The sequence below is a fragment of the Erinaceus europaeus genome, chromosome 7, assembly GCF_950295315.1.
Source record: "Erinaceus europaeus chromosome 7, mEriEur2.1, whole genome shotgun sequence".
In the NCBI taxonomy this organism is placed as follows: domain Eukaryota; kingdom Metazoa; phylum Chordata; class Mammalia; order Eulipotyphla; family Erinaceidae; genus Erinaceus; species Erinaceus europaeus.
This window is the reverse complement of record NC_080168.1, coordinates 130,459,647-130,531,735: the sequence shown is the minus strand read 5'-3', so window position 1 is coordinate 130,531,735 and position 72,089 is coordinate 130,459,647. Positions and strand designations below refer to the sequence as shown.

General features: G+C 42.5%; 1 long non-coding RNA gene across 1 annotated transcript; it reads right to left on the bottom strand.

Annotated features, from left to right (window-relative positions):
* Positions 1-19,645: 19,645 nt before the first annotated feature.
* Positions 19,646-44,291, bottom strand: LOC132539332 (uncharacterized). Its single transcript, XR_009550582.1, has 3 exons — positions 44,104-44,291; positions 20,712-20,919; positions 19,646-19,781 (listed from the first exon to the last, which is right to left on the bottom strand). It is a non-coding gene; the product is annotated as an uncharacterized LOC132539332 (long non-coding RNA).
* Between the last annotated feature and the right edge of the window lie 27,798 nt (positions 44,292-72,089).

The following is a 72,089-nucleotide window of genomic DNA, read 5'->3' as shown; positions in this document are numbered from 1 at the left end:
GCACTTCTAAAATCACTTCCTTTACTCTAGAATCAAAGTTGAACAAGTGAACAAAAGAGTATTTTGCATTCTCTAGAAGATCAAAGCAAAAGAACTGAGGATGGAAATGGCTAAGTGTGGAAATAGCATAACATTGATTAAAAAAAAAAGACAATATTCTGAGATCTGCTAGGTAGCATGGATTGATTCATCATCCATTTAGCAATATGTATAAAGATCCATAAAAAATGTCCATTAACTTTGTATCACTAATTCTACAACAGAAATGTGATCCTAGGGAATCCTAGGAATGGGAACAAGTTGACAGGCAAAAGATGGACGTCATGGTGCTTTTTCATAAAGGAAAATGAAAAGGCAGGGCTGTGTTTGTCAGGAAGGTATTGCTTTAAGCAGATAGCTCAAATGGCAGGTGATACAGCTACTTTTTTTATATAACCTAGAATGCAGAATGTTGGCAGATAGATGCTGGGGAGTGCCAGCTTAAGCATTACTTCATTCTATAAACTATTTGAATGTGTAGTATCAAAAGACATGATTCAAGGCTCTGGAGATAAAGCACTGAACAAAAGAGACCAATCCATCTCCACCCAGTGTCTGGGAGCTTGAAACAATGTTCTGAAAGGTGAATTTTGTAGTATAGCTTATGGTGAAGACTTATCTCCGGAAAATGTATTTGGCAATGGTGAGGAGTCCAGAGGACAACACCTCTTATTTTATAAGGAACAATCATGATAGTTCTTGTGAACAAGGAGGTTTTAAAGTAGAGAGCTGAGGCAGTGAGAGGGTAAACTGTAGAGACAGCGACAAAGTTTCTAAGTAGAGGGGACAGTAAGGTCACAGAGTTGGAAGTGAAAACACATCTGGTAGATTCAAGAGATATCCCCAGTGAGCAAGGCAGGACAGGACGGGGGCAGACAGATTGAGAGCGGGGCCAAGTGGATGCCATGTGGGGCCTTGTGAGTCACTCAAAGGACTTTGAACTTAATTAAGGAAGGAATCAAGTCATTGACATGTATTGAATTCTCATTGTATAACCTACCGTGGTGACAAGTGACTACTATGGGTTTCATAGAAGTTTCCTGCTAGAACCTACTCCTAGAATATTTTTAATCTATTACCTAGAATGTTTTTTTTTCTCCTTAATGCCCAATCAAACTTGAGAGAGGGGGAAAAAAAAGCAGGTAGTGAAATGAATGAATGAGCCATGAGAACTGATATTAAAGCACCCGGTTTACTTTGTGCATTCTGATAAAGAAAAAAGACAAAGGGGGGATAAGGAGGCTTAGCATCAGTGACCTTCACCTTTGGACTGGTTACATATCTCAAGAGGTTCTCTTATTAGAAAGTCTGATTTCCCCCAGTCCTGGAACCTCTAGGGTGGGGAGCACTTTCCTGCATGCTTCTCTCAATTCACACCAAATGATATTGCATCTGCTGATCCCAATCTAATCAACACAACAAGTACCACCCCAGCATGCTTCACTTCAGACTGCGTCCAGGGATGTCAGTCATGGAATGTCAACCCTTCAGCCTCATTACTCAGGTGAGACCTTTCCTTTCATAGGATTCTCTAATTCCATTCCAGGAGGTTCACTTCCTAACAAAGTCCCAAAACCTAGATAGAGACCAGGTCCCATGAGATAGAGCATATGTTCACATGTACCCATAAATTAGGGCAAAATATATACCTGAAAGCAAAAATACACAATAGTCTGCAGTGAGTCAGTATAAAGTTCCTAACGAAATAGTATCTAATTAGACTTAGATACCCTCCTCACCTACTTCCTATTACAGTTCTCTCACTCACTCCAAAGCTACCCTTATCAAAGCAAAGACTGCAAAAGCTGAATAAGGACAAGAGACTAGCATACTTTAACGATGACTCTTTAGTCACTAACAGGCCACCCCATCATCTGGGGCCCTATTCGGGGAGTCCTGAGATTCCCAAACAGACATGATGGGCCTAGACCTCAAATAAATCCCTCTCTCCATTGTTACCGGTCATCTCTATCAGGAACAACAAAACAGACCCCTTTGTGTGCCCCCATAGGACCTTGCCCTCAACTTGGATCAACAAAGGTAGAGAATGTTCCATCCTCCAAAGGGAGGCTGGACAACATACTCTATGCCGCACCTGAGGAAGATGGATCCTGATATTGGGGCAGCTTGGAACGTTTCTACTCATGACCACAGAATGTGAGATCAGATCTACAGGGATGCAGAGGTCACACAGGCTCCTAAGCTGATTATGGGCCCCAGACAAAATCAAATTGATGGGGTTTACAGTCAACAATATTTATACCCCTTTCCCATATTTGGGAGCTACTTTCTTCCCTGATCCAGCTTTCTGTCCATTTTCCAGCCATGACATCATCTCCCCAGACAATAACTTGGATCCACCTGCATATCAGATTCCAGGCTCAGAGAAAAAAACAAACAACAACAACTAGTATAGCTACAGGCCCTTTGAAATATAACTAAAATATGCCTACTAGCTATCTTCAAAATAGAGACCCCCCCCCAATACTTCATCTGCGCTATTCCAGCCTTTAGGTCCATGACTGGTCAACAATTTGTTTGACTTTGTATGTTAACTCTCTTTTCAGCCACCAGGTTCCAGATGCCAGCATGATGCCAACCAGACTTCCCTGGACAGACAACCCCACCAATATGTCCTGGAGCTCCGCTTCCCCAGAACCCTACCCCACTAAGGAAAGAGAGAGACAGGCTGGGAGTATGGATCCACCTGCCAATGACCATGTTCAGCAGGGAAGCAATTACAGAAGCCAGACCTTCCACCTTCTGCATCCCACAATGACCCTGGGTCCATGCTCCCAGAGGGATAAAGAATAGGAAAGCTGTCAGGGGAGGGGATGGGATATGGAGTTCTGGTGGTGGGAACTGTGTGGAGTTGTACCCCTCTTATCCTATGGTTTTGTCAATGTTTCCTTTTTAAAATAAATTTAAAAATTAAATAAAATAGAAAGTTCACAGAGGTAAAAAAAAAAAAAAAGAATGAAAGAAAGTCTGAGAAAGGTGGATCACTCAAATGGGTAGAGAGATAGCTCAGCAGTAGAGCACAGGCCCGGAAAGTCCTTTGATCTCAGATTCTATCTCCACTTAGACCAGAGCTGAGGTGCTCTCTGATTTTCTTAGAAAAAGAGAGAAAAATCAAGAATACCAAAAAAGCACAGACTATCCAGTAGAACCATGAGCCATCTTTCTCAAATGTCATCTCACTCTACTCTTCGACTATTGGGGATTCAGATGCCTATTCTGAAAGAACAGAGACCGAGGCAGTACTTTCTGGAGAAGAGCTTACCCCAAGAAGAGTCATAGACATGGAATTCCAGGAGCCCTTGCTGTGTGGTGCTCAGGGAGGCTCCATGGGCTCTGCTCTCCCGCCTCACTCCCACCCGTGGGATGCTTTGGATCGACCTTCTCGTGGTGCATCCCGTGAGTACCCATTCATTGGGGAAACTGACGATCCTTCCTAGCCAACTGAATCCACATGGATCCCAGTCACTTTCAAAGCCAGCAACAAGCAGCTCCTAACAGCTTTCAACCTGACGCTGTTGACTGGCTACGGAAGAAGGGCAAACGCTAGAAGAAGAACTCCCACCCTGATTCAGGGCTGCCTGGGGAACCTCCCATCAGATATGTTGCCAGGCAAATCAACGTGGGCCGGCAGAAACCCATTTCCACTTGGGAAAGAGGGCTCAGGATACATGGCCACTTAGTGAGATCCAAATTGTGTGTGCACAGACTGAGCGTTGCTCCCGGAACACAGGGAGCCCGTCCAAAGCCTGGGAGAGTGACGGCTCTTTATCTCACCTGCTTGGGGCTCACAGCACCGTGCAGCCATGTGGAGAGCTGAATGTGCAGGGCTTTTCTTAAGCTGCCCAAACCCAGAACCATAACTATTTTCCTCTACTGATTAAGACAGGGCTGTTTATAAGCCCCTGGTGAAGTGAAACTCCTGACTAGAACCTGGAAGGAAGCAAAGTGAGGTTGTTCTGCTCCATATAATTTCTTTATTTCCCTCCTTTTTATGTCTTAACAGAATTTTCGTCACCACACATTACCAAAGTCCTGTGCCAACCCACCATAACCATGGTAGCTCTCACCAAGCCCAAGAGGCAGTTTGGCTACCATTTTTTTTCTTGCCAATGCGTTAGTTTCATTCACCTACAGTCTGTATGAAATCACTTATTTTGCTTAGCATAACCACTTCTATTTCCATCCTTTTTGTCCCAGATTATACAGTCTCTTCTTTTCCCCTTTTGTTGCCCTTGTTGTTGTAGGCTTGTTGTAGTTATTGTAGTTGTTGATGTTGTCATTGTTGGATGGGACAGAGAGAAATGGAAAGAGGAGGGGAAGACAGAGAGGGGGAGAGAAAGACAGACACTCGCAGACCTGCTTCACCACCTGGGAAGTGACGCCCCTGCAGGTGGGGAGCCGGGGGCTCGAACCGGGATCCTTGCCGGTCCTTGTGCTTTGTGCCACCTGCGCTTAACCCGCTGCACTACCGCCCGACCCCCCCTATACAATCTCTTTTTTCGTTGTTTTTACTATAGAGTTGTATTCCCACGTTTTTTTTTTTATTATTTTGGGAGGTTGATAGTATACAGCGATCTGTAACACACAGGCACAGCCTCTCGTCTCCCCTTGACGGGTGTCTAGGAGACACAGCAGGACCCCAGTGCCCCTTCACCCTGCCCTCTCTCTCCTTCCCCAGAGTCCTTTGCTTGGGTGCAAATTCTCACTGTTTTCTTTTTCTTATGTGGTTCTGGGAAACGAATTCAGAACCTAGCACATGCAAGCTACTGTAAGCAGCTTTGCCAGCTCACTTTCCTCCTCTTTTGAGAGATGGGGAGGGAGAGAGAGACACAGAGAAGGGAGACAACCAGTTTCCCTTCTCCTCAGACAGAGCTTCCCTGGAGCCATGCCTGGTGTTCCCACGTGGAGGAGGGAAGAAGGGAGGGAGACCCAGGGCCTCTCACATTCTGTGGGGTAGGGTGTCCCCTGGCTCCTCCCTGTTTTCTGATGTTCCTGACTCCTTTTTGTACCAGGACCACTGGCCAAGCAGAAATGTGCTCAGCCATGTGCTGAGGGAGGTCAGGCTGGGTTGAATGCCTGTGTTGTTGCTGTCAGCATATGCACTTTGCATCAGAAGACACTGAGATCCTTTGCCCCTCAAGCTGTCTGGAGATGATCTTGTCTGGTCATGGGCTCAGCATCAGTGCCGTGAGGAAATGCAGAGCCCTCTGAAAACAGGTCCTTTGCACATCATCTCTCAGTGATGACAAGGACTGGAGCTTGCACAGGGCCACCGGAGAGGAGAACTGGGCCCACACAGGGCCTTTGCGGAAGGGGGCGGGAGTGCATGCGGCTTCTACTAGTCATTCCGGCAACATGGGTAACCGCTAACTGCAGTCCGCTGAAATGCAGCGGCAATTAATTAACCTGAGTAAGTGTGTCCATTAAAATCTACTTGGTGGGAGTCGGGCGGCAGCGCAGCGGGTTAAGCGCACGTGGCGCAAAGCGCAAGGACCGGCATAGGATCCCGGTTCGAGCCCCCGGCTCCCCACCTGCAGGGGAGTCGCTTCCCAGGCGGTGAAGCAGGTCTGCAGGTGTCTGTCTTTCTCTCCCCCTCTCTGTCTTCCCCTCTTCTCTCCCTTTCTCTCTGTCCTATCCAACAACGACGACAGCAATCACAACCATAATAACAATGAAAAAGAACTAGGACCACAAAAGGGAAAATAAATAATTTAAAAAGCATTTAAAAAATCTACTTGCTGCTTCTAATGATACTTGTGAAGATATTTAGAAGTAAATATGTTCTCCAGGGTAGGATATTTTGAAAAAAAAATTCAACAACCACTCACTTGAGCTTCTCATTAATTCCTCAGTAAATTAAAGTGTAAATCCCTAACTCTTTCTTGCTTATGGACATTTGTCTGACACAGGGAACTTTCCTTGCTCTAGATCCCTCAAGTCCTCTTGCCTATGGCCCTCACATTACATGGCATCTCAAGTCGCCTAGTAATGCTGCCTTACCAAAGGCTTGAATGCTGCTCGTCTGGTAGGGTGCCTTCCACCTCTCAGCCTCTCATGTGTGTGTGCCCATTTCTAGCTGTGCACAGTGTATAGTTCTAATGGGAATATGACTCTGTTTTCTTCCCCTCCCTCCACGATCTCCCTGTTTCCCATTCATTTATTCATAGACTTCATTTACTAGGATTTCAAGGACAGGTTTAAAGAATAAATTCAATGATTGTTAAGGAAGTCCGGCAACAAATATGGGGTCACTTTTCACAGTATTTCCCATCTTATGGCGATGTGTTCACACTCTTCTGTGATTTTATAAAGTTTCAGCATTTGTGTATTTGAAAAGCCCTTTTCTTTGTCTACAGATGCTTACAGACTTTAGTGGGAAAGCCAAATTATATTTTCAATATGTTAAAGTTAAACTAGCCTCAACATTACAACTAAATGGATAACTTTCCCCAAGTACATTGAGATAGAAATTCAAAGAAAATCTAAGTCCTCTCGGCACCCCCCAGTGGGTGATTTCTAAGACCAAGAAGTCGTCTGTCTTACCGAGACAGCTCAGACATTTTCAGAGCAGAGGTTCAGATCCCAGTGTGTGCAGGAAATGGAGAGGCGAAAGACCACAGAGAGACTTTTTATTAGCGTTTTCATGAAAAGTACAGAAAATCTATAAACATGTGTCAGTCAACAGTCCATGTTAAAACAGTTCTGGCAAAACCAGTAAACAGAAAACAGTGAAAGTGAATACAGGCCAGTCGTCAGTGGTGAAAGAGTTCAAGTGAGACAAGTGTGAATGACTGACCCAGTGTGGGCCTTAAGTCACAAATGGAAAGGAAGCATGACCAGGGCTTCTGGAGGAAGACTTCTCTTTTCTCAAAGGTGCTGTTTTTAGAGTAACACTTGAAGACAGAGGAGGACAAGAGGGGGAGGAGGGGGAGTGGAAAAAGTGGGAAAAGGAAAGAAACTATTATTTATTTTTCTAACAGTAGAGAATTTGTTAAGCTTTACATTTCTTCTTTTAATTCTTAAAAAAAAAAATCCCTACCAGTGGTCATTCTTGATGCCATGTTGCCTGCTGAGCGACCTCTGCACCTGTCCTCCTCCCCACTTTGAACATAAAGAGGCCCACAGAGTTGATATGACTTGCCCAGGCCATGGAGATACACTGACGCCAACTCCACTCCAAAGGTGCCCTTTCTTCTGGCAACAGGTGCCTCTCCCCACACCGCTCTCGGCCAGGAACAACCTCGCGTGGGTTGACAGACCAGAGGGGGTCTGCTCACTATATGGGCCGTTGGGGGAGAGCCTGGGAGTAGAGCAATCTGGACCGCCTTTCCAAGAGGACACTTGTGATTTCACTATGTCTTCTTTGTTTCCGAAAGACCACAGGGAGTACAAAGGTAGAGGAGGACTGGATTCGGCTATAAGGCTGGGGAGCTATGAATAACCCCTCTGGAGTATGTTCATTCACAGAAAACAGAGAAAAATGTATGAGCAAGAAGCATGCAAACCCAGTGTGCATATAAATCAATGATTAGAGATGAACCAGTTCTTGGAACCTAGGTGCCTTTGCTGTCAAAAATCTGAAGAAACACCAAGTACATAGCAAACCTACACACTAGATCATCTCTCCGGTGCGTCCACAGCGCCAAGGCTAACACTAAGGGTCTCTCTACTGCCGGTCCCTTCTTAGGTGATGATTTTTCACAATGTATTTCATGGCTTCCATCCCTACATGAGACTTTATTACTATCACATAGGAATAAAAAGCCATAAAGCACTAGAGTGAATTTATCTCGGTCGGATGCGAAACTTAAGTTTCTTCACATGACTTCACAACCCTTTCAAAGCTAACCAGTCATTTCATGCCACATTAAGAAACATTTTAAACTGCACGTAAGTGACAGGAAGTACACTGAAATGGTGACATCACAAATCAGCAAGTTTTTATCCTTCAGTGACACTCTCAGCTACGAGGACCAGGAGACACTGAACAACACTCAGCCACTGGAATCGCCACCAACAAGAGACACTAGGGAACAGTTCCTGGAGAAAAGCTCATCAATTTGACAATGGACTTGGAAACACACGAGGAGGAAAGACAAGAGACAGACAGGCCACTGATACAGGCTGAAATCAGGGTTTGAAGCCTCTGCTGGAGCCTTCCCCCTAGGAAGCTTGCTTACACGCTTAGTGCCGGCTTTCAGACTTAGCCTGTGAGCAGGGTGAGGAGAAGCTGACACAAGTACTAAGTCAGCACTAAGCCCATCCTGACTTCTACATAACAGAAAAGAAGGGAGTGGGGTGAGGAGAGGGGGGGAGCATGCTGAGGGGCCACAGTGCAGAAGCTCCCCTTCGACCTTCCCAGGAATGACACCTTGCCCTCTCCTGGCCAAAGAAGCAAGTATCCCACTCAGCCGGCAGAGACAGTCCTGTGCACAAAAGCCCTCCAAGACCTAAATAACATCCAGAGCCCAAAACATTCTTTCTGCTGCATGGAAGTAAGGCCGTTTCCAGAGCTGGTCACACACTTAAAAGTGGCCGTGCTCAAATCCAATTCTCGGAGGTTTCTGTAAACTCTTGGTAAAACCCAGGGACTTTGTAGCTCTTCAGAAAATAAAACTGGAGTGCCAATGTGCCAACTCCTGAAACAGCAGCCCCGACTGTTAAGCGCTGTCTTATACCTTTAAAAACAAACACGGCTGTAGTATTCAAATAGAAAAGAAGAGAAAAGAAGCAAGAAGTGGATTAGGGGAGAGGTCTAGGACGGCTGTTTCTATCTAGAATTTTGCCTTAGTGAGTCTTGGCTTGTGACTCACAGGGAGGAGACAGTGTTAAATGAAAGAAAGTGAGTATGTAAATTCAGTTATCATGCATGAAACATGCAAATGATTTAAGCATTGCATCTGAATTAATCTCAGGTTGCACTTTTGAAGGAGAAAGACATGCTAATTGGGTCCAGATTAATGCACTCCCAAACCTCTCCAATTTGTTTTTAGGTGAGGGCTAAATGATATGTATTAAAATAAACACAGCTGCTCACTGCCTCCACCCTCCCCCCACCCCAGCTGCCTCACCTCCTCCACACCTCTCCAGTGACACGGAACACACAGAAGGAATCATTTTCCTTTAGGAACCGGATTCACAAAATCACCAAACCTGAGCCTTGCCTGTCCCTGAAAGCCGCCCAGCTCCAGAAAGCAAGGCTGTTTATGGAGCCCTGAGGACACCTAGCTGTGTCCTCCATTAGGCCTGAGTTCTTTGACTAGTCGGGACTACAGGACCCTGAAGCCAAGGTTGCTGCTGGTTGGCATGGTGACCCTGTGACTTAGTTATGTGGGAACAGAAAGAAAACGCTGGGGGTTTTGTTTGTTGCTGTTCAGTCTCTGGGCTCCCCTGGGTCACAGCAACTGGCCTAGAGCACAAGGTGCTTAGACTTTGCGGAGCATTCCAGACTCGCCTTCCCTCCTCCCTGGCAAAGATCTCCTTCAAGGGGCCAGGCGGTGGTTAAACACTCATGTTACAGGGCACAAGGACCTGGGTTCAAGCCCCTGATCCCCACCTGTAGGGGGGAAAGCTTCTCGAGTGGTAAAGCAGGGCTGCAGGTGTCTCTCTCCCTCTCTATCTTCCCCTCCCCACCCAATTTCTCTCTGTCTCCATCCAATAATACATAAATAAGACATTTTAAAATCTTCTTCAAAGAGCACTGGGGGCATAGAGCAAACACAGGTTTTAGGGAGAGGCTTATCTTGGCAATAATGAAACTTTAAGCTCTCCTACACCTGATGTTGAGAAGTAAATAAATAAATAACACAAAGAGAGGAGGGGCTACTGGGGGCAGAGATCAGGTAAGAAGGATCCCCTTTGAGTAGCCAGTATGGAGTTAGACCAAGAAAGAGAAACCTTCAAACTCAGTTCAGCCCAGAAGTGCTGTTTCCTTTCAGTCAACATCTTCCCCAAAGGAAAGGGTTTGTTTCCTCCCCACTGTGGACTCAGAACCTCCCCGGCGTCCCCTTGTCCGTACCCTCATAAGAACAGAAAGTTCAGATGGGTCCTTCATCCAGATGCTGCACTTTCTCTTTCTGTAGGTCCAGAAGCCAAGGAGGGCTTCAGACCTCACCTGAGCAGCCACTAGGCGGATTCCCCCATCCCAGGAGCAGGACAGAGAAGACGGGGGCGAGGGCACACAGGCACACAGAGACAGATCAGCAGACACGTGCTCACAGCGGTACACACGAGGACGACAGCCATGACTTTCCATCTAGGGTGACCTCTTCTGCATGTTTGCAGATGGAAAGTCAGTCACAGTGAACAGCAAGGTGGACATGGTAAGGACTCTGTCAGCTTGGTGACAACGCACTCTTTAGTTACAAAACACACAGACGATTGTCATCAGTCCTGAAAGAGAGAATGATTACACGCTAGCCAAACCCTAAGTACCAGCTAAAGATATTCACCTCATGAAGCCATTCCTCAACTAGCCCCTTGGCACTTGCTAGAATTACTCGCAGCGTGAGTTCTACTTTCTCATTTTCTGCTGACTCCATGTGGGTAATTTTTTTTCCCGTGATTAAAAGTGAGCTTGGCAGATCCTTCAAAGCCTGCTCCTAGGTGCGGTGAGGCCCTGAGAGCAGCCTTTGTCTAAGGTGGGTTGCTGAGAGTTCTCCAGGGAGCAGCCACACCCCTGAAATGACATGTTAAAGGAGACTTTAGAGATATATTTCTGTAAGCACATTTTTATAGTGAAGCAGGCAGCTGACGGAGGAAATGAACTGTTTACCTTGGGAAAGAATAGGCAGGCTTTTTCTCTTGCAAATAACCACTGGGGCCTTTCTGAATGTCATCCCCCAGCCATTCTCCTTCCTTGGACTTATCCGGCATCTGAGGCTTGGAGATAAACTTGGTAGCACTGGCCTCCTTCCCTGGCCTTCTTATTAGCCTCCTGGTGGGTGAGATAGAATACAGTGAATGTAATAACCCTACTTCACACGACAGGCTCACTCTCTCTTTTAAATTGAAAATCCCCTTATTACAAAACAAGGGGTGTTCTTTTTCTTCTACCTTTAAGTAGGACTGCCACATTCATTGCTTTTTACAAAAACGCAGCTGCTTTTTAAGCTACAGATGAATAGAATCTGCTAGGCGGTAATTCGACTCAGTCTGAATGCATTATTTTCTAAGACACTTCGGCGAGGGGGCTTTGTATTATAAACTGGAATGAACAAGGAAAGTCCTTTTCTTTTCTAATTATGAATGTGTTTTGTTCCCTGGCATTAACCTACAATGGCAGATTGATCTTCTTTCTTTCTGCAGCCAGTTCAATAAATCAACATTTTTCCCTAGAAAATTAAAGAACTGATGATTAAGTCTTCATGGACTCCAATAACAAAAATAAAAATAGCACAAGGGAGACACAAATGTAAATGCTGTGACCATAAATAGACTGAAGTCTTCCTCTGCTGTCCAGGGTAACAAACACTAATTTTGACACCAAGCTTTAAGATGAAGAAGTTGCTGGTTAATTTCATTTTCATCAACTTAATTTTAATAAAGTCAAGACTTTCAGGAATTTTCATGAGCTCAATTTTCTTATACTAGTTCTTATACCTAGAAAGAAGAAGCTGGAGTCAAACGTTTCTCTACAGAGTTTCCAACCATCCTGTTTGTTGTTTACTTGCTTATCACGGATGTGTCCTAGCTGGTAATTTTATTAGCCATCTCTTCTCAGAGCAGAACAATAAAAAATCAAATCAAGAGGGGAAACACTGTGACCCAGCATATGCAATTTAAATTCTGCCGACATACCTCTAGCTCCAAAGATAACACCGGAGAAAAACAAAAACGGCCAGCTTCTAGTAACATCGTAGTCTAGAAACACCATTGGAGCAGGTACCGGTTTAGTGTTGATCCCAGTGTTGATAGTTCTGACTCTAATATTACAACAGATCATGGAGGATGTTCTCTGTGTCCTGTGTCTATATGGATACATTGCCATTCCGAGGAGAGGAAATCCCATAGGGTATCAGTGGGGTTCCAATTAAGGAAAAATAAATATCGCTGGGACTCTGACAATAAGCAGAGAATGACCAGTAAATCAGAGAAGCACAGGCAGGGGCCGTGACTAAGTCTGCAGACCCAGAGGTGAGGCCGCTCTCTCCCTGCAGCAGTCACAGGAGACAAGGGGCTGAGGGTGCAGGGAGTGAGGCAGACAGTTACAGAGCAGTCATTTCTGGCTCGCTTATATGATCTCCAGTTTATTTCCAATAGGAGCCATGGTGACTAGCACATGGGTCTTGAACAAAACACCAAAATTTCCCTGAAAAAGCTCTGTCCTGGAATCTCATGCCACTCAAGAGATCCCGAGTGTGTGTGTGTGTGTGTGTGTGTGTGTGTGTGGTGTGTGAGTAGGGGAGTGTGAGGGGTTGAAAGAGACAGAGACAGAGACAGGGAGAGATTGAGTTTGCAATCCTATCTCCCTCTGAAGCTCTGCCGCTTTCTAGTTTAGTTTCGTCCGAGCATTTTCAAGAAGGATGCCTATCACAAGTAAGAGGCAGACACAATTTGCAGAATGCCCACTCTGGGAAGATGCACATTTGCAGTGAGCAGGAGTGACAGAGCTGAGTGTCTGTCTCACTGCTCAGGCTGGAATCAATCTTCTGCTTCCTGGTCTGCGTGGGAACAAATGAAGCCCCGTCAGGGCTACTGGCCTTGACATCGGAGGCTAAGTGATGGAGTGGCAATACAAGAAACCCAGTTTACCCAGAATAAATAACCAAGTCCCTGCCCCCAAGAAACAAATTGAGGCGGATTAAGCAACACTTTTGAGTGAAATTGAATCCCTATGCTCTGCTGGGTTCAGACCACAGCCATAGCCTGCTTTGGTGATTTGGAGAATTTCTAGCCATTGTGTGTGAGACAAATAGCACGAATGAAGATGTTAGTGGTATGTCTGAAGGACATTAATTCCCTGGATATTTGACTGAGAAGCATTAGCTACATAGAAATGGACCTTAAAGGGTTGCCCACAGACATAAATTGGGCGATCAGCCTGTCTGGATTCATTCTCCTTCCTGAGAAATCATCAATGCAGAGGAAAGACAGACCAGAAAGGGTTGACTCTAAGCTTGTAAGGACAACATATAGTCACCGCTTTCTTTCACCTGGAATATTATTTTAAGGTGATAAAAAAAATAAGCGTATGTGAATACAATACAAGCCACTAGCCACAACTCTTGGCCCTTATTCAACTTTTGAAATCAGAAACTCTACTGAAAGCAACTCTGCTATTATGGAGAGAAGAATGACTCAGCGCTGAACTGAAGGAGGACACAATGGGGCAGCGCATTGGCAATCTGGCTGCATTTCAAAAGGCAGAGAATAAAAGAGAGGGGGGAGGAGTAAAGAAAGAAGAAAAGGAGAAGAGATGACAAAGGAGGAAGAGATGGAGGAAATGTCAAAAAACTCATCGACGACAACAAATGAATCATTTTCTTCCTTTTCATGTAAAAGTGGCCCTTACACAATGTCCCTACACTTAGAAGAAGACCGGTTTTAAGCTCTCTGAGCGCCCCTGTCTGCCTCTGGACACGGAATATTTGTGTGTATCCTGTCACGGCGCTGTGAAGACCAAGCATGTTTCAGGGGCTCTCTAGGACGCACTCCACAAACAATAATCAGGAGCAATTATTAGTGTCCACAGAACTGCTAATTAGGTTGCTCATCCTCCTCCTGCCTCTCTACTGGAAATTCCTGATTATTTCCCGACCCTCTATGAAGGCTGAGCACAAGCAAAACAGCCCACAACAGATGGACCCCCCTCTCTGCTTCCTTTCAAGTCACTTCACACGGGTAGTGGCAGGGCTAACACTGGGCTGACTTTCCCTCTAGGTCCTCATGGAGTAAGTTAGGAAGGGGAAGGAAGAGGTGCTTGTGATAGTAGAAGCCAGTGGACTGAGCCACTCTCTACAGAAAGCTAATTTTCCAATTTACTGCAGAGAAACTAGGATCAACTTGATTTGGGAGTTGTGTTCCACTAACACATTCAGATTCATTTGCCCAACTCTAGATGGTTACACACAGACATGAAAAGACACACACACACACACACACACCTGCATTAACAATTCATGGACGGGGTAGATAGCATAGTGGTTCTATAAAGAGACACATATGCCTGAGGCTCCAAAGTCCCAGGTTCAACCCCCCTGTACCACCATCAGCCAGAGCTGAGCTGGGCTCTGGAGAAAACAAACAAAATCAATTCATCAGGTCTCCTGGAGCCCCCTACATGGAAACAGGCCTGTTCCATTGGCCTGCCCTGACAGTCCTTGCTCTCCCCAAGCTGGTGAGAGAAGCTCCAGGCTGCACGCAAACTGGGAGTGATGATTTTGCACAATTGCCAAAACATCTCCTCGGGACAGAACACCAACTAGTCGTACCTGTGCTGTCACAGGACAGCCCAAGAATTGTGACTACGACCAACATGGATTTCAAGTGACAAAACAGCGACTTCGGGAAACACTCATTAATAAATGGGACTTAGATGTTTCCTTGTAACTTGGGCCAATACATTTTTTTTTAATGGGAAAAGGTAAGTCACACAATGATGAGGAGTTTTGGCAAAAGCATACTCTGTTTCCTTGAAGAAAAAAAATGTGAATTTTAAAGTCGAGTCTTCATCCCCTTCTCTATAAACTCATTGTAGGCACAGTGTCTTGAAATGAACTTGACTTCCTATCATTTTATCGGGATCTCATGATTATAAAGTTAAATATGATGATCAGACTTAACAATTATTGAACAAGCAAATACAGACTTGTAGGGGCAACTTCAAAAAGAATCCCTCTTCCTGATGGCTGTTTGCCGACGAACAGAGGAAGTCCATAAAGAGGCTGCACGCCCCAGTGACCACGAAGGACTGCCAGCCAAGATTCTAATCAGCACCGAGAAGGCAGCACAAAGGCTATGCCAGGAGCCAGGGACACCCTGGACTCAGTCTGTCCTACAGGTGAGGAGACAATGTGAACTCCCTACAATCACATTCAACGCAGAGATGTTCTCAACATGAAAAAGTCAGACAAGCTTTTCCTAACTCCTTGTCAAGGCTTCCTGACATCCAAGACTGTGGTGAGGTCAAGAATAGTGTCCCCAGCTTCTGTTTTCTGTTCCCCTTCAGGGAGCAAGGTCAAGAATGGGTCACCCAGCTGCCTTTTACACAACACACCTGGATGCCTCCCATCCTGACCAGACGAGTGTGACTTACAGAAGAAAAGTCTAAATCAATTTCACAGGAAAGACTTATACCTGCGTGTGCGTGTGTGCGTGCGTGTGTGTGTGTGTTTGTGCGTGCACGCGTGTGTGTGTGTGCGTATGTGTGTGAGTGTGCATGCGTGCATGTGTGCGTGTGAGTGTGTGTGTGTGCGCGCGCGTGTGTGTGTGTGGGGTAACAAAAAAGAGTCATCTTTAAGAGTCTACTGAGTATCTGAGGTGTCATTCAGTTGAAAAAGTTTTACATAATAAATGCCACTGAGGCACAAATCACACAGGTATAAACCAAGGTGTAAGATAGACATGAAATCTAAACGCTAATTAAATCTAAGCAAGGCTTCTCAAAAGACAACATGCCCCTACCCTTGCTGTGCTCAACTGAGGTTCTAAAATGGCAGTAAGTGAAGTGTTGTCACAGTTGTGGAATCCATAGTGTGATCCTTTAGCAAACCTTGAGAAGGTAAAAAAAAAAAAAAAAAAGATTAGATGCATGGATTTCTGTGCTGAATAGATGCCAGGGCCAAGATACAAAGTAGATAAGTTAGAGATTCAGAGGAACTAAATTTGAAGCCAGCCAGTAAAACAGATTGAACCTTATTACCTCTAGTCACTGAGAAATTCCCAAGACAGTTGGATGCAATTTGAAAAGGTCAGGACCATGTTTCCTGTATGGCACTTCTGCTTCATGGTTGAAGGGTGTGCTTTTGTGAGGTGGCAGCTCTAATCATCTTTATTGACTTTGCTTTCCAGAGACAGACAGACAGTCTGGGAAGCAAGACCAATAGATGAGAGAAAGGCAGTTTTATAAATGGAAACCTTTCCTATTTTGTTCTCACTTGTAGCTGTGAGCCATGCCCAAGTTTGATCATTTAGGGGAGAATGTTCATCAACTTCCCTGAAGAATGACAGGATGGAAATGAAAGCTAGGACATTCAATAATGCAAGTAAGGATTAATTCTGTAATGGATGAAGGATACTTCTAGTGGGCATTCTAGCAAGGTCGGGTAGTATTTTCATTGCTGTTTGTTGAACCTCTGCAACAGGGTGAAGCATTGTGAACGAGTGGTCAATGATTCCGCACTTTGTTCCAAGTGTGAATTTCTAAAATGAAACACCATAAAATACTCCAGGGCATGGATGATAATTTATGATCAGCTTCTCCTTAGAGGAACAGCCTCATGAAAGAGGAGAAAAAAAAAAAAAAAAACAACCATAGGAAAGAGAGAGATTTACATGAAGCCAACAAACATACTCCAGATACTGACGCCATTGTGATCACCATCATTCCAGGTTTGCAGAAGAAAGGCTTCTCATACTTTTAGGAAGGCATACGCAGTGAGAACCTTTATTAGCAAGTGCATTTTGTGGTCTCTCTCTCTCTCTCTCTCTCCCTCTCTCTCTCTCTCTCCCTCTCTCTCTCTCTCTCTCTCTCCCCACCCCTGCCCACATGCAATTAGAAGGGAAAGCTGACTTTTCAATACAGAATGACATGATCCACGCTAACCCTGCAGAGGTTTAATTAACATCTGACTCCTCTGTCTGCCAGCAGCCGTGTTTGGGAGGCAAACACAAGCCATTTCTTCTTCCCCTGCTTAGCAGCAAGGCTGAAGCTCTGGCAGCCTGGCGGTGGGGCACTTCCTAGGCAGCCTTGGCTCCAGGCTGACAGGCTGCAGGGCACTAGGTTTCTCCACAGGCAAAGATGGTTTGTCCTCTAGAAAGCCTTTAATCTGACCCACTCTGCACCTGCAAAGACTGGGGGATTTTTAACCTCTACCCTGGGATCAACAAGACCAGCACTACCCATAGCAGAAAAAGACACTCCCAAGATGGCTTTTTGTGATAACAGGTATTCTTCAAACGGAGAGGCCCATTTGCTAGCTAAATATCTGAATTCTTGGCGATTAAAGCAAAGACATCAAGCATGTGGGTGACTCCCCCAGCACCAACTTCCTGAATATCTGACATTAGCTAAATACAAGCAATAGAAGTTGGTAGATTAAAAAAAAATGCACCTCAAGTGGCATCTTAGATTTCAACTAAACAAGACAAAAATATTGTTGCAGCTGGGGAGGGGGCTCAGTGCTGGAGCACAGGGCTGTGAAAATAAGGCCTTGAATGCAATCCCTGGCTTCATTTGTCCTTCCTCTCCCTCCCCTCTCTCTAAATCCCTCTCCTTCCCCCTCTCTCTTAGCTCACTCCTCTCTTTCTCTCCATAACCAGTATGCTTTCTACCCCTACATCTCTCTCTCTCTCTCTCTCTCTCTCTCTCTCTCTCTCTCTCTCATAAAAAGAAAACATTTATAAATATTCCAAGGGTTTCTTTCCAGGAAGTTAGTGATGCTGCAGAAGTCTCCAGTGAGTCACCCTTAACACTGGACCTTCCACACAGTCTCCCTTCATAGGCACCATTTTATAAGCTGAATGAGTATCTAAGATATTCATTTTTTAATTTCTACTTAAAGCTCTTCAAAAGGAAAAAAAATGGAGCCTTTCCACTACCAAACAGTATCATGACTGACTACAACAGTAGCCCTAAAAGTGTGACTGCTGGGAGTCAGGCGGTAGCGCAGTGGGTTAAGCGCAGGTGGCGCAAAGCTCAAGGACCAATGTTAAGGATCCCGGTTCAAAACTCTGGCTCCCCACCTGCAGGGGAGTCACTTCACAGGTGTTGAAGCAGGTCTGCAGGTGTCTGTCTTTCTCTCCCTCTGTCTTCCCCTCCTCTCTCCATTTCTCTCTGTCCTATCCAACAACAAGAACAGCATCAATAATAACTACAACAATAAAACAATAAGGGTAACAAAAGGGAATAATAAATAATTTTTTTTTAATTGTGACTTCTAGGAGAGACAGTAATGATGACAGAAATGTTTACAAGGTGTAGATGCCAAGCAGGTGTAGATGTCCCTTTATTTAGCCCCACTCAAGTGAAAGAGATGGGACTTTCTTCCGCATTGCCCAGAGACAGAATGTGTCTCAGAAGGCAAAACAACAACAGCATCAACACCTTCCTCTGGGTCAGAAGACTAGCTCTAGGCCTTCACACAGGACTCTTGCCCAGGCTCCCTGACTCTGCCCATTCTTCAGAGCTGTGTGTCCACTGGTCCCTGCTGTGTGGGCATCCCAACAACCAGGAGAACCCCTCCCCTAAGTCACTGCAGTCAAACAGACTTCAAGCCCACCAGACACAGCTCAGAGTCGAGCAGCTGCAGAGGCTGATGTCTACTGATAGGTCCCTTCTGGGCCTTGTGGAATGGAGTTTGTGAAGAGACGGATGTGCTCACAACAGCCTTCTTGGTCGGACTGCATAGTTCACCTACACGGGATGAATTTCAGATCCTAATTGCAGGCAGGCTGCTTTCCTGTTGGCGTTATCTCTGAATTATGTTCAGAGAACAGCAAGAAGAGAAACTTTCTTCTTTGCCAGCAATGCATTGGGATTGAATGTGTTTGTTCAATGAATCTTTCCCCCCAGTAACTTTCAAAGGGAAGATGTGTAACTGTTTTGTTATTGTTAGAGGCAAATATGGAGAATGAAAGGGAAGAGCTGCTGCATCACCGAGGCCCAGCACGTGAACCACTGCAGGCTTTGCATTTCTGCAGAGCACCAAGCACAGCCAGCCTGCAGCAAAATGCTACTTTGCCATTAATTAGCAGCCTTTTTTATTTTAAACCAATCTACCAAATGTCTCCTCAGCAGTAATTCCTGCTCTTTGCAGAAAGGTCATTCACAGTCTGCTGAGATGTAGGGGGGTGGGGCAGCACATGCTGCCCACTCCCTGACTTGAGCTGGTTGTGTGCTTTCTTTCTTTCTCTCCCTTCCTTCCTTCCTTCCTTCCTTCCTTCCTTCCTTCCTTCCTTCCTTCCTTCCTTCTTTTTTTTAAACTTTTTTATAAATATTTATTTATTCCCTTTTGTTGCCCTTGTTGTAGTTATTATTGTTGTTGTTATTGATGTCATTGTTGTCGTTGTTGGATAGGACAGAGAGGAATGGAGAGAGGAGGGGAAGACAGAGAGGGGGAGAGAAAGACAGACACCTGCAGGCCTGCTTCACCGCCTGTGAAGCGACTCCCCTGCAGGTGGGGAGCCAGGGGCTCAAACCAGATCCTTATGCCGGTCCTTGCGCTTTGCGCCATGTGTACTTAACCCGCTGAGCTACCACCCGATTCTTCCTTCCTTCCTTCCTTCCTTCCTTCCTTCCTTCCTTCCTTCCTTCCTTCCTTCCTTTCCTTCTTTCTCTCTTTCTTTTGTAGGTGACATTGGAGACCCATCTGTGGGGGTTGGGAGTCTAGTTTTACTTGCCAGGCCACTTGTAGGAGCCCTTTCTTTCCGCCTGAAAGGGCGCTGTCTGGCCATCAAGCTGTCTCAGAGCTCAAGACGCATCAGAATGAGCCAGGAGAAGAGACAGTGGCAGCTTGGCTGTGCTCCTCAGACAGTCTGATTAGTCCAGTTGCTGCTGAAGTCTTGAGGTGAAGGCATTTGAAAAAGAGAAATGAAATGAGGTTTTGCTGTTGAAAGGTGGACAGAAGAACAGATAAAGAAAAGGCAGGAGTGCCAGAGGAGCTCAAGTGAAGTTTGGACTCACAGAACTTCTAGTCTTTGCTCATCTTAAGCCCAGAGCAGGGCAGAAAAGTGTAAAGTTCTTGGGAACAAAAGACTTCAACTCCTTAAAAACAAGCAAACAAACAAACAAATAAGAAAACCCTATAAAACACTCCAAAGTGATCTAAGTTTTAATATCTCCTATTTTGGAATCAGCTTTTAAAGCTTGGTCATCCCCCAAAGAAAAACACCATGTGTTTATTTCTGTTGTCTCCAGGGCTTCACTGATCCAGACCATCTTTGACAGAGACAGAGACAGAGAAGCAGAGGCACCTTGGAACCAAAATTCCCTCCTGTGTACCAAGAGACAGGCAAAGCTGCACCCTCTTGGGTGTGCTGTCTTGTCAGCTCTGAAAAGATATTTTTACAACAGGTTAATTGGCTAATCTCTATGAATTTTTTTGTTCATTGCCACCTACTCTCTAAATTGATTCATGAATAATATCTGTAATAATAATAAAAATAAGCTGGAAGGAAAAATCGGGTTAGTTATTATTATGAAATTCTTTTCCCTGGTTCAGTAAACACAAACTCATGCTCCAGGCATTATCATTAGAATTAACTTTTCAGAAACAGTGCCCAGGAAGGATGGCATACAATTAAAATGTGGTATTTGTAAAATAGGAGCAGTTAACGCTCCTCTCTGAGATTGTGGAGGGTGGGGACAGCCTGCGTGTGTCCTCTCTCTATCAAACACAGACCTTTAACAATTCCACAAAACCTATTACTCGATTTTTATTTTAATTATTCTTCCAACATTTCAATGTCACTATGTGAAATGCTTTGTGTACCTGGCGGGCCTTCTCACAGCGGCGTTGAGAGCAGAGCAGCCTAAATGTTATCCCTGTCCATTTTCTTTGAATTAAAGGAATCTTCAGAGCATATTCTTGCCGACTCTAGGAGATTGCACGGCTTAGATTTTTCTGAATAATTTTCAAAATCAAATTTGAAAGTTTTCATGAGAGATGATCCTCCCTGGTGGGTGATATGAAGCATAACCTAAGGGAGAAACATGAAAATAATTAGCATAAAACATATTAGCATATAGATGCCTTTGAAATAATAAACAGCAGACAGCCAAAATGCTTATCCCCAAAAGAAAGTTAGGAAAAAATATGAAATTAGTGAGTGCTTCTTGCATGACAAGCCCTGCCAAAGAGAGCCAAGCAAGAAGCTCTCACTCCGTGAAGGGAAGGATGACCAGGGAGAAGGAGAAGTAGCCAACTCCTATGCTCATCATCACCACACAATTACTGTCTCTCTTTTCTTCCCTTCAACCCAAACCACCCCTTTCTCCTTTATACAGACAAACATTAGCAAGAACACGTCTCCTGGGGGTCAGGCAGTGGCGCAGCGGGTTAAGCGCATGTGGCACAAGGCGCAGGGACCGGCGTAAGGATCCCGGTTCAAGCCCCCGGCTCCCCACCTGCAGGGGAGTCGCTTCACAGGCGGTGAAGCAGGTCTGCAGGTGTCTGTCTTTCTCTTCCCCTCTCTGTCTTCCCCTCCTCTCTCCATTTCTCTCTGTCCTATCCAACAACGAACAGCATCAACAATGGCAATAATAATAACCACAATGAGGCTACAACAACAAGGGCAACAAAAAGGGGGAAAAATGGCCTCCAGGAGCGGTGGATTCATGGTGCAGGCCCCGAGCCCAGCAATCACCCTGGAGGAGGAAAAAAAAAAAGACCAGGCTCCTCCTCTCCCCAATAGACAGATTCAGAAAGTCCGTGTTCCTTTGCCTCTCCCTTCCCCATGTTTTACTTTTTTTTTTTTTCCCTTTAGTTCACTCTAGAACTTCAACATCCTGGGCTGGCTTTTTCAAAAGAGAGAGAGAGAGGCAGGCTATATGGCATGGAAGTTTCCTTCAATGCCAGGGGCTGGGCTCAAGCCCCACAGGTAACGCATGTGGTCAGCTGACACACCGTCTGTTGGGCTTTCCCTGCCAGCCCATGTATGTCCTAACTTGCTGTCTTCCCTGGAGGACACAGAGAATGGGAGCCTTGGTCTTCCAGTTACCCAGAAGACTAAGCAGCCTCAGCTGAGAGGCAGGGCAGAGTCTAGTGTGTGTTACAAGGGACCATTGCATTCTCTCGTTCTTCAACATGACAGAGCTTCTCAAGCTCGTGACAACAGGAGGAATTTTGGCCTTTGGAATCAGCCCTCCTTTAAAAACCAGACCTGGACAACCTTGGACTAGTTCACTAGGATTCAGTTCAGTGTCCTGCCTCAGAAGAGATAGTGTTGCCTCCTGATTTTCAGGTTGTGTGACAAGTACTGGTTTATGGCGTGACAATGCCAGGTTGTGAGACTGTAGGTGCTCAGTACGTGAGCTGCACTGCCTTTTGCCCCAGGGTCTTAGTGCGAAACTCTCTAAGGTGGGACTTCCGCACTTGGTGAGCCTTCCCCACACCCAACTCACAAGTAGCCGGCTGACAGTCCGCATGGCCCAGGGACACTTATGAGTGATGCCGTGATGCAAGCTCTGTTCTGAATCCACAGTGGCGTGACACTGCTCATGGAGGTGACAGAGGAAATGTACTGGAAGTGACAAGGTCAAGAAAACAAAATTTCCACAGAAATATTTCACTTCATGGAAGCCCAAAGTTCAGTTGAACCCTGCAACAATGGGCTAACCCTACTTTATATGGTTCCAAGGTAGTAAGGCCTCGCCCATCACACCTTAACATACCTGACTGTTGCCAAGCCAGTGGTGAGTTCTAGCAACAAGCCCTTTGCAAACCATCAAAATAGCCCAGGTCCTCTCACCTGGAGCACTATTTCAGTCTTTTCAAAAATGTTGCTATGCTTCGCGACTGTCAACGCACAACTTGGAACAGAGAGAGTCCTTTGTCAATAACATTTGATTATTTTTTTCAACTCTAAACTTTGGACTGATGTTCATTACTTAATAACTACAGTGTACTCTGGTCTCATGACATATAAAAGGGGAAAGGAAACATTCATCACAAAATACTGAATTCTACAGAGGTGTGAAAATTGGATTTGCTGTGTGGTGTGCCAACTTTCTGTGGAGCACAGGTCCTGAGCCTACCTTTTATTGCCTAGAGCCTGCCTATATGTCAACAGCTGTGCTTCCAGAAAAGAAAACAAAAAACAGAACAGGTCTATGAATGTCCATCTCTACCTAGCCCTTCTGCTGGTACATGACAGTGGCATTTGGACAAAGGGGGCAGCTAAGAAAGAACAAGTCTCCTCTGTATGTTTCCTGGACAAATGCCTCCTAGCAGCCAACTGCGCTGATGGTAAGTAAGTACACTTCAGTAGGTGACCAGAGGTGGTGATCTTCTGCTGACCTTTTCCAGTTGGTTCTTACTTCAAAGACGGCTTTGAAAATATCTAGTGTTAATATTATTATTAATATTACTTTATGCAGAGACAAAGAATTAACTCGAGAACCCTGAGGCTGTGCAGTACCCCAGAGTGACCTCCCAGTCCAACTTTCTACTCTTTTACTTTTTAGAAAGGGTGGGAGAGATGGAGTGACACAGGTAGAGGAAAGACTCTCCTGTCTCCACCCACCATCCAGAGTTTCCCCAGCTCTTTCCAGAGTCCTGCGATGCTGAGTGTCAGGCCACAGCCTCACGCGCAGCAGAGAATGAACCACCGATCAGACATCACTGGGGGGACATCCCTGGGAAGTTCCCTTGAATCGTCTTCTTTTTCCCCCCCATCTGTCCAGGCCTAATTAAAGCCTAGTTCATTATCCTTTAGGTCCATATTTAAAAAGAAGAATTTGGAAAGATATTAACTTAGCTTTGGGGGTTTGAAAAGTTATTGATTTGCTGCATGCCTTCTGACAAAGGATCAACCAGAAGTATGTGTGCAAACTTCTCAGAGCTCCGCAAAACAGTCAGGTAAAACATGTTCTCTTGGGGGTCAGGCGGTAGTGCAGCGGGTTAAGCGCAGGTGGCGCAAAGCACAAGGACCGGCGTAAGGATCCCGGTTCGAGCCTCCAGCTCCCCACCTGCAGGGGAGTCACTTCACATGTGGTGAAGCAGGTCTGCAGGTGTCAGTCTTTGTCTTTCTCTCTCCCCTTTATCTTCCCCTCCTCTCTCTGTTTTTCTCTGTCCTATCCAACAGTGAACGCCATCAACAACAACAATAATAACCACAACAAGGCTACAACAAGGGCAACAAAAGGGGGGGGGGAAAGGCCTCCAGGAGCAGTGGATTCATGGTGCAGGCACCGAGCCCCAGCAATAACCCTGGAGGCAAAAAAAGAAAAAAAAAACATGTTCTCTTCTGCAATCCAAAATAGATTTGTGGCTACACCAAATTCTTTCCCCTTGAGAATACTTTGCCTTTGGGAGTCAGGTGGTAGTGCAGCAGGTTAAGCGCAGGTGGCACAAAGCACAAGGACGGTTCGAGCCCCCGGCTCCCCACCTGCAGGGGAGTCACTTCACAGGCGGTGAAGCAGGTCTGTAGGTGTCTGTCTTTCTCTCCCCCTCTCTGTCTTCGCCTCCTCTCTCCACTTCTCTTTGTCCTATCTAACAGTGATAGGTGACATCAATGACAACAACAATAATAGCTACAATAATAATAATAATAAAAACAAGGGCAACAGAAGGGAAAATAAATAAATAAAATAAATATTTAAAAAAGAAAGAATATTTTGCCTTTTCTACAGGCCCTTGTTTTAATGTTTGCCCTATCTTCTTTTTCTGACTTTCAAACCACTCAAGGTGAATATATGAGAACAGATACACCTGTTTTCCCACAAACTCTATTTTTTCCCCCAAATCATTTTCCCATTTTCCTCTTTCAAACCTTAGAGTCTATTAGAGCATGATGAAATAAGAACAAACCTCTCAAGTCAACCTCCAAGAGACTATTTCAAAATCCACTTAGTAGACTTTGCTCCATTTATTTTCTGTATGGTCAGACAGGTTTTCCTATCACCAGCTGACACAAAGTGGTAAAAGGCATGCTTACTTTGATACTGACATCTTCTTGATTAAAAATATACATTTGAAAGGTCCTTCCCTGACCCCCCCCAAATAAAAGAGAAATAAAGAAAGAAAAACAATAGAATTTTACAAATACCCTCTATATTTAGGGAAATAAGCTAAAGTCAGCACTGTTCATGTACCTGAGATATAAGCCCTTCCCAAATGAAGATGGCATCTCCCCGTGGATGACTCAGAAGACGGAAAACAACGAGTGAGGACAAGTGACTAAAGCATGCGTCCTTCCTTTCTTCTTTAATCAGCCTCTTCTGTGCCCACCTTCCTGTCTGCCTGCAGCACTCAGCATTGAACCCACAGGTGAGTCTTCCCTGTTACTTGGGATGCTTGCTCACGTCACAAACAGACACGTTCCCACCTGCCATCCAGTCCAGTGATCAACTAATTGTGAAAACCAACTCTTCTCCAGCTCCAAAGCTTAGACATACTTGTGTAGAATCGTAGGCAGCATGGCAAGGTTTCTGATGAACAGAATATGTTCATCCCTGCATTTTCTTTCCTTATCAAAATTCCAAAAACTGGGCAACCGATGTAGCAGGTAAGTGGAGAAATAGCACAGACAGACAATGGGATACTACTCTGTACCAAAGAAACAGGAGCTCTGGGGTCTTTAAAACACATGGATAGGGGAGTTGGACAGTAGCACAGCGGGTTAAGCGCACGTGGCGCAAAGCCTAAGGACCGGCATAAGGATCCCAGTTTGAGCCCTCAGCTCCCCCACCTGCAGGGCAGTCGATTCACACGTGGTGAAGCAGGTCTGCAGGTGTCTGTCTTTCTCTCCCCCTCTCTGTCTTCCCCTCCTTTCTCCATTTCTCTCTGTCCTATCCAACAACAACGACATCAGTAACAACAACAATAACTACAACAATAAAAACAACAGGGGCAACAAAAGGGAAAATAAAATAAATTATAAAAAAAATTAAAAAGGAAAAAACAAACACATTGATAGGCACTTCAGTGCCCAGTACAGACTGGCAGAAGCCAATCTGAAGAGACTGCACATGGTGTGATTCCAACTACTTCACATTCTAGAAAAGGCCAAGTCACAAGCAGAGAAAAAGTGGTGCCTACCAGTGGTGAGGTGGCAGGGCCAGGGATGGGTGAACAGGTGGAACACACTGGACTTTAAGGCAGGAAAAACTGTGGGTGACTTGATGGGGGTGGGCTCCAACTGACAGACAGCACAAGCCCAGAGTGCACCCCCAAGTAAACTCCGCCCGGACGTTGGGTGGCCGCCCTGTGTCAGGCAGGACGGGTTCATTTCTGTCAAGACCTGTGGCCTTCTGGTGAGTGATGCTCATGGGAGAGGGGGGTGTAGTTCTGCACGTGTGAGGCGGAGGACATTGGATACTTCCCCACACCATCCTCTCAGTTTTGTTGTGAACCTAGAACCATGTTTCAAAATGAATCTTCAAAAATTCCATGGGCTACCTTTTGGGGAGATGTCATATCACAACCCCAATGGGAAAGGAAATATGCCCAGCCCTAGCTACCTTTCTGCTCTTCTGCCTGCTAGTGAACGCCAGGCAATTGGGAACCAAAGTCCAAGAACCCCTTCCAAAGTCACCATCTAGAGTGGTAAGGGAAAGACACACAGAGAAATGCCTGCATCCCTAAGTCAGGCTCAATAACTAACTAGCTGGACAGAAAATATCTTTTCCAGGGGCAGTGCTGTAGGGCACCAGGTTTAGCACACACTGTGCAAAGTACAAGGACCAGAACAAGGATCCCAGTTCGAGACCATGGCTCCCCACCTTCGGGTGGGGGGGACACTTTACAAGCCATAAATCAGGTCTGCAGGTGTCTTTGTATCCCCCTCTCTATCTTCACCTCCTCTCTGAATTTCTCTCTGTCCTACCCAACAATAACAACAGCAGCGATAAAAACAACAGTAACAACAACAATGGGGAAAAAATGGCCTCCAGGACCAGCGGATTCATTCATAGTGCAGGCACTGAGCCCCAGCAATATAACCCCGGAGACAAAAGAAAAATATTATCTTTTCCAAAATGTGTTTTCTAAAAGTGGGAAATGCCTATAAAAGTTATTAAAGATTTTTACAGTGCTAAAAAGTGCACAAAACTCCCATTTTTCCTTGTGGTGCATTCTCTGAGAGGCAGATGTGGGCTTTCAGACCTGCTCCACAATAACAAAGTGATTTATTTTCTCTGTATGGTCAACATCAGCCGTGGAGTGTGCAGAAAGAAGAAATCATAAAGGAGGTGCCTTCTGAACTGGGGGGGGGGGTTCTGTAAATATTCTGAGTGAATTTTTTGCATGGTTCTCATGGTGATGATGACAGTGATGAGTAGCTGAGGGTTAGTTGGTTTCATGGAAAAGCAAGCAGGAGGAAGAGTGCTGGGAGCACAGGCTAAGACCTGAGAGTTACTTGACATAACTAGGATTCTTGTTCAGCTGACCCTAAGTGGGTAAAAGCATGGGCTCCAAAGAGCCGTGAAGACGGGTGTCTCAGTGTGCTGACAGATGTGCACAGATGCCAGGGCCTAGGCCAGATGCCAGTGGTCAGAGCTTGTGGTCAGGGACATTGGCATTGCTAGGAATTCTGCACAAACTCTCTCTTATTCAGTTACTCCAGGTACAAGTTTATAATCCTACCCCACTAGGTCACAGGGAGACTAGATAATATACAAGGGCACAGTCTGTGTATCAGCGGGGGCACTCAAGCCACAAGTAAAAACTATCCAGTTTCTGAATGGCGTTTCATAAAACAGTATTTCAGGAGAATAAAGGATGCAGGGAAATATACTTGGGGTCTAGGCTGACCAAGGAAGCTTCAGGAAAGTGAATTGCTAAAGCAATATCTATGTTCGAGCGATCAATAGGAAAGGTTTCGGACAAATGTACAGGGATGAATCCAACTCCAGATCTAGTAAAGCTAAGATACATCTGACCAGGGCACCTGGTGCATCCCTGAAAACCAGCTCTTCTGGCCACACGGCCCACAGCCTCACTGCCTAAGTATCCGGAGGTGCCATTCACTTCACTGGTAGGACTTTGCTTCTCAGCACTCGAGGGGGCACCACCTACAACACCACAGGCAGGTCCAAGTGGAGGGATACACACTTGTCCTTAATATCAGCCCAGGAAACGGATGGACAGACAACACTGGCTGCTGAAATCTAGCAATGGTAATTGCTAGAGCTTGGGTAATATGTGCGAATTTCAAATCTAAATTTGATTCTTCTGTCATTCATGTCAGTCATGATAAGACCTGAGTAGGTGTGAGTAAACCAAAAAAGAATTCCTATGACCAATGACTCCATTTAACTTGACGTTTGCTTTGGGCTTATTAAACCCATGTTTAATTAGAAACCCAAATTATTTACTTATACCATTTATCGACCAGACTCCTTTTCTCTTTTACACAGATGAGCAAAAAGGTAGGCAAATTAATGCAGAAAGTAATGCAAAATAAGAAAAGTGGTTGTCTTTACAGATTCTTAATTCTGAAGAGTCAAATGGCAGTAACTTTCCTGACACCACTAGGTTGAATGGAAGAGCTTATTGGAGCATAGAATAGAGCTACGAGATCATGCTTTCTGCTGACTGAAAGGGCCGACATATTCCTGAGATGGTTCATTTTCAAAACCTTGAAGCCTGTCTTAACAGCCCATGGAGTGCAGAACAGCAGGCTGGCAGGTTTGAATCTTGACTCTGTCTCTGTCTCATTGTTGTGCTTGGGCTTTCCAGACGCTGGCAACCAAGTCAGAGAATCACAGAGGTCTTGCAACACCAATGTGTGGGACAGGTTTCTGTAAGGCTCTATCATGACCATGGTGACCTATAGTCACAGGTTCTTCACATGAGTGGGAAAAACTCAAAGAACTATCCCAGCCCTCCTTGGTCCATGGTGGCCTCAGCACAGGAGGAAGTGAGAGAGTTTTTCTTTCACTCAGTGGAAGGCACCCAGTCTCCTCATCACACAGGTAGAGTGCTTCCCGTGCACCAAAGCTAAGTCCAGACACGTCTTGCTCTCAGAGTCTGCATACGAGGGGGATGACACACACAAGCAGATGTATAGCAATATTTCTAGTGGCGACCATGAAGTAGAGAAACTAAAAGAAGAAAGAGAGACGCAGGGTGACTTTGACTCTGGGCCACACAGCGGCAGACCACACCTTTTCTTTTCAAGCGTTTACTTATTTTTATGAGAAAACAAGATAGAGCAGAATACTGGGTAAGCTCTAGCATATGACTTGCCTGAGATCGAACCCGGGCTCTCAGGCATGCAAGTTCTGTGCTCGGACACACTGAGCTATTTCCTGGCCGCTACTGCCCGCTTCTCCTCTGAAAGGAATTCTTATTCTGCCATTCTAGGCAAAAGCTTCAGTGCAACCCCACCCATGTGGATGTCCCAAGCATAACCCAGACTCTGAATGCGTCAGGACATGTGTACACTGGCTTGTGAGATGGAAGTGCCTGTGATGTCCCGGACGGCTGGCTGTCACAGCCATCTGGTCATATTTCCATAGCACTTGAACGCACAAGGAAGATTTAAATCCCAAAAGCTAGAAAGCAGAACTGAAACATGCAGACACATGTGGACTGTGCTTCTAGAAAAGCATCTGGGAGTCAGGTGGTAGCTCAGTGGGTTAAGCGCACGTGGTGCAAAGCTCAAGGACCAGTGTAAGGATTCCGGTTCGAGCCCCCGGCTCCCCACCTGCAGGGGAGTCGCTTCACAGGTGGTGAAGCAGGTCTGCAGGTGTCTGTCTTTCTCTCCCCCTCTCTATCTTCCCCTCCTGCCTCCATTTTTCTCTGTCTTATCCAACAATAATGACATCAATAACAACAACAATAATAACTACAACAATAAAGCAACAAGGGCAACAAAAGGGAATAAATAAATATATTTTTAAAATATTTATTCCCTTCTGTTGCCCTTGTTGTTGTATCGTAGTTATTATTTTTGTTGTTATTGATGTCATTATTATTGGATAGGACAGAGAGAAATGGAGAGAGGAGGGAAAGACAGAGAGGGGGAGAGAAAGATAGACACCTGCAGACCTGCTCCACCACTTGTGAAGCGATTCCCCTGCAGGTGGGGAGCTGGGGGCTCGAACCGGGATCCTTATGCCAGTCTTTGTGCTTTGCACCACGAGCACTTAACCCTCTGCGTTACCACCCTACTCCCAAATAAATATTTTTTTAAAAGAATATGTTTAAAGAGAAAGAAAGAAAAGCATGAGAGCACCTGTGTAGCTTCATGAGCTCATTTCATCCAGCCCGGAGAGTAGCTAAGACCAGGCAGAAAGGCAGCGAACAGAAAGACATCCCACTGGCAGCTTCATCGAACGGGTCTAAGACAAGCTTGACAAACTAATGACAGACGTCTCATTGGGGAATCTGGGACACAAGAACCCTGAGCAAGTTCAAGTCCACGAAAGCATGACCATAAAAGGGCGATGACCCCATGTCAACGAGGGCCATGCAGTTCAGGAATCAGCGTCTGGGACTGGAGATGGTCCTATTCAAAGGCACTGAAAAGGAAATTGTGGGCATGTTTGGGCGCTGGGGCTGATGTCCTATTTCAATTGTGCAGATGTTGGAAGCTCCTCAATTAACAGTGGTCTCGAGGGACATGCTCACCAGACGGCATGCACTGCACAGATGCTCAATTAGAACCCCGACAAAACACTCTTCAGAACGTGTTTTCTGTGTCTCTACTTGTTCTAGGTCTGTGCATTTCCACTCCCACTACTCTGACGCCCCGAGATAGAGCGGTACTTGGGTGAGCTCTCTACATTACAGATACTGGTAATATACTGTCAGTCCTGTCAGAATCAACCAGGCTTTACTGGCAAGTCAAATAAATTTTCCCCACCCCTACTTAGGAGAGAACTAATGCCATCTGATTTGAAAGACCAACTGGTCTTTTCACTGCCTGGTACGGGAAGGGATAAATGCTTGATGAACGAATACACGAATTATAAAACATCCTCAAACTAAAGGAGTGATCTGCCTCTTCACGACATTGCTGTTGCAATAATAGGCAGGTAGGATAGTTATTTAAATGGTATTTGATGAGAGGGTAGTTATTTAAAACCCTTCGAGGCATTGTGTCTTATGCCTTACCTCTACAGTGCCTTTTGCAAATTCTTAAAAATATAAGGTATCTATATGGTGTTTGTTTTGTTTTTCAAAAAAAGATTTAGTTAGTTAGTTCAAATACAGATAGAGAGACCTTAAGAAAGGGAAGGAGGAAAGGGGAAAGAGATAGATAGATGATAGATAGATAGATAGATAGATAGATAAGATAGATAGATTAGATAGATAGATAGATAGATAGATGATAGATAGATAGGAAGATAGATAGATAAGATAGATAGATAGATAAGATAGATTAGATAGATAGATAGATGATAGATAGGTAGATAGATAGATAAGATAGATAGATAAGATAGATAGATAAGATAGATAGATTAGATAGATAGATAGATGATAGATAGGTAGATAGATAAGATAGATAGATAGATAGATAAGATAGATAGATAGGTAGATAGATAGATAAGATAGATAGATAGATAGATAGATTGGTAGATAGATAGATAGATAGATAGATAGATAGATAGATAGATAGAGGGAAGAGAAAGAGACCTGCAGCACTCTTTCACAACTCATGAAGTTTGCGCCCCTTGCTGGTGGGAACTGGGCCTTGAACCCAGCAGGTCCTTGTACTCTATAATGTGTGTATTCAACCAAGGGGATCCTCTCAAGACATTTGTCAAACCAATGAAATATTTTAACCCAACATGGCAAGTTTTATAGATAGATAAAATGAATAGTTTATGTCTTTCCTTTCCTATATGACTAGTTTCTTAAATGAGGGAAGAATAAATCTTTCTGGAATCTGATCCAAACACTAATCTAATAAGACATTTCTAGACACGGACTGTTGGGCCTTTGTCAGTCTGAAGCAGACCCAAGTTCCTGGCTCCAGCTTTCCAAGTATTATCCATCTCTTTTTCACAAAAGCCCAAGTAACAGCAGGAGAAGGGGTCATGGCCAGCCATTGTGAGCAATGCAGTGAGTCAGAGGAGCTCAAAATGTTAGTTGAAGGGAAATGAATTCTACTCCACCTGCCAAGCCCTGGAGACTATCCTGGGTTTCCTAATATACTTGTTCCTATACTTAAATATAAAATTATCCTCTTAGGGTATGATCTTGTTTGCCCATATTATGTAGGAATACAACATTATCACTCTCTCTTATTTTTCCAAATAGTGAAACAAGGCTCTGAATGTATTTTCCTACTGCAGTTTCTTCCCTTCTCTTAACATGTCCACATGCTTCATTTATAAAGCAGTGTAATCTCTTGTTATGTGGAGATTACATAGGACAGTGTGCAAAGCATTGGTTTTGAGATATAAAGCATTACGTGGCTGTAAGAACTTACTAGGTAGGGGCCAGGTAGTGGTGCACTTAGTTGGCACACATGTTACAATGCGCAAGGACCCAGGTTCGAGCCCCTAGTCCCCACCTATAGTGCTGCAGGTGTCTCTCTATCTCTCCAGTTGCTCTCGATTTCTTACTGTCTCTATCCAATAAATAAAGATAATAAAAAAGAACTTACTAGTCAATGGGTGTCACATTGAAATATTTTCTCTACCTGATGTCATTAGTTTTTTGTACAGACCCACTGTGTTAAACACTAAGTATACCTACTATGTTTGCTGTATGCTCACCTGACATTGGGTATTTGGTCTAGGTGCTTATGTGCACTTGTTATTTATTCATTGGAATTCCACGTACATGTAGATCATCATACCTCTTTTACAGAGGGACAAAATAGGGCTCAGGAGAATGAGCAAAGTGTCCCAGGGTCACACAGCTGGCAAAGAACTGGCACACATCTGGATTCAAGCCTGTCCATCTGTAAAGCTTGGCTCACCTCAAACCCCACTCTGTCACCTGCATGCCCTCAGGTGCAGTGTGCTCTGTCCAGGGTGGAAGTTCACCTGACTTCCTTTCCTGTGAAAGTGTCGGTAGGGTCCTACTGACCACAACATACACTGATGACAAGGTGCAATTATTTACAAATGACACCGATGACTTTAAAAGCCATGTGAACGTGTTTGGAGGGTTGGCACTTCCTGGTCAGATAAGACAGTGGTGTCCACAATACATGCATTTGAGAGCTACAGTAGGACCAGCAGCCCTTGGTTCTGTTTACCGGTCGTCAGCACATTCTCTCTCTAGGACTGCTCCGAGAGCTCCTACTGGGTGCAAATGCCAGTCCTCACGTGACAGCTATCTGCAAGTAGAAGGGAAGGGTCAACCCCGAAGTTGATCTCCCTCAGGAAGCCCACAGTCAAGCCTTCACAAAAAGAAGCCAGCAGAGCCGAAGCAGCCCAAGAGTTAGATTCATCTCAGAATCCATTAGCAGTAGTTAGACATAATAAAACTAAATCAGAATTTCTTCAAAGGATTAAGTACCACAGCCTTTAACTCACTCTGACCTGCTTCCCCTCACATGCCAATTAGAGTTCAAAGGAAAGATTCATACACTTCATTTCCACATTCATTGAACCCTGGGCACAAGTGATAAATCCTTAATAAGTCAGAAAGATAGCTATATTTATTCTTAAAATTGACTAATTTGCACACTGAGGTTAAGTGCTTTGCCTAAAGACAATTCACTGAAATGTCTCATCAAACTGCCTAACTCCATCCCACATCCTTGACCTCTTCTCCTATTTTAAGATAGCCGTGCAGAAGTGCTTCTGTGTCAGCCAATGCTACAGATGAGAACCTGGCAACAAACAAGTCCACAGCCATACATGGAGGAGGAAGAAAGGAAAAACACCTTAACAAAAATAACACCCAGACTATCTCATGATGAGCAAAGAATGCCCCAAACAGCTTCAGATAGACTAGGTAAGTGAACATTTTAGGGAAGGCTTTTTTTCTTCTTCACTATTTGGAAAGCTGACTTCTGTTTATTCACAGTTGCCTTAGTAAATAGAAAACAAATCTGTGAGCACATGCAACAGTCAAAGCCAAAGCGGTCGGTCAGCTCTAGGGTCTGTGCCACACTCTTTGCACACATTACAACAGATTCCATCATGGTAAGTCATTTCCAACTGACACATTAAGTTAACTTGCATTTAGCCATTGAGAAATAAAACCTTTTAAGTTCTACATGAATAAAGATTTTCCAAGAATAAATTGTGTGTCTTTAAAAGGACTAGAATTAAAAATGTCAAACAAAGGGAGTCAGGTGGTAGCACAGCGGGTAAAGCGCACGTGGCACAAAGCGCAAGGACCGGCGAAAGAATCCAGGTTCAAGCCCCCGGCTCCCCACCTGCAGGGGAGTCACTTCACAGGCGGTGAAGCAGGTCTGCAGGTGTCTGTCTTTCTCTCCCCCTCTCTGTCTTCCCCTCCTCTCTCCATTTCTCTCTGTCCTGTCCAACAATGATGACATCAATAACAACTATAACTATAAGAACAAAACAACAAGGGCAACAAAAGGGAAAATAAATAATAATAAAAAAATTTTTTTTTAAATGTCAACCAAAAACAAGATGATGTTTAAGGTTGCTTGTCAAAGTGTACCATCAGGCTATTACCACTCTGTTACACACACACACACACACACACACACACACACACACACACACACACATACACATTTTTTAAGTACTGTGATAAGCTTCATTCATGAGGCAACAAATAATGCTATGCTACAATTGCCATTGACACAAACATGCAACACAAGTGGTATAAGAAGTTCTTCATACCCTCCTCCCTCACATCAGCCTAAACCATTTAGAACACTTGGTGTTGTCTCGGGCCAGTAAACAGTAGTTTGACATTTCTGTAGCTAGGATGAAACTAAAACATAGTCATTTTCACAAATTCCTTAATTTTAGTATTAGAATCCATTGTCATTTTGCTAGATCTAAACCTACTTGGATAACCCAAATTACAGAAAACTTTGCGGGGAAAGAATTCAGCATAATTGAAATGATTAAATTTTTGGTAATTATAATCCTCACTTAGACCTAAATTAACTATGCTAAACTGTGATTATGTTCAAATTTGCATCATGAAAATTTTCCCCATTTTTCTCATGACTTCTTCAAATATCTAATAAGACATCTTAAAAACTCACGTGTGAGTCAAGAGGCCTTATTTTCACAGACTTTGGAAAAAGACTTATTCTGTATTAAGCACAATTAGTCTACCTCCTGGGAGAGGAAAGATGGCCCATTTTTTCCCCCCGCACTTTATAACGTATAGGATTTGTACTGTTATCTTTGGGTACCTATAAGTTACACTGCTGTTAATGAGTGCTCAGTGCTACAGCAGACAGTCAAAGATCATAATGTTTTCTCTGGAGAGGAACCTTAAGCAAAGCACTTTAAGATAAATGCAATAGGAGCCAAAGACACAGAAAAGGCTACCGCACTCTAAGCCTTCACTACCCATCAGTAGACAATTAAAGAAACAGACAGATCTGGAGGCCAGGGGGAATCACCCTTTGGCTCTCTAAATCTTAAGCATTCTAGGGCCAAACTGGTATTATTGTTGATTTGCTCCCTGATTCTTAAGCATCCTAGGACCAAACTGGTATTATTATTGTTGTTGAGTCACGGTGTAGAAAGATAGCTCCAATAAAATACCACTCTGCGTGAGCTGTCTGTTTAACTAACCTTTCCGTTATTTGGTTTGATTAAATTACCCAGCTGATGTGATTAAACTAGCAAGGTGGTTTATTTATCTTTATCTTTGGTACAGTAAGTGGATATAATCTGGGAATATACCAGTCAAGAAACAGATGAGTCTAGATGTGCAGAGCTGACACACTGTCAAATCACATGATAAGTTGTTTTTTTCTTTACAAAAAAAAAAAAAAAGACATGAATATATATCCAGTTGAGTAAAATAGTCACATTAATACTAGAATACAGCCAAAGAGCCCTGGCTGACATCCCATCTGTTCTTATGAATCAAATTTAGAAATCATATGTAATATAGACATTTCTGTCTGAATATCATAAAACCCTGACACATCCAGGCTTTCATTAGAAAGCTCCAAGATGTGACTTGAATAACAATCTGTCTTAGCTAATTAGTATTTTCAGTTTAGCATATTCACTTGCAGACATATTGCTGTTTGCACATGGTAATTTAGGTAAACAGATACCATCCACAGCTGCATCAATTAACACTGCTAATCAAAACTGAATTCAGGTAATTAGGCACATTTATGCAAAAAAAATGGGTAATTTTGGAGAAAAAGCTAGATTCTTCAGTAATATGTCAATAAGTTAAAAACTATCTCCTTTTGCATGACAATGAAGAATGAGGGGAGAAATCAGCCTTAATATCTACATCATGTAGCAAAGGAAAATTTTCCGAATTAAGTCTCAGACTTTAATTGGCCTGTATTTTCAGAAATCACATCATATTTGTCATAAGTGTTTGTTCAATGTTTCCACAAAGTAAAGTTGATTCACATCTGCCTAAGACTTTAATCACCATGAAACAGGACTCAAATGGTTAATGAATTCTCAAGTGTTCAGCAATTAAAAGGAGGTATTGGTCAAACTGGCTCTTCCATCTCACTTAGATGCTCTGAGCCCTTCTCAGTGTGTCTTGTTTTACGAGACACTTCTTTTTCCTGCTGCAGAGTCCTTTCATTTGTAATTAAAGTCACCATAGTATTTTTTTTTCCTACCAATATTCTTTTTCTTAGTTTTTTTTTTTTTAATTTATAAGATGGCAATATTGACAAGACCATAGGATAAGAGGGGTACAACTCCACTCCTGCAAACATTCTTAAACTTCCCTAATTATATGAAACTCTTTAGTTGCTTCTTCATTCTTTTTTTTAAGAAATGAAAACTGTAGATTATATTTCTTATTTTTCTACAAATACAAACCAAGCTGATCATTTTGATTCCGTATTCTAGTTGGTTCAGAAACACCAGCTTCTGTTGGTAATAAGTGTGATTCGTGATTAACGATTTAGAGTGGCGAGGAATGACTAAGAGTTAAAGTCAAGGAAGAAACAGCCATTTTAAGAAGCATTCTGAGATAAACAGAACATGTCTATTCTATATCTGGGAGCTACTTTCTGCCCTGATCCAGCTCTCTAGTCCTATTTTCAACTCTGACACCATCTCCCCAGACAATACCTTTGGTCCATCTGCATGTTAGCTGTTGGGCTCCGGCAAAAATTAGTAAAATCAGGAGCCTGTTGGAATATACCTAAAATAGACTTCCTAGCTTTTTCTCAAATGGAGACCCCAAATTTCATTTGCTCTCTTCTTACCTTTAAGTTCCTGACTATTAAACAACTTGTTCCGCTGTATATCTTAACCACCTTTCAGCTATCAAGTTGCAGATGCCACCATGACGCCAACCTGACTCCTCTGGGCAGACGGCCTCACCCATGTGTCCTGGAGCCTCCCCTCCCCAGAACCCTGCCCCACTAGGGACAGACAGACACAGGCTGGGGGTGTGGGTCCACCTGCCAACACCCATGTCCAGCGGAGAAGCAATGACAGAAGCCAGAGCTCCCACCTTCTGCACCCCATAATGATCCTGGGTCCAAGCTCCCAGAGGGATAAAGAACAGGAAAGCTTCCAGTGGAGGGGGTGGGATGCAGAACTCTAGTGGTGGGAACTGTGGAACCATACCCTTCTTACCCAAGGGACTTGTTGAAAAGTCATTAAATCAATAAAAATATAAAAACAGGAAAAAAAATAACGTCTATCTTTGTCTATCACAATTTCTTTCCCCATATAAATTTGGAAGTTGAGATTTATTTTTTCACTGGTCTTTGGTGATGAAACACTAAGGGCAGTGTGTCTAGCTTTATTTTAATGAAAATAGTCACAGTGTCCTCAGCATCTACGATGTATCAGTCGCTTTGCTGGGTCGTATGGCTACATACAAAGACAGATTAATGCTCGCACTCCTTTAAGCCAGCCCCAAAGAGTCTCTAGAGGGAAAGAATCAACTTGTAAGGTAGACCAAGTGTCCAAGTGAACATCAGTCTCAAACTTTTAGATTCTCCTACACTAGTTCTGCCGAGATTTACTTTTTTTTTTTTCCCTAGCTGTCATTTTGTTCTCATAATGGATCAATAAACAAGAATCAAGATTCTTCTGCCAAGGAGCATGATGTCTTTTTGTCATTTTGCTGTGACTGCATCCAACTTGTATATCTTATTATTATACGGACTGCATTTTCCCATGCATTTCTTCAAACTAACTCGGCCTGAACAACGGGACAAGTCTCTGTGGGACAGAAAGCTAATAGACTCTGGGTTCAAGCTCCAGTCCACACCTGCACCTGTGGGGGGGGGGGCTTCACCAGTGGTGGGTGTGTGCTGCAGTTAGTTGTCTATCTGCCCCCTTTCTGCATCTCTCTCTCTCTCTCTGTCTCTCTCTCTCTTTCTACTTCTTCTTCCCTCCTCTCAACCTCCCTCCCTCTTCCCATTGTCTGTTTCTCACCCTCTACAAAATAAATAAATAAATAAAAGCTGCCAGGAATGATGGAGTCATAGGTACTGAGCCCCAGCAATAAGCCTGGTGGCATTCATGAGCAGAAAGAGAGAGAGAGAGAGAGAGAGAGAGAGGAAGGGGGGAGAGAGAGGGAAAGAGAGGGGGGAGAGAAAGAGAGGAAGAGGGGGAGAGAGAGAGAGGAAAGAGAGAGAGAGAGGAAGAGGGGGGAGAGAGAGAGGAAGGAGAGAGAGAAGAGAGTGAAGGAGAGGAGAAGGAAAGAGAAAGAGGAGAGAGAGGGAGAGAGGGGAGAGAGAGACAGAGAAAGGAGAAAGAGGAAGGGGGAGAGAGAGAGAAAGTAGAGAGAGAGGGAGAGAGAAAAAGGGGAGAGGAGATAGAGAGAGAAGAGAGAGAGGGAGAGAGAGAAAGGAGAGAAGAGAGAGAAAGAAGAGTGAGAGAAAGGAGAGAGAAAGGAGAGAGGAGATAGAGAAAGGAGAGAGGAGAGAAAGGGGGGAGAGAGAGAGAGAGAGGAGAGAGAGAGCTAATGTATTCTTCATTCATGCAATTTTAAGAGTAGAATTGTAAAATATGGTGGTACATTCATCAGAGTTGCCAAGTTATTGAACCAAGGAAAGTGTATGAGTTGGAACAGTGGCACCTGTGGTTTTATGCTATTAGACAATTCTTTGTGACTTAAATTAAATGAGAGATACTTAGGTACTAACACTCAATGTTTTAAAGATTTATTTATCTTATGAGAGAGGGAGATAAAGGGAGGAAGGGAAACACACACACAGAGAGAGAGAGAGAGAGAGAACAAAGCATTCTCTGGCATATGCAGTAGTGTCAGGGATCACACTGAAGTCTCCAGAAATCTTACATGCTAACCCCCCACACCTTCACCACCAGTTGCAACAACACTTCAGACACCATTGTTAAAAGACTTTGAAGACGAGTCTTTAGTGAAATAAATGCTGAAGATTTGGAGAGCCCACGTTTCTGTTTTCATAGAAAAAGCCAACTCAGCGCTCTCTATTGCGCGGATGTGCCGGCCAAAACATCTTGGCGTTCTAAGTCACCTCCTAATTGCTCTTAAGTTAATCAGGAGACAGTTCTTTCCTGCCTGGAGCTTTCTGCATTTGGTAAAGTCTTATGTACATGCTCTGTGCCAGTCAAAGCATGCCACAGCCACCACAACAGCAGTTCTGGTGAGCTCAGCGGTATGGTCCCAGAGTCTGACTCTGTGCCACTGGCATCTGCAAAAATGCTCTCCACCTGGAATCCTACCTTCTGATTCAGGACATGCAGTTCAGAGGTGCACCTCACTGTAGAAAGCGTTTACTAGAAGTCTCTGCAACAGACTGCAGGCAGTCAGTGATGGCTTCAGAAACACTCGCGCTGAAGGCAGTTGAGTTAAAGTTTCCTTGCTCGATAGTGATCCGGTTTCCAAGATGACATGTAGAGCTGGTATGTGATTTTAATTCAAAGAATATGAAATGGCTTGCCATAGCCTCATGCAAGCACCCTGTGCTGGGCTGCCTTCCAAATCACCTGAGGCCAGTGCTAGGAGAATTCACCTCAGCTATTTAGAAAGCTAGCATCTAAACATTTACTACTTTGAGCAGTTTCGTTCTTTGACTAAAAAATTATAATAAACAATCTATCTGATCAATCTCAGAATGATTTTATTCTAAAATTGCTGTCTATAAAAAGAGAGAGAGAGAGAGAGAGACCTTGAAATACTTTTATGTGGCAACTTTTGGACTATTTCTTGATTATCAATCTCTGAAAAGCTTGTGAGTGTCCATCTTGTCTCTCATTTAGCCCAGAACAGTGAGATAGCTCACATGCAAATAAGGGACAGCACATTGAACAACATCACTAGTCATTTTCAAAACAGAAGGATTCCAACTAAAATATGTGGCCCATGAAAATATCAAATGGATTAATTCTGGCTCGTAAATGGCAAAGAATGTTATTTCACAACTCGAGGAGAAAATGTCAGATCTGGGACTGGATGGATTAGAGGTGAACAGATTGCCAGAAACAAAGGCAACAAGGAAATAAAAACATCTTCTATACACAGGGAAGCAAAGCAAATGATTGGATTGGGGGTTTAGCAAACCATAATCTTATTTGCCTTTGCTCTTTTCTTTTTTCTAAGACAATATGAGTTTCTCTATCTCCAGTCATCATTTGCTTTTATTGAAAAGATTGCAGAGAATTAATGGTGTCATGGGAAGGATGCTACTGTCATGTGGCATGTTAGCTTTCCCTGTTCACAGGAATGTGTCTACAGTTGATTTTAATGCAAAAATTATTTTCATCTAGTTTTGTTAATAGGTAAAACAAGAATTATCACATTAGAGAAGATTGTTCAATTATATTTGAAGATTTGTTAAATGTTTGGGATTTAATTTTGTTGTGTTTCTATTTTTAATAAAACATATCTTTAATAAGAAAATGAGTATTATTACGGAACTTGACAATCTAATGTCAATTAAGGCGGATAATCTACATTTTATCAGGCGAGATAACAGAGAATGTATTTGTTTATGATTCCGGCTGATACTAGCCCTGCTAGTACTGAGAACTGGAAGATTATTCTTTGAGCAAACAGATCTTAGTTAAACATATTATTAATCCATGCTGCAAGGTATTAGCCAGCTCTCTAGAGGAAACCAGAATGACTTTGCTGTCTGAAGAATTCCAGTCCCTCCATCACCAGCTTTTCATCTTTGACTGACATCAGAGACCTGGAATAGAAGCCTGGGTTTCAGGAGGCTGTTAAAAGAGTGCATGAAAAGCTTGTGCGAAAATAAAACATAGCACCTTGGGTTTCTTAATTTTTATACCATAATACCTTGGACTTTTCTACCTTGACACATTCAGAGTGAATTCTTTGATGAAAAGAGAGAGAAATAAATTACACATTGAGTGACGAGAACCTTTATTATCATTTTAATAGTTCACAGGCACATAAAAGGAGAAGTGTTCACCAGGAGGAGGAACCTAAAACTGAAAATATTCACTGACTTAGTAATAAAAAAAATCTAATATGATATGAAAAATGGAAATGGTTTTTTGAAGCAATGTGAATATGGAAGTTTCCACAAAGGCCTGAGAAATTTTTAACAAAGCAACATAGAACTAAACCACTCAATGACTCTGTAAGTAATGAGTTTGTTCCTATAACATTTTTTGAACCTAATGAGCATACCACAAATATTTGTAGGATATCAAATATCTCTGAAAATGAAATTTTAGATATTGGAAATAATCAACTTTTATCAAGAGCTTCATAACTAACCGTACCCCCAAGCCCTCATTTTTCAGGAGACTTTATTTGGATTTAAGATGGAGATAATAAGCAATCTGGACCATTAGCATAGGATTAGAATAGAGATGTCATTGTTACTGATTCCTAACCTTTCAGGATGTTCCCAGCCTGTTTGTCAACTGAGAGCATACATTTTCAGTGTGTGGAGACTGCCTGCAGGCTTGCTGCTTTTGTTGGGGTGGTGTTTTTGATGTTTTGAAATGGAAGGAAGGGAGATGTCTAAGACTGTTCCCACCAAATTCCAATTATCTAAACGTTAGTCTGTATTCTCTGTTACCAGAATGCTCTTGTCAGAATTACTTTCCTTCCAATGCAGCACTGCAGGCTGAAGTGCAAAAGTGAAACTTACAATGCAAGTGTTTATTATTATTATTTGAGTGGTGTAAGTCCCACTCAACGTTTGCATTTAAATTGGCAGAATAATTCAGCCCTGGCTTTTAATTCTAGAAGGGTTAATCACCCTAACAAAGGTCAATCAAACTTTAATCTTCAGCAAAATTGCTACAGCCCAATCACCTGCAGGACATTTACTCTAGTTCTATTTCCATACGAAAGAATGCACTGCTTTCATTACCCACCACTAATCTTCTCTCTGCATTAGCACATTTTACCAAAAATATTAATTCCTTTTGAAACTCTGACACGAGTTCATTTCTACACATCTCAGAAGATAATCCTATTTAAAATAACGGGTCCATCTGCTGTGAACCCCTTCCTGGCCCTTCTTAATCCTCATAGACTTTCGCCACTCCAACTGAGTTCTTACAATAGCAATTCTCAATTACACAAAATATTGTGGAGGTTTAGGTTAAAGCAACATTATACTATTTTAGGGACTTAATCTTCCCTGTTGTCTATGGTTATGCCACTTGGATCTCGCCATAATGTTTACTGCATACAAAAGTTACTGATTTGGAGGAGACGAATGTTAACTACATTTGAATGCCCGTAGAAAGACCTAATTCACTAACTCATTCACCCAATAAATAGACATCGTGTGATGACTACGCACCAGATACCAGGAAGGGAACCATGCAAAGTCTAAAGAAACCAGAACGTCAAGAAAATAATGTTCTCTTCTGAAAAACAGCTCCCCAGACGATAGAACCAAATAGTGACTTCAACTTGCCTTTACAGCTTTTCTTACCATGGTCAGGACATGTGCTAAATCAAGTTCTAACCATAATTTTAATGAGCAGTTTAAAATACTGAGAAGCATTTAAATTCATAATCCCTTAGAATAGTTCATTTAAAAAAAATCTGGGAGTGTAAGATTTTACGTTTGACTTTTTTAAATGATTAGATACGGAATACCTAGTCTCCCGTACTTAGAAATAAAACCACGGGGAAGTTTAAATAAATATTAAAAATAAACACACTATGCATTAGTTTCCAACATGTTATTTTGTGATGCTTTAAAACTGCTATTTAAACAAAAGACAAAAGGATGACAGAAGACTATGGCTCTCTGGTTTTGCCTTGACACAGTGGTCTGAATGACCAGGGAGGAAACAGCAAAAGAATCCTAATGCATGTCCTCAATTAGACTGCAAATTGGTTGTCCTAGTATAATAGCTGGTGGTGTGACACAGCATAAATAACCAAAAACTTGCCTTCTGCATATTTTTAAGATGCCTCCCTCTCTCTTTGTGCTCAGAGGAAGCACACAGACATATACACACACACACAAAAAAAAAAACAAATTCCCCTTCTCATCAATATTCACGGTCCTTAATTAGCAATATGTGGAAGCTGCAATTGGGGAAACTCCCTAGAGCTCCGGTATTTAAATCAAGCAAAACGATTCACAGTAAAAAAAGAAAATACAGGTATAACTGTTACCGGCTAGACTGGCATTAGGGAGTAGCACATCATTGCAAGCAATGCTTGTCTTTCAATTTCTCTGACTAAAGACAGGAGAAGGACACCCCCCCATAAACACCCCTACCACCACCACTTTGAATATTTCTTGAAACTAAAATAGAAGCCAGAACAGTCTATAACTGTTTTTGCTTTCTTTCCGCTCCTAAAACTGGAGTAGGATAGAGGAGAGCCAGAGCCGTAGCCCTTCTGTAGGAGAGCAAAACAAATCCAATGCTATACAATACGTTTGTCTACTTGGTACTTGCTACCGGTTACGTGAAAATCGGTAAAGACTAGCTAGTCACAGCAACAGGCGAGACACAGAATCAAAAGCCATGACTTTGTTTTTCTGAATGTCCAGATTCGGGGAAAACAGTTAGCCCAAGGCTTTCAGAGACTATGCTGTTAGTAATCAAGAAGCAATATGGGGCATTAGAGTACGAAACAAAAACAGAGCCCACCAACCATCAAAAATATTTTAATTAAAAAGCTCAGAACAGAAACCATGAAAGAAACATACCTTTGGCTGAACAAGTTGACTGTCTCTCATCTTGCCTTACACAGCTCTGCTGTTCTCCTGTGAGTCCAGTCGACTCTTATATCCCTTGTGAGCTTTATGACAATGCCTCCTATCACTGGCCGATCTTTCGATTCAACTTTGCAGACGGAGTAGCAACTTAGTTAATTATGATATTAGCTGGCTTGCAGGGACAATCAGTCAACTGCTGTAAGAAAGCCAGAGGAAGAGACATCTAATCATTGCAACCAGCTCAGATAAATTCTGTTCCTTCTTCATACGTGTCACAGACTCTGTCCCTTCTGACCCTCTCCTCAGCCATCCACTGTCAGATTCAGATTCTGCAAGCTCCCAGCTTCCCTTTATCCCTGCTTTAGATCTGAAACTCCTGGTTATCAGGAAGACATGCGTCACCAGCTGGCTCTGAGCAGGAAAGCAATCAGGTGAACACTACTTATTATCTTGCATTGCTTTCCAAGCAGTGACAAGATTGATTTGGGACCAAGAATACATTCGGATCTCAGACATGCACTTCCTAGGGTTTTGACTTCAAACAGTGGGGTATGCACAGAGTGCAATACAGAGGACCTTAAACCCAGTATAAGGGGTATTCGAAATTGAAGGGTTACAAAACAAGCAAACACAGCTCTACGAGATTTCCCTTTTTCAGACATGTTCCTATCTTCTTTTCCATCCTAGGTTAATTTCACCCATCCATGGGTAGTCTCCTGGTGGATCCAGCTATATAAGTAAGTGACCGCACAGCAGTACTAAGGCACAGAAAGCTGTTTCCACCCGTTCTTTTCTTATCAGGCAGAGAACTCCAAATCGTCACCTTTGGAACTTCTCCTCGCACAAAACAAAAGTTCAAAATGCATTTTCACTGTAATATGAGAATCTAATTCAGGTTTCTAAGTCAAGAATAGTTTAACTTTAGACTGAGAGACACATCTCACATCCTAATGCAAATTTTCCTTCAGAACTCTGTCTACTGAAGATCATATAGACGTGTGTATCTATCCATAAATTAATAGACTAGAACTGATACAGACATAAACACATAGTAAGCTGAACTTTAATAACATTTCCATAAAATAGGAGTGGCAAGGGTAGATAGCATAAGGGTTATGCAAAGAGACTCTCATACCTGAGGCTCCGAAGTCCCAGGTTCAATCCCCCACACCATCATAAGCCAGAGCTGAGCAGGGCTTTGGTAGAAAAAAAAAAAGGAGTGGGATTTTATTTTATTTTATTTGCCAAGGGTCGTTTGGATATTCAAAACATCATCTGCGGGCCACATAAAATTATCAACTTAAAAATTAGCACTTAATGTTGCTACGAAAAAAGCTGCAGTTTCCCTGGTAGGGAGAATGATTCCTAAGACTGTATATCAGAGTTTCCCCACCCTGCTATAGAATGAAATGGCAATAGTTTTGAAAACGAAACTTGTGGTTGATCCATCAAGAGCAGAGCTGCATGATAAGCCACTAAATAAATTCAGTATTTGCAAAAGGATTTTCCCCCCACTGATATGTTTAAGGATCAGGTAAAGAAAGCAGTTTGCACTAAAGAGTTAGAAAAATAATAATATACAACATAAAAGTCACATTCCCCAGTAAATTAGGAGATTTTTTTTCCAGATGGAAGAATTTAGTGAAAAGTTAAAATACCAGTTAGAAGAGCATTTTACACAAACACACTATATACCTGGACTCCAGAGGGAAAAAAGAGTTGGTCTTAACCTGTGAAAACTACAGTTCCAGGGTACTGTTTCATTAATTATGGTTATCTACCCTAAGTTTACATTCTATTTTCACATAAGATGGCCCAGTAATGAAGGTCCAAAGTCCCTGAACTAGGCTCACTTAGCCTCCAGTGCTGAACAATAAATATATTTAGAGGCCATCTAAAATGCAGACAGTGGAAATCGGACGATTTAGGAATCAGCCTAACTATAGAGCTAGATACTTCCATCCTAGAAAGATGAAAGCGTTTCTTAACTCCTACCAGAACAGAGATAGGAGGAGAAAAACATGGTTTCAGGAATCTTAAAAACTCTTACATATGTGTGTGTCCCTCTATACCTCTATCTGTATGCATACACAGCTGAGAGAAAGAATCATGCTTGTCATGTCTTATCTGGCAGAGGTACCAGGGGCTGAGTCAGATCCCAAAAAAGCCAAAGCATAAAGAAACCAGAGAGTGTGAGGACAGAAGCATATCTATCCAGGCATGAAGTTAAGGACACCCAAACCTCAGATCTGACCTTTAGCCAGTCACCGTTAGGACGTGTGCAGAGCACATCACTTTCACGTTCATGGCCCTTGGCAACTGCTAAGTCATCTGGCCCGAGAGACTATCTCAAGACATATAGGATAACGAGGAGGAAAGTCCTTTGCTGTGCACACCCTTCTTGCCCAGACCCAACTTACCCACTTCTAAATTAAATGATGCAAAACTAAATCATGCTTCAGACCATACGGAAATGGTATGGGCTAAATATCCCCACATGTGGGTGTCCCTAAGAGGGTAAAAAGGTGTTGGGCTCAGGAGGGGAGGAGAAAACATAGATAGGTCTTGCGTATGAGAGATCCCATGTTCCATGCCCAGTACCACCAAAGAAAAAAAAAAGAGAAAGAAAGAAAGAGAAAATAAAATGTTAAAAAAGAACATAGTTTGGATTAGAAAGGGCTTGAAATAGACATTTCTCTTGAGATTCCAAAATAAGTCTTTCAAGAATGTTCCCTGTTTGCTCCTGTGAAAATGACTCTAACTCAAAATGTTAGGATAAGTCAAAAAGTTTAATATCTCTTTGACTGAAAAAGATTTCACTCCCCACACATAGGAACTGTAAAAAAGATGCTATATGCTCAAAGTCTGGCACTGCAGTAGTATATGTAAGAAAAAATAGATAATCTGGTGTCTACAAAGATAGAAATTATTTTAAATGACTTTTTACACTGTTTAGAAACTTTTTATTTAAGGAAAAAGAATTTGAGGGGGTATGGTGGTGGTGCACCGGGTTAAGCCACAAAGTATGAAGCACAAGGACCTGTGCTAGAATCCCAGTCCAAGCCTCGGCACCCTACCTGCAGGGGGGTCACTTCACAAGTGGTGAAGCAGGTCTGCAGATGTCTGTCTCTTTATCCCCCTCTGTCTTCCCCTCCTCTCTAAATTTCTCTCCGTCCTGTCCAATAAAATGGGGTGGGGGGAGAAGTGGCCACCAGGATCAGTGGATTTGTAGTGCAGGCACCAAGCCCCAGCTATAACCCTGAATACAAAAAGAAAGAAAGAAAGAAAGAAAGAGAGAGAGAGAGAGAGAGAGAGAGGGAGGGAGGGAGGGAGGAAGGAAGGAAGGAAGGAAGGAAGGAAGGAAGGAAGGAAGGGAGGGACAGTTTGAGAGAGGATGGGAGGGAAACTGTTCTGACCACACGCAGCGACAGGTATCAAATATGTCCAACATAAAATTCATAAGAGTATCTGCAGCCATAAACCCAACCATTGAGTCACGTTCCAGCAGCAAAAATGAAAATGATCAAAGACATTTTGGTTATAATGTGTATTCAGCCATTATGTGATAACATGACTTCAACAGTCAATGGTTGAATTCATTTCACCTGTTAATAATACTTGTCTAACAGCATTTTAACTGCTAGCCTCAAAAAGTGGGAGCAAAAAAAAAAGCCCATCTGTAAAATGGGAACAAAAATAATTACAGTCCCCTGATAGCTCTTGTATTTAACTAGATGATGCATATTGAGATCTTCTGTGTATTCTTCAACCCGCTGTAAACATGTGTCATCTTTTAAAAAACATTGTGTTTGTTTTTATGGGAGACCAGAATACTGCTCAGCACTGACAAGTGCAGCACAAGAGAGCCGAGCTGGAGTTAGGTTCTTGGCACACAAAGCCAGGTGCTGTTGCTGACTCATGCCCTTGGGCTCCTGTCCGTCACTGTGCATACTGTGCATACCAGATAAATCAATCGTCTCCACCTGTCCATAGGTCTATCCACAGCTCTCATTTACTATGAAGCACCACTAAAAAGTCACTGATTTAAATGAGATCATCTGAAACAAACAAAACACTTGGTGTTTTAAACCCAAAAGTGAAGCTTGGGGGTGGGGGGGCAGTTGGAGGGGCTGGGCTGTAGCGCAGCAGGTTAAGTGCACGTGGTGTGAAGCCCAAGGACCCGCGTGAGGATCCCAATTCGAGGCTCCAGCTCCCCACCTGCAGGGGGGTAGTTTCACAGGTGGTGAAGCAGGTCTGCAGGTATCTGTCTTTCTCTCCTTCTCTCTTCCCCTCCTCTCTCCATTTCTGTCTGTGGTATCCAACAGCAACAGTAACAATGACACCAACAAGAGCAACAAAATGGGAAAAATGGCTTCCAGGAGCAGTGGATTTATAGTGCACGCAGACTGTTGACTGGCTACGGAAGAAGGGCAAACGCTAGAAGAAATGCAGGCAGAGCCCCAGCAATAACGCTGGAGGCAAAAAATAAAAAAATAATGAAGCTGGAACTATGTATGTATATATTTTTAAAAACATTACCAAATTTAACGACTTTAAATGCCATTATCTCTAATCAACTGTGCAATCAATATATTTCAGTTTCTTTCAAAAAAAATGACAGGTGCTGAGCCAGCAAATAAGCTCATGTATTTATGTCTACCCAGCTGACCCGCCAGACATGCAGTTTGGTCTTCCTACGGGGTAACAAGACCCCACTACCTTTTGCTTCCAACTTTCATTTTAGTTCTCTTTCAGTAACACTTGTTGAATAGGTTGGCTCTCCCCATCTGGTAAATGGCAAAACACTGATATTGCTCCACTAGCTCCTTTCTCACAGGATGTCTTTCTTACAAAGAATTTCTTCTGGCAGGTGACAGACACACCCTTGTGAGTCATCTCAAAGCTAGGGTCTTCTTCACGCTGTGACTGGACAAATGTCTATCAGCAGAAGGCAGTTCATTCTCAGGACAAGCTCCCTACAAGTCAATGGAACATCCACAGGCAGGAGTTTCTTTTTCTTTTCTTTTCTTTTCTTTTCTTTTTTTTTCTTTCTTTCTTTTTTTTTTTTTTTTTTTTTTTGCCTCTAGGGTTATTGCTAGGACCAGGAATCATTGCTTCTGGTAGCCATTTTTTTTTTTTTTTTTACATTTTATTGAACAGAATAGTGAGAAATTGAGAGACAGGGAGATAGAAATGGAGAGAGAAGGGAGACACCTATAGACCTGCTTCACTACTCGTGAAGCTTTCCCACCCACCCCCTTGCAGGAACCAAGAGCTCCTGATGGAGCATAAGATGGGACAGAGCAAATCTTCCTGACAACTAGTCAGCACTCGGGAGCATTCTAGATGGTGTTACTGCTGCCCCCATGACTGCTGGCTACCACAACAGTCAAGGGCAGGGAGAGCTGACTGCTCATTCTTCCCACCTGCTAGTTTTTCTTCTGCCAGGGAAAATGCTCTCTGTGGAATGGCTACAGGCCAGTGGACCGACCGGTGAGACTGACATGTGTCTTTTATACTGATGTACGTCATAAACTTTCAATGACCACTCATAAACCAAGAGGGGATCTGACTAAAATGAAGGTTTGGAGTCAAGAGATCTGGGGTTGAGTCTGACATTACAAATTCCAGGCAAGCTCTGGCATGGTTCTGTGTCACCGTGAACTCTGCATGGGCTAACGTGGCCTGCTTGGCAGTGAGTAAATGAATGCTACAGCAGACACTGATGTGTGTGCTCTCCTTATCTCAGTTAACATGCACCACTTAAACATGCCCCAACCCTAAAATAAAATACAAGCACACAGGAAAAGGACAAGAGATTCTGTCCTAGGTAAACTACAGGTGGATACAAAAGCAAAGGAAAAATACCAATGATAACATTTGTAGTGGGAAGAAAGGTCACATTTACAAAGACTTTTTAAGTGAAAGGCCTTGAGATAGTTCTGAAAGTGATAATTGCTATTTCCTTTCCTGTCACCATATGCATATTGTTATAGCTTATATTCATCCTGCTTGGCCCAGTAAGAAAATCAGGTATTTACAAACCTTATTTTCTGTGATTTCTATGTAACTTTCGTGTAACCAAATATTAACATGTTTCTTAGACAACTAGGAAGAAATGTACTCTCACTAAGCTGATCTAACTTAACAATTCTGAAGGCATTGCTAAGCTTTGGTTATTTCTGCTTCTAAGAGCTAATTCCTTTGATTTGCCTGAAAACAACTGGTTAAAATAATAATATGATGAAATAATACTCTAAGTTCTAAAATCCGGCATCTAGCAAAAACTTTTTATATGTAGGTTGCATGAGTCAAATCAGTTTGGTTTTGGTTTGATTTTATTTTTCACTTGCTTTTGAAACTTCACTTTGCGGTAATAAAACATTTACCACACACACGACCAAATACTACACACTTGCTTATATTACATTTAAATGCGTTTTATGTTGTAGCTTTTCCCCCAGAGCACTGCTCAGCTCTGGTTGATAGTGGCAAGGCACAGGAGATTGAAGCCTCAGGCATGAGAGTCTCTTTGCAGAACCATTATGCTCTCTATCCCCAACCCACTTAAATGCTTTTTAAGAAGAAGTTTTGGGAGTTGGGCATTAGCGCAGCGGGTTAAGCACAGGTGGCATGATTCACAAGGACCGGCGTAAGGATCCCGGTTTGAGCCCCCGGCTCCCCACCTGCAGGGGAGTCACTTCACAGGCGGTGAAGCAGGTCTGCAGGTGTCTGTCTTTCTCTCCCCCTCTCTGTCTTCCCCTCCTCTCTCCATTTCTCTCTGTCCTATCTAACAATGACGACATCATACCTACAACAATAAAAAACAAAAAGGGAATAAATAAATATTTTAAAAAGTTAATAAAAAAAGAAGTTTTTCCAAGTTATTTGTTCTGTGTGTGTTATACTCTGAGATTCTTATTACTTTTTTCATATATATGTGTGTGTGTGTATATGATTGTATATATATATACATATATATATATTTAAATTTTTTAATCTCTTTTGAATAGAGGCAGAGAAAAACTGAGAAGGGTGAGGAAGAGTTGTTGGTCTGCTTCTAAATTCTGCTTATAAGACCTTCTGTTTTGATCATCACATTAGGATCGCTTGTATTGCTTAACGCTGTGATCTATTTACATAATCACTGTTTTCACTGGTTTAATCCCCAATGGTTCGCGTTTTTTCCTTCTCCCCACTCCCTATCCTATGTACTTCCTCTTCCTGACACTTCCGCCTCAGGAGATATATATAGGACAGGATTGTGATTAGAGATAGCTAGATCAAACTGCATCCCCGCTCGTCAATAAAGATTGAACTGCGTTCCCAGTTCAGCCATGAGTCCCTGGTCATCTCTCTCCCACCCGCAAAGCTAAACCAGCGACTGGCGCCCCGAACTGGGACCAGCAAAGAGTGAGTCCTGCAGTGCTGCTTCCTGTGCCCGGGAAGCACCCCTCGCAGGAGGCCTGAGGCCGGTCCTTGAGCCTATAATGTGTGCACCATCTGGTATGCCGCCACCTGGCTCCCTGCTTTTTCTTTTAATATGGGTTCTGATCTACTATGTTGACTCACTTGTGTAGCATTCCAACTTCCGAATCTAATAATGATGTAAACTTGAGTGACCTCTGGGTAGGGAGCTTGGTGCTGTGAAAGTTTATGGATTCAAGAGAGGTTCAAACACGGAGATCACAGCATGATGGTCACAGTAAAGGGTGCAAGGACATTTTGCTGGAAGTAAATAGTTAGGAACCACAGAATCATCAGTAATAGTCAATACCAGTGATTTCTTTCTTCCCTTCTCTAGAAGATAATGTAAGAAAATCACCTTTTGGGGGCTAGGCGGTGGTGCAGTGGGTTAGGGGCACATGACACAAAGCGCAAGGACCAGTGTAAGGATCCTATCTCGAGACCCGGGCTCCCCACCTGCAGGGGGTCGCTTCATAGGCGGTGAAGCAGGTCTGCAGGTGTCTGTCTTTCTCTCCCCCTCTCTGTCTCCCCTCCTCTCTCCATTTCTCTCTGTCCTATCCAACAACAATAACAACAATAATGGCAACAAGGGCAAGAAAATAGCCTCCAGGAGCAGAGCATTCTTAGTGCAGGCAAACGCTAGAAGAAGTGCCGGCACTGAGCCCCAGCGATAACTTTGGGGGCAAAAAAAATAAAGGAAGGAAGGAAGGAAGGAAGGAAGGAAGGAAGGAAGGAAGGAGAAAAGAAAGAAAAGCAAAGAAAGTCACCTTTCATTTCCAGGTAGAATAATGCAGGCTGGCTGAACTATCCAATTACTGTAAGGAAGGAGGTGGACAGCAAAGTTCAGAGAGGACATGGACCTGAATTGACGTACACAAGGAAATGTCCATGTACCAATTTAGTATCTTTCAAAGAAATGCTGACGTAGACAGCTGTATCAACCTGGAAGTTACTTCGGTGAGTCTAATGAAAATGATTGTAACATCAATTGGAATTATTTAAGGTTTGTAAATCCCAGAAAAGTCTGGAAATAAAGTGAGACTTGGGTTTGTGTTGATGTATTACACAAGGGCCAGACTGCATCTTATCCTTCGGAAGTTCAGGCAGCCCTGAAATACTGACATTTTTTATTTGATTTTATTGAAGAGGAAGCAGTAGGTATGTGAGGAAAAAGGAAAGGAAAGGAAAGGAAAGGAAAGGAAAGGAAAGGAAAGGAAAGGAAAGGAAAGGAAAGGAAAGGAGGAAGGAAAGGAAAGGAAAGGAAAGGAAAGGAAAGGAAAGGAAAGGAAAGGAAAGGAAAGGAAAGGAAAGGAAAGGAAAGGAAAGGAAAGGAAAGGAAAGGAAAGGAAAGGAAAGGAAAGGAAAGGAAAGGAAAGGAAAGGAAAGGAAAGGAAAGGATGAAGGGAGTCGGGCGGTAGCGCCGGGGATTAAGCGCACGTGGCACAAAGCACAAGGACCAGTGTAAGGATCCCGGTTCGGTTCGAGCATCCGGCTCCCCACCTGCAGGGGAGTCACTTCACAGGCGGTGAAGCAGGTCTGCAGGTGTCTGTCTTTCTCTCCCCCTCTCTGTCTTCCCCTCCTCTCTCCATTTCTCTGTCCTATCTAACAACGACAACAACAATAATAACTACAACAACAAGGCCAACAAAAGGGAATAAATAAATAAATATTTAAAGAAAAGAAAAGGAAAGGAAAGGAAGTGAATGAAGTCAGGACTTGTCCCTTTAACTACAGGGGTTTGAACAATGCAGGTCAACTTTGCAACTCCTCTTCCTCCACCTCCTCAGACTAAAGTAACAAAACAAAGTGTTTTATGACAAACCATCTGCTATTCCTTAATACTGTTCTCTTTCCTCCAGCTTGCTGTATTGAGAGTACACACACACACATAGGCACGCAGGCATACACACACACACACACACACACACACACACACGTACACACACACACCTTTTTATACAAATAAGTGTTATATCTACCCTCATTTATCGGTGAAGTTGCCCTTTAACAGGCACCCAGAAGTTGGGCTCTGGAGAGACATAGATTTTCTGAGTGGTGATGGTAGGGCTCGCCATCCCAGCTCCTGCATCATTCGAGAGTCAACTGTATATTAAAACTATTTATCTTTGCTTGGCTTGTTGCTAGATCATTTATTTCCAGTTGCAGCATTAACTAGCACACACACACCATGTCAGTTGGTAGCGAGATAAAGAAGCTGAACAGGGGAGTGACGCTCTCTGTAGCTGGCCTTAGAGCAGTTCTGTCTTGAGAAGAACTGGGTAACCTTTCATATTTCCTTCCTCCACAGTTATTCTCAGATTCCATCTGGGAGGCATAAGAATAGTGAAAGAATTATCCTAGTTCAGAGTTCAGTGCCATGCGGGGGCTGGAGAGGTAATTTTAAGTGACAGCAAATTAGCCAAGTATTTTTAAAACAGTAGTATTAATAGATTTTGACTGGGGAGCAAATTTCTTAGATATTCTTTTTTTTTTTGAGGTACTATTTTTTTATTGGGGAATTAATGTTTTACATTCAACAATAAGTACAATAGTTTGTACATGCATAACATTCCCCAAACGGGGGCTGGAGAGGTAATTTTAAGTGACAGCAAATTAGCCAAGTATTTTTAAAACAGTAGTATTAATAGATTTTGACTGGGGAGCAAATTTCTTAGATATTCTATCTCCAAATGTTCCCAAGGAAAATATACATTCCGGAAACTCTAACATTGTTTTATTTAATATCTTATCTACATGAGTATATTGAAATAAAGAAAACCTTTAACAGACTAGCAGGTACTATCATGCTACCCTTCCTCTCAAAGACCTTTTTATGACTCTCTTGATGGTCTCTGGGTCTTTTGAAACTTCAGATTTTTGCTCAGCTGAAATTATTCTGACAGCTTTGACATGACTTTAGCATCAGAAGGTCATGGTAGACTTGAAGATTCATGGAGAATTAAAAATACAGAGCCTTAATGCAAGTCTCCAAAAGACCAGGTGAGAACATCGCAGATTACACATATCAAAACTTGATATTTTCTAGTTCAATTAGTGATAACTGAAAATGCTCTCATATGGTAAGCAATTATTTCTTCCACTTCCACCTCATAGAAGAGCATGTATTTTTTCATTCTGACTTTATTTTTTAAAGTCACTCGGTAGAATGATTTCTCCATTGGATTGGTTTTTATTCTACCTTTCTCAGTATACTGGATTAGTTTTTATTCTTTCTCAGTAACTTGCCCCCATTTGCCCATCAAAAAGGAGAAATATTGTTTGTTCAGCAAGATCTGTCTAGTTCCACGCTAATTTTTAAAACTAGGTTGTATACCTTTGTTCTAACATGGTCTACCAAGACATCATGCTGGCAAATGGTCTGCTCAGGTGCAAAGGTTGGCTGCTGTTATTTTTTAGGCAAGCCAGATCCTAGAAGACAAGCACACATGGTACACAAGACAAATGCTTCTCAGTTCCTTTTAGAGGGCTTCTCTCAAAGACTGACATCATTAAATTGCTTTGGAAAATTTATTTATTTTTAAGAAAGTTTACTGAAAAAAAAAATCCAAAACAAAAAGTAAAGTTTGAACTGGGGTTTTCCGTGGAAACGTGTGTTTGTTTATTGGTTTGTGATTATTCATTTAGGAGTACTGGCTAGAAGTGGAGTTTTGGAAGACTGCAGTAGGAGGAAAGAGATGAAACAGATGCTATACACAGTTCAGATCAAAGAGACCCATCAATTCATTCAGAGAGTCAAAATCCAGCTGAGCCTCAGAGTCCTGCCTGCATAATAAGAAAGGTTGACTAAAACATAAGGATTAAACAGATGAGCTGTCTCCTGTGGAGGCGTGGGAGGGGAGCCCCACTGAGACACTGGTGAAGACATTTTGGAAGCTAACACCTGCTCTTCCACATCAAGTCTACAGGAAAGCAGCTTGGCCAAAGACATCCCACTCATGTATTAAATCACTAGTGCTAAGAGAAAGGACAACACAAGCTGGTGGATGTCTTTTCATCTGTCAAGATATTTCCAGTCCAGGAAAATGACCAATTGATTTACCTCCATTTTTGCAAGGTGACTAATTGCTCTTTCCCCACAAAAGCTGGGGGTGGTGGGTGGCAGGAGGGGTAGGAATATTTTTCTGTCATGAAATAGGGTTAGGAAAAGGTGTGCCATGTGAACAACAATATCTTTTTTTTTTTCTTTCTCAAATGGTTTTCTTGAGACAGTCTTGGATAACATTGGTAAAGCTATGTGAGTTCTGTTTTCCATTGTCAGGAAATTTTCATTTATTATCAACAGGAAATATACTCAGATTGTGTTAGCACAGTGCTAAGTGACACTCAGAGCTCTGCTGAATGAAGGACTTGTTAAAGCAAGAAAGTGGAACAGGAATCAAATAAATGTACTTAACACTTCTGCCCCTGGGACAAAGGTGGTATATATTATAAAGGTCTCCCTACAGTGTTATAAGGCATCTACTCAGACAATATCATGGTCATAAAAACTATTTCCTGGGAGTCAGATGGTAGCACAGTGGGTTAAGCGCATGTGACACAAAACACAAGGACTGGAATAAGGATCCCGGTTCGAACAGGGGCGTTGCTTCACAGGCGGTGAAGCAGGTCTGAAGGTGTCTGTCTTTCTCTCCTCCTTTCTGTCTTCCCCTCCTCTCTCCATTTCTCTCTGTCCTATCTAATAATGATGACATCAACAACAACAACAATGAAAAACAACAAGGGCAAAAAAAAAGGGAAAATAAATAAATTTAAAAAATAACTATTTCCTGGTGCCAGGCGGTGGTACAACTGACTACATGGACGCATTATAGGGCACAAGGACCTGGGTTCAAGCCCCTGGTCTCACCTTCAGCCCTTGCCTCTTTCCCTTTCTATTTCTCCCTCCCTCCTCAATTGCTCTCTGTCTCGATCTAATAAAATAAATAAATAAATTTTGTTTAAAAAATTACTTTCTTTTAAGAAAACTAAACTTTTGTACGAAAGCTGAGAAAGTTGGACACTTAGCAAGACAGGGGCCTCGTGGGCAAAAATAGTATGGACTTGTTATAATAGATTTCCAATACAAGTTTTTAAGGATTAGCTTTCTCAAGTACTGCTTGTAAAGTGATTTAAATATGCAATGAATAGACCTAAATAATGGTGAGCATTAGCTTTTTATAGTCACCAAAAATAAGCATTCCAATTTGAAGTGAATGCTCTTGGGTCTCCCAGAAGTAGGACATGTCACAAAATACCCAGAAGTGGTTTCATGGGGTTGAAGTGCTGTCTTTGCCCTGCCCCTGAGTCATCTAATTACTTTATCACTCACTCAATCACACGACCAACCAAAGCTCATGAAGAAGGACCCTGGGGGGTGAAGAGGACTTCACAGGCAGCACCATTAGGCTACAAGGCCAGGTGTGTGCTGTGCACTGTACAGGTGGCAGCACCATTAGGCTACAAGGCCAGGTGTGTGCTGTGCACTGTACAGGTGGCCACTGTGGGGGAAAGAGGCAGACGTCTTCATTTCAGAGAGGGACTCTAACTTCCCACAAGAGGGATAAGATAATGATCAGGGGCCAGGTGGTGGCGCACCTGGTTGAATGCACACACACTACACTGAGCAAAGACACAGGTTCAAGCCCCTGGTCCCCACCTGTAGGAGGGAAGCTTCATGAGTGGTGAAGCAGGGCTGCAGGTATCTCTCTATCTCTCTCCCTCTCTATCTCCTTATCCCCTCTCAATTTCTCTCTCTCTATCCAATAAATAAAAAATAAAATATATACTTTTTTTTTAAAGGTGACAATGAAGGTGAAGATGAGGTTATCAGTTTTGCAGATAGAAAGTAAGACGTAAAACCCTGGGCCTGAACTCCCAGAGGGTTATAAATAACAGGGAAGCGTCCAGTGGAATGGGGGGGGGGGGTGGCAGGCAACTCTGGTGGTGTGAACTGTGTGCAATTTTCTCTTCTTTATTCTATGGTTTTGTCAATATTTACTATTTTTTATTTTATGTACATATAAAAAGAACCCAGAATTCAATTTGAAGACAGCTCATGATTCCATTTAACTAGAGGACAGAGAGAGATGTGTAAGGTTAAGAGGGTGTAGTGAACATGTCACCCTAGTAACTATAGTAACCACAGTGCCCTGCACCCTGTGATAAAGACAGAGACATCTGTACACCTAGGGTAAGACGTCAACCCGAACCTAATTGGCCAATGGAGCTGTAACTTTGAAACCAGAGGCAACCTAAGTATAAGTAAAGGCTCAGAAACCAGCTGGATGAAGCATTACTGACCGGGATGCTGCGGGTGCTGCTAGAGACTTAAGCACACGTGGCCAGGCGGCTAAGTAAGTGCTTCCCCAGCTCCCAGGGACCCTAGTTCTTCCTGTCACACCAGCGAAGGAAGGACCTCCAGTCTTACAACACAGCGGCTGGTGACCACGTCGTGAGCCTTACCTGTGAACAGCTATTTAAGGAGAGGTATCGGGTCGACTGTGTGCTGTGTGAATTGTGTGACCTTTCTCTGGCATCTAAAATAAGTAAAAAAATTATTGCTTAACCCCGACACACTCTCCCTTGCTCTAATTCCTTGCTCGCAACAGAGGATTAAGAAAGTCTTCAGAGGCACATAGCTGCTTTCCTCAGTACATACTCCAGAGGACTTTCTCTTCAACACCTATGTATCACAGCATTTTTTAAAAACAATGAACAAAGACTCTGCTGTAACTTAACAGTTTAAACTTGAAACAAGTATCAAAGCTATATAACATTTGCAAAATCTATTATATGCTTGCCAAAGATTTTAAACAATTTCTTAAAAAAGTCATTATTGAAGATGAGAGATGAGAAACTGCAGTTATCTTTCCTTCCGACTAATTTTCAATATTTAGTGGAAATGCAGCCTTTAAGAATCACCCTGTGAAGTGAATACTGTCTTGACCTCTATAAAATCATTCCCATTTTAAATAAATTCATCTCCCTTTCCATCAAATGATGGAGACTTTCTGTTTATATTTTAAGAGTGTCTGGAGTGACTACAACATGCATTTGTAGAGTTTACTGACCTAGTCATGTTACGGAGCCATTCACTAGACCCCTTTCTTGAGGCCACCTTCACTCATCTGATTCAACTCTCTCAGGGATCTGATTCCCAAAGAATATAGCAGTTTAGAGTATATAGTCACTTCACAATTTAAATTTGATAGCAATTTGTTCTCAAAATGAAGTCAACAGATGCTATTTAAACCACTAACTTACACTAGTAAGAGTTTTTTTCCAATCACAGCATAACAATTTAAAAAATTGAACTAAGCGAGCTTATGCATTTTTTTTAAAGTTAGGACATTTAACTCGAACACAGTAAAGAAAAAGATAGCTTCTTCATGAAATGCTCTATCATTTGGTAGCTATTGAATTTCCCTGGCCTTATTTCCATATTTTTCTTTTTCTTTTTTTCAACTGAAACCCATGTTCTAGTTTTAGTGGAGGGATGTGAAGTTGGGGGTGTGTGCAGAAATGGGTGAAGGAGAACTGTAGATAGTGGAACCCTAACAGGACTTTGGCAGTAGGTGTGTTAAGTCTGTGACGCACACAGAGGAGTAAAGCTGTGTCTCTGGACGTTTATAGTGATAAAAATCATTGTTAGTGCAATAAAAAGTGTTAGGTAAAAGTGCAACAGAAAAGTCCTGTTGTAGACTGGTCCCATTTTCATGTAGTTACGACACTAGTAGTACACTGGTGTCAGTAGCTGATCTTATCTGCTACAGTGAAAGGAACAGCTTTACTAGTCTTACTCAGAGAGAATATAAAAGCAGAAAACTGTTACAGTTTCATACAGTTTGGTAATTAGCAAGCCTTGTGGCTGCTATTTTATTAAAATTATTTTTAAAGTCAGGTTTTATAAACTGTGAAAATATCTAAGCAAACATGAAATTCCTAAGCAAAACATCACATTCTACTATAAAACTAGAAAATTCAATAAAGCCTATCTAAATAAATAAATGAAATGGTATTTCTAGATATATTTTTTAAAGAAGAAAGAGTCAACTCTTTCTGAAGTTTCTGTACCACTTAGGCCTAAACATAAAAACTGGGCATTTCATTTTTCACGGCGTGGTTAATGAACTAGGTCTTAAAGAGCTTCACTGATTCCAAAATTACAGTCATGTCGATACTCAGGCCATCTAGGAGAGATCATAAATAAGTTACTGGGATAGGGAGATAGCTCAGCCTTCTAGACCACCAAACTGCAGGCCTGAGGCCCAGATGCTTCAAATTCAGTCCCCAGCACTACCTGATGCCACAGGTAAGCAAGCAGTGGTGTTCAGATTCTCTCTCTCTCTCTCTCTCTCTCGCTTCCCTTCTCACTTTCATAATTAATAAAAATAGACTATAAAAATGAGGAAAGTAATAATAATGACAGTTTACCACTAAAGAACTTAAATAATTGGCAAAGCACACATCTGTGAATCACTTAGAAAACATTTCCCAAGTAATAGAGCATTAGTATCTGTCCAACCATAGAGTAAGAGAGAAGTCCACAAAGATACCCACAACAATATCTCTGGTGGGTTTTTTGTTTGTTTGTTTCCAAATTCGCAGTCACTCCTCTTAAAACTGAAAAGCGAGAGTCAGGCGGTAGCGCAGCGGGCTAAGCACAGGTGGCGGAAAACGCAAGGACCGGCATAAGGATCCCGGTTTGAGCCCCCGGCTCCCCACCTGCAGGGGAGTCACTTCACAAACTGTGAAGCAGGTCTGCAGGTGTCTGTCTTTCTTTCCCTCTCTGTCTTGCCCTCCTCTCTCCATTTCTCTCTGTCCTATCCAACAACAATGACAACATCAATAACAACAACAATAATAACTACAACAATAAACAAGGGCAACAAAAGAGAAAATGAATAAATATAAATAAATCAATAAAAACTGAAAAGCAAGTTAGTATTTATTTCCAAATGTCAGGTACGATTCTAAGTGGTGACTTTAGAAGATGACCAGATTGTATATCCAGACATGAGCTAGCTGGCTTTCTTCCTTTAAAAGGTGGTGTTTTTTTTGGGTTTTTTTTTTTTGGGGGGGGTGGGGTTGTTTTTCTGTGTTTTGCTTGTTCAGAGAAGCAAGTCATATAATTTTCTCTAGCTATATTTTCCAGGTTTGACACAATTTACTTTAATACCCTGAGCATATCTAATCCTTAGTTTCTTTTTCACTCAATATAACACAGCAAAAGGCAGCATTCTCACGCCTGGGGCCCAGAGAGGATACAGTCAAGCAAAGAAAATTGTATGCCTGAGGCTCTGAGGTCCCAGGTTTTTCTCTCTGACACCACCAGAAGCCAGAGCTGCTCCCTGCTCTGGTACATAAATAAATACACTTAAGATGTTCTAGCTAGGTTCTAGTGCCTTTCTTTGTTTGTTTTCTTACCAGAACACTGCTCAATTCTGGTTGGCTGCGGGGTGGCCCAGGACCTTTGGTGCCTCAGGCCTGAGAGTCTATTTGCATAACCATCATACTGTCTCTGCAGGCCTGCTTGTTTTTTTAAGCACCTACTAGGCTGTTGATAAAAGCTACCTGACAGCAAGGCTGAGTGGTACAATATGTTGTTAAATCCTTCAAATTCTCACATTGTGGGAGTCAGGCAGTAGTGCAGCGGGTTAAGCACATATGGCACAAAGCACAAGGACAGGCTTAAGGATCACGGTTCGAGTCCCCGGCTCCCCACCTGCGGGGGAGTCGCTTCACAGGTGGTGAAGCAGGTCTGCAGGTGTCTATCTTTCTCTCCCCCTCTCTGTCTTCCCCTCCTGTCTCCTTTTCTCTCTGTCCTATCCAACAACGACATCAATAACAATAACAACTACAACAATAAAACAACAAGGGCAACAAAAGAGAAAAATAAATATTTTAAAAAAAGATTTTAAAAAAAGAGAAAATTCTCACATTGTTCTAGTTAACACCAAATTGTAAAGCGTCTAGGATGAGAAGGAAACCAGATTAATTTCACAGCTAGATGCCATTAATCATATCAGAAACAAACTGCTCTCCACAGATTTCCTAATATTTCAAACTGAGTCGACGTTGATCGTGATATACTTTTACCCTGACTCTACTGAAGAAAGGGTCTTTCAGTGTAACTACTATCACGCAGAAGGCATAGGTGTGCCAGGAGTTAATGCCATAGGTGTGAAGACAGTTATTATGAATTATTTTTTTAAGATTTCCAAAAACCAGCACTTGCAAAAAAAAAAATTCAGCTTGGTCTTAATTTTTCAGTGTTTGTGCAAATTCAGAACTTTACACTTTTTCCAACAGCATTGTTACTTCATCAGCATCAAATAAATTCATTAACTTCATTATTAATTCAAAAGCTTTTTTTTTCATTTTTGTAGGCTCTAAGATTGTCTCATGAAGATTAGCTCTCCCTCTGTGTTCCATAAAATGTAATCAATCTCTATTACAGTCATGAAAATGGTATTTGTCACTTTTCTGAGAAAAAAAAATCAATATATCTTCCAAGGCTGAATAGGCATTTAATGCAAGGAATTGAAGACTGTTAGAGAAATTTAGCTTGCCAGGAGTTTAGGACAAGCTAATCGAAATCCAGAAAATTCACAGAGGGTTGGCTGATGAAATATATAGATATGCCAAAAATTAATACTTGGGTTTTAGGATAAGCTGTCATCTCCAATCCTGACAAGAAAAATGGATTTAGACTTTATACAAGCAGATCTCCAAGGGGAAGAAAGGAAGAGAGAAAGAAAGACGAAAGAAAGAAGAAAGGGGGAGTCGGCGGTAGCGCGGTGGGTCAAGAGCACTTGGTGCAAAGCGCAGGTAAGGATCCCGGTTCGACCCCCCCCCCCCCCCCCCGCCGGCTCCCCACCTGCAGGGGAGTCGCTTCCCAGGCAGTGAAGCAGGTCTGCAGGTGTCTATCTTTCTCTCCCCCTCTCTGTCTTCCCCTCCTCTCTCCATTTCTCTCTGTCCTATGCAACAACGACGACATCAACAATAATAATAACTACAACAACAATAAAGGACAACAAGGGCAACAAAAGGGAAATTACATTTAAAAAAAAGCCAAAAAAAAAAAAGAAAGAAAGAAGAAAGGAAGGAAGGAAGGAAGGAAGGAAGGAAGAAAGAAGAAAAGAGAGAAAATCAAAAGCGAAATCTATACATGAAGAAAACATTGGGAGTCGTGCTGTAGCGCAGCGGGTTAAGCGCAGGTGGCACAAAGCACAAGGACCAGTATAAGGATCCCGGTTCGAGCCCCCGGCTCCCCACCTGCAGGGGAGTCGCTTCACAGGCGGTGAAGCAGGTCTGCAGGTGTCTGTCTTTCTCTCCTCCCCTCTGTCTTCCCCTCCTCTCTCCATTTCTCTCTGTCCTATCCAACAACAATAATGACAACAATAATAACTACAACAATAAAACAACAAGGGCAACAAAAAGGAATAAATAAAATAAATATTTAAAAAAAACATTTCTTGACTATGACCTATAATTAAGAACAACTTCACAGGGTCCAGGTGGTGGTGCATCTGGTTAAGTGCATATGTTACCACACACAAGGACATAGGTTCAAGCCCTTGGTTCTCACCTGCGGGGGCAAAGATTTGAGAGCAGTGAAGCAGGGCTGCAGGTGTCTGTCTCTCTCCCTCTCTGTCTCCCCCCTCTCAATTTCTCTCTGTCTCTATCTAATAATAAATAAATAATTAGGAAAAAAAAGAATAACTTCACAACCCATATCTGTGATCTTGGGAAAAATACTGCAATTCCCAATTGAGGGAAGGAATGGGGACTCAGAACTCTGGTGGTGGGAATGCTGTGTAATTATACCCCTGTTGTTTTACAGTCTTGCAAATCGATATTAAGTCCCTAATAAATTTTTTTTAAAAATGACTTCATGACTGTTTCTTATAAAATTTAGCAAGAAATACTTTTCAGGAGCTGCAGAATGGCAACAACTCTATAGGGAAGCCATCCTGCAAATCTGTCACCTCTGGGGAGAGCAGACGCCACCTTGGAGGCTACCTACAGACAGCCTTGCGCTCAGACAGGACTTCTGGCATTGCTCTAACCATGTCTGCTGTGTCACCTCCGGCAAAGAGACAGCTGGTGATCTCCAGGCCCCTTCGGCCTTTTGTACACTTCTAGTTTTGTAATCTTTAATTAAAGAATTCTGTCTTGAGTGGAAATCTACTTTTTTTTTTCTTTTAACAGGCACTGTGGTTTTAGTTGTGCATTTGGAACACCATAACATCTGCTGCCTTTCCTGTCTTCTGTCTTTTTGTTCTCTGGGCATAGCCTCTCTCATTTCTCTACGTATTTTCACAGCAAACTATTTACTACGAAGCATGGTTTTGGAAAATTCATTGTGTTGTCATTCCAAGACACACCAACTTACCCAAAATCTCTTTCAGTTTGTGTCACCAAAAGTAAGCATAAAAAAATCAAGTTTGATCAACGAATATAAAATTCATTAACATCCTGACTTATTCCTCCTGATAGCTTTACTGGCTTTGCTCTGGGCTCAGTATGTGATTAGGTAGAAAAGAAGTTCTGTGAAGGCAGGATTCTGCTCTGCTGTATTACTCCACCTTTAATGCCTTGGATTCTACATTCTGCATCCAGTATACGATGAGTAAATGCAGCAAGGAAACAGTCATCTAACACGTGTGTGTTTGGCTTATTTACACTGTACACAAGCCAGATTCCTTCTGTTCTATACTTATGAAACTGATTTTTAAAATTCTGAATGTAGGGCAGTAATGCATCTACTAATCATTGCTTTGCTGGTTTAGATCACACACTTGCAATAATTTAAGCTATTCAAGGGAGAATAGATGAATAAAAGATGGTTCTTAATAGCTTAAGAGATTTAATGAACTCAAACTCATTCTGTCAGTGTCACACCCCACCGTTTTCCACCGAAAGTAAACATTTCTCTATAGGTTAATCCATTCCTCTTTTAATCCTGATTTAATGAGTTACTTCATTTACTCTTCAAAAATGACACTCATCACATCCCGGGTGAGGTGGGGCATAACAAGATTAAAATGTGTCCCGGTCACACTCTATGTAAATTTCAAAGTCAGGATTCAAAGCTACACACCTCGGCATCCAAATCCTTTCTTATTTTCACTATCCATACTCAATTTTTAGAAAGTCAAGAGATGGTGGGGAAAGGAATTCAGCAGCAATACATTTCTAGAGTGACAGTGTAGGATAATTTTTTCTCTCCACAAAGTGCTGTTTTCCAAAGAGTTGACTGTAATTCCCCACCAGAAAGCATTCTCCTGAAGATAGTCCTCTCAGCTGTGCTCTGTAGCCTCAAACAACTGGTGAGGAAACTATTAAGGAAACCTCAGTTTTGAGATCCATGACGCAGTGTGGATTCTCATTCCCATAACTGAAGAAGTGGGTGTGGGGTAACTAAGATCCCAACTGTGGGGTTCATGTTATGGCTGCACCACAGCAGATCATTAAATCATTATCAAAATCAGCTTAGAAATCATTCCGAAAAGCTGTCTCACACCCTGTTTTTAAGAATGAGCCCAAGTGATAACTAGAGTGTTCAGTATTCTGAGTATTTCGGCGGCTGTCCCATAGAGTGACAACTCACACCAACTATTAGTATCTGTGTCTCTGGAAATCCACCATGTTTCCAGGAGTGAGAATAAAAGATCAGGGGAATGAATTCAAGGAACCACCAATTCTATAGAAGTGGTTCCTCTCAGGCTGGGAGTATGGATCGATGCCCATGTTCAGCAGGGAAGCAATGACAGAAGCCAGACCTTCCACCTTCTGCATCCCACAATGACCCTGGGTCCATGCTCCCAGAGGGATAGAGAATAGGAAAGCTGTCAGGGGAGGGGGTGGGATACAGAGTTCTGGTGGTGGGAACTGTGTGGAGTTGTACCCCTCTTATCCTATGGTTTTGTCAGTGTTTCCTTTTTATAAATAAAAATTTTTTTAAAAAAGAAAGAAAATGTTTCCTTTCCAATAGGTTCTCCTTCTCCTAAGATAAAGGAGCAAATCACTTGTTTGAATAATGGCATTATGACCATACAATCTACTAACTTCTTAAACTATACTGAAAATTCAATTTCTTATTAAATGAAAGCACATGATAGTTCATCTTCATTTGCAACAAATCTGAAGACGCTTGATTCATTTTATGATTTGCTCAATTACAATGTAAGTCAGTGACTCACAGAAATCACTTATTAGAGAGCAACAATGGAAACCAAAGATCTTATTTTCTCTGTGAGCAGTTAACCTGTTCAGCTCTGGCTTTCATAAATGACACTTAAATTTTTTTTATATTTATTTATTTTCCCTTTTGCTACCCTTGTGTTTTGTTGTTGTTGTTATTGATGTTGTCATCATTGTTGGATAGGACAGAGAGAAATGGAGAGAGGAGGGGAAGACAGAGAGGGGGAGAGAAAGACAGACACCTGCAGACCTGCTTCACCGCCTGTGAAGTGACTCCCCTGCAGGTGGGGAGCCGGGGGCTCGAACCGGGATCCTTACGCCGGTCCTTGAGCTTCACACCAAGTACACCCAACCAGCTGCACTACCACCCTACTCCTGAATGACACTTTTTAATGTCCTATCGATTGGAGGTGCTTGCAGAGAACACCTCTCACAGAAGTCTAACGGTAACTTCTGCTAAAACTGAAAAGCAAAGTTGTGTCATTCCTGAGGTGCTAAACAAATCAAAGTCAAATATATTTTAACTTGCATTTCTTAAAATAACAGGTAAATTTTTTTCCTATTTTTCAATTTCAAATGTTCTCTAAGGCAGATTACTACAAACTTTTTTTTAAAGGGGAGGGGGATGTTGGGGAATGGTCCCAGTTTCTGGTACATGTGCAATACTACTGAGCTGTCTCTTTGGCCCAATTCTATGAGTGTGTGTGTGTGTGTGTGTGTGTGTGTGTGTGTGTGTGTGTGTGTGTGTGTGTGTGTGTGAGAGAGAGAGAGAGAGAGAGACAGAGAGAGAGAGATATCAAAGCATCTCGCCAAGATTCATGGAACTCCCTTGTTGCAGTTGAAAATACATGCAGAGATCCAAGCCAGAGTCCAGCAAGGTGACTACCACCCCACGGGCACTCTTGGTAAGTTGGCTGAAGAAACAGTGAGTGCATCACTGATGTAGCAGGAACACAGAGGAGAGCCTCCTTAGCCAGTGCACTTGCACTTGTGCTGTGGACAGGAATGGCTCAGGAGGGGATGCTTGATTGTTGTATATATGCTTCCAGAATTTTCTGACCTCATTCAGTATGGGGTTGGTAAGTGGTTGCAGAAGTAGAAAGAGGAGGGAGAGAAGACAGAACATTTCAACTGTCCATCTGAGAGGATTTTATTATAAGGTAATTTCTCCTACATTTCAGCTCTCAGCCTGAACCTTGGAAGGAAGCAGTTACTTTTCATGCTGATTACATTCAAGCTCTGAGATATGAAGGGGCATATTTGGATTTAAGTGGCTAAGTGCAGAACTGGGCCTTCAGTATTCCATATTTAATCTATATCACAGTCCAGAAAAGGCATTAATTTAAAACCTTTTTAGACTTGAAGGCAAACTTTAATAAATTTCAGTGACAGTAAGTTAAAAATTTGACTTTTAGACACCAAAAAACTATATGAATTCTACTATCAGCTGTATTCCAGTGATGAAGTGTTTATACATTTATTATTACTCCACTCTCAGCTCTATCTTTAGCATTCCTTACTAATAAGAATGCACGTAAGAACTGGAGCTATTAAGATTGATGACTCTTCAGATGAGGGAATGTAATGGTGGTCTGTTGGCTAAAATCTTATTCCAAAGATGAACTTTCTGAGAACTCATTTTATGACAAAGACCCAAGGAAAGTAACCCAATGAGTCCACATTCCCCCTGTTTGTGTTGCTTTATACATAATGGATCTACTAAAGAGAAGCCAATGTCCTTCTAACCATTTGACTTCCTTTAAAACTGCCTTGGAATAAATTAGGCTTCTCTGCCTAAACCTCCAAGGTGATCGTGACACATCAAAGTAAAAGTAATGTCAGACGCCTTCACTGTTTAGTCTCTGCACCTTAGGAAAGTCTGCCCCTTCCAGACTATCTTGTCCTCCTGTCCTTCTTTCTATCCTATGCCAGGATCAATTTCTAGCCTAGATAATTCATAGATGCCTAGATAATTCACAGGTAATTCAGCTGCTCCCTGTCTATCCAATGATGCTGAAAGACTCACACCATTCTTCACACTGATGCCACCACAAGCTGTGGCTCAGAAACTCTCACCTGCACCTAAGTCAGCTTTGTGCCTTCGTTCCTAACGCCCTGTACGGCTTCACAGCTCTTCCCATCCTTTCTCAGCCAACTGGCTTATGTCCTCAAGGGGGTGGTGCTGAAGGGGGGAGCAGACAAGAGGAGATCTCTTCATTCTGAGTTAGCCCCCATCAATCTTGCTTCTTTCTTGCATCCTTTCTTGGAGGAGGCATAGGGTTTTCTTCCGAAGATCTTCTTCCTGGCTGCCAGGTGAACCCCTGCTCTATGTGCCCAGGAGCTGCTGGGGAAGGTGATACATGTTTCTCTCTATATATATATCTACAAATATCTAGTCCTGGAAACGTGATCAATTCTCTCACTTTCTTGTGGTTTCCTAGGGTCCCTTTACCACTTACGGATGCCACTACGTCCCAGTTTTCCCTGACTACCACGCATACGAAAAGTAAGCTGTCTCCGACTGTTGACTCTTCAAATCGTATTTATTATTTCATCTTTTTTTAAAATTTATTTTATTTATTTATTCCCTTTTGTTGCCCTTGTTGTTTTATTGTTGTAGTTATTATTGTTGTTGTCGTTGTTGGATAGGACAGAGAGAAATGGAGAGAGGAGGGGAAGACAGAGAGGAGGAGAGAAAGACAGACACCTGCAGACCTGCTTCACCGCCTGTGAAGCGACTCCCCTGCAGGTGGGGAGCCGGGGTTCGAACCGGGATCCTTATGCCGGTCCTTGTGCTTTGCGCCACCTGCGCTTAACCCGCTGCGCTACCACCCAACTCCCTATTTCATCTTTTGTAGCATACTTTACATCCCCTCTTTAATCCACTCTTTCTAGGATGACCATTAGCTCCCTTGTTTCCAACCAAAGGCTGAAGTTCAGCATTGATACTACTTGACAACCTGATGGATCTGACAACATAGAACACCTATCTGTTCAAAATCTATATTTTCCTTGGTTTCCACAATGTCTCTTCTAAGTCTCTTCCGCTTCATTCTGTTCCCTTTTGACAGATTCTCCTATTCTATTTACCCCTTAACTATAAGCTCATTTGACATAATTACATCTGTGGTATTCTTTTTTTTTTAATATTTTTTTAAATATTTATTTTTTATTTTATTTATTCCCCTTGCTGTTTTTTTTATTGTTGTAGTTATTATTATTGTTGCTGTCATTGTTGGATAGAACAGAGAGAAATGGAGAGAAGAGGGGAAGACAGAGGAGGAGAGAAAGACAGACACCTGCAGACCTGCTTCACCGCCTGGGAAGCGACTCCCCTGCAGGTGGGGAGCCAGGGGCTCGAACCGGGATCCTTATGCCGGTCCTTGTGCTTTGCGCCACCTGCGCTTAACCCACTGCGCTACAGCCCGACTCCCCTTGTGGTATTCTTACATGGTCTACTTTTTTCTTCTGTGTTCCAGGCGGAGGAGTGTGGTATACTGTACCTTAACTGACTACTTTCTACAGGAAAGCAGATTCGGAGTCCTGTCTTCTGCCTATAAAGTCCATTATATTCTGGCCTCATGACATCTTTAGCTGTTTCTTTGTGTGCACCAGATTGAAATCGCCACCACAACAGCCGGGGCTTGAATGATTTCTCTCTGTGCCTGAGTTCTACGTCCCCGGCAGTCAGCTTGAATGCCAACATTCTAAGTGAAACCATTTCCAGTGGCCTTCTGTACACTTATTGAAACCAACTAAATTCTCTCAAATTCCTTGAGCTGCAATTTATCCAGTTTACTGTGGCACATACTTGAGAGAAAAGTCCTCTAGGACAAAGACTATCTCACTCAGTTCTGTACCTCCAGAGTCTAGCACAGTTTCTGGACTTCAGAAAATAAACAGTATCTATCTTATCGATGAAGATTGGTGATGAATGCATGTTTTGATTAATCTCTGAAAAATTCTGATGAGAATTCAAACAGAAAGAAGCTCAATACTAGTTTCAGTTGATTAATCTTTTTAAACATAAGGACCACTTCTTCGTAGTAGGTGAATCTATCATAAAGTAACTAGATTTTAAGCCATTTCATAATACAGTGAGTTATATGGATAAATCTGAACAGTTAAAAGACACCATAATAACCAGTGCATTCATTTCCATTATACTGTACAGTCAAATGTGGCCATCACTTTCATATTCTCAGCCTTCCTATTAAGAAAATAATGGACCATTAACGATACTAACAATAGTTGTAACAGCTACTTACTTACTAAAATGAATGTCTGTTTAATAATAAAATGACTTCATACATACTGGTATCAATAAATATTTTAAATGTCTTACATTACATGTATTAAATTTATTCTGTATTTGTTCTTTTGGCACTGCAATAAAAACAAAACTGCCTTGCAGACATGTTCTCTTCTCACTCTTTCAGAAAATTTATAAATCTAATTTTCATCTTGTTTTTTTTTTTTTTAATTTTGCAGTGAGTATTTTGTAAGTCAGCTTTTTATGAAAGTCATTTTAAGCACTCTGTCATGACAGCTCTATAAATCCAGCTGTGGACAGTTTATTCAGATTGTTTTAATCAACATCAATAAATAAAAAGAAAAGTGAGTTGAGTAAAACAAAAGCTACATGTATATTACCCATTCCACCATCAATACATGTCGACAGCTATGCGCATTGTTTTAGTTCATGGAGAAGGTCAGAGTAGGAGATACATGTCACCATCACCATTGATATGTACGGTTTGCCTGAAAGTCATTTGCAGTTCCCAGTAAGGAACTTGAGGTCTTCATTTGTATTGGACACTTCCACGCCCAGTCTTTCAGGCATTACTTACCTAGACAAGAATCTGCTGCACTTGCTACGCTACAGGGCAGGTAACCTAGACACAGACCTACACAGCTATCAACTTCAGGTAAAACTTCTGTCAAAATCCCAATTCTTTGCAAGCAGGTGTCCATTTGAGAAGATCTGCATCGCTGATTACCTAAGCATCCTTTAGTACTCAGAACTTTATGCTCGCTTGTAACTTTGTAAGCAAAGTAAAAGTTGTTAAATATGAATATTTTTCCAATTGCTTTGTGAATGCCAAAAGGGAAATCATTACATTGATTTGGCCTTAGACACCTCTAACGATTCTACATACACCAGACAGCTAAGGAAAACCTCAAAGAGGACAAAAGGATGTGAGAACCAAGTATTTTCCAATTCAAATCTTCCCTAAGCCACCAACAATCAAGGAGAGAAAACACACTGTGGAAATTCAAGCGAGATGCTCCTGAACAGGAGTGAGCAAGGCTTCTGGGAGGGTAATCCTTCTGATATTACTTCCTTTACCATTTCCTTCTCCAATCATAGAGAGAAGTTCAAGAGTCACTGCCCAGGTTCCCAAAGGGGAGAACTCAACATAGCAATAAATGGAATGAAATCACATATTTTTTCTATCCTGACAGCCTGGATATAAATCAAATTGAAGTCTAAAATTATACGTATGTATTAGGGTATCCAAAGTAATGATGAAGAGAAATAGAAAGATAAGTAATCCTTTTTAACAAATATGGTGCCTTTTTCTTAAGAGTTTTTTCCCCTCCATGTTTCTGAAATGGAATGTGGTACTCAGAGTCTCAGGTTATTGCTGATAAAAAGTCAGAGATAAAATCTGAAGTTTTGTGAGAGCCCAGCCATAGCAGGCATGCGCTTCTACCAACACTTCTCTCTAGGCGATACTTCAGTGATAGGATAAAAATGCTAATAAAATAAGAAGCATGTTTTAGGAAGTACTATAATTAAAATTCGGATTAAACTTGATAATGTGTGTATGTCTGTGCATGTGTGTCTGTGTGTGTTTCTGATCAGGTATTCACACCTATTTCCAGTTGCCTTGAGGTTTAGTACAGCTTAACAAGACAGAACCATAGTAATGAATAATTAATCTGTCTTGCTCAGCATAAGACAATCTCTGGGAGGGAGCCCACTGGAATAGCTGTGAGCTCTGCACTTTACTTCTCTGTGGGTTTAAAGAGCCCTGCGAGCTAAGAGTCAGTGAGATGAGTTTCAGTGACTCAATTTGCATGGATGAAAAACAAAGCTGGATTTTAGTAAGTGGAGAGAAGCAGAACAATGGTGGAGTGAATAAAAAAGGAAGACAAGGTAAGGGAAAGTTGAGTTTAAGATTTTAAGTTTAAGTTTAAGTGGAGTTGGATGTGTGTGAAGGAAACTCCCTGGAGATCTTGACAAGGGAGCCACACACCCATGGAACTCACCAAGATGATGCAGCTGCCCTGGGATT